Here is a 72,089-nt window from a genome sequence, read left to right as displayed (position 1 = left end):
GAACAACTCTTTCCATTGCATATTTCTTTTGTATTGCCTCTATTTATCATATTAATATGTACAATAACAAGCAATAATCACTCTATCATCATGCTTCCAAGTGCTTGGGGGGCTTCTAAGCAGAGCATCCTCACATAAGAAACATAGGAAGCAAGACATACAAGCCAAAGATGGATGCCTAATATATACATTTATATATTTAGATTGCACACTCTCATTATTTATATATATTTGTGATATACCCTAGTTATTTATGAGTGAAGATCAGCCATTCATCTCATTGTTTCAACGGTGAGGGCAGCTGCAAAGCCTTTGGTTGTGATTCGACGAGGATCGACCATAAAACGTGCACATCCTCATATGGGCACGACTTCACATCTTCATAGAGGATGTATATCCCTCCTCCTATTGAAACAAAAGTTACAAAATAAGACAACTTGTATTAGCAACATTAATGATTTTGATTTTTGAAGAGAGGAATTGTGGTCTTAAAATGTAGTTTATTAGTATTTTGTAGATTCTCATTCTCTATTTATTCATATTCAATATAAAATAAAGATTTTTTGTTCAATTAAGGTGTGTTTGAGGGGGCAATGCGTTGACGCTGCGGTATCGCATCGCAATTTTTTATGTTTGGCAAAACTACGTTTAGTTTTGTCTGTTTTCTTAAAAAGCTGCAGCTGAAAGTTGTATTTTCACAGCAAACCTGGTTAAATGCGGTGGTTGCTAAAAAACTGCGGTCTGATTTAAAAAAAAATTGTAATAATCACCGCAGGTTTTTAAGCATCAGCTTTTTTTGTAGCGGCTTTACTGCTGCTTCTTCAAACAGCTTCAGTTGCCCCTAAACAGACCCTTAATGTTAAGTTAAGATGGGCATTAGTACCTGTAAAGTTAAAATAGCTGTATTTTTTATGGGATATGAAAGATTTAGGTGGAATAAATGTTAAAAACTAAAGTTTAGAAGCTAGATATGTAATTAAATCCGAATTGAGAAGCATGTAAGTATATGCTTAAGAAAAAAACTGCATTGGAAAGGACTCTTCTATTCTCGCAGTATTCATACAACTTCCAACAAAGAAGAGAAAAAAAACTATCAGGAAAATTATATTATAGCAAATGCACCAAGACAACAAATGGAATGACAAATATATTGAGATTTATATATAAAGGAGTACGAGAAGAGAGGGAAGAAAACTTACTCTTTCTCTGAGTAAAATGCATGCGAAGCCAGAGCTTCTTCAATGGAGAGAGGAGGGACTGAAACCAGCCCATTAATCTTAGGATTGGTTCCTATTGATTCATTGGCTATGGCTGTGGCTTATTCTAATAGGATGTGGGGAAGAGAGAAGAGCAGTTAAGGGGTCATAGTGAGAGAGAGAGAGAGGTGAAGTTTGCTTAAGGCATGGGTGAAGTCTATCTCACTGTTCCTGCTTCCACTTTTTAATTTCCCTTAGAGAACAAATCATCGCTCTGAAACTTCATATTGGTAACTTGTCACTGTCCTTCTTTTAAACGTATGTATCAAGGCCTCGTATTCCTCACTTTTCCTTTTGGTTAACTTTCTCCCCCCTTTCTCTTCCAATTTCTCACCAAGCCAGTAATCTGTCGTACAAGCCTTCCTTTTTTAAAAATTGCCTTTTTCCTTAAAATATTTGTTATATTATAATTTTCTTGCTCTCCATCATTTCTCTCTCAATATGCTCTTTTTGGGATTTTTCATTTTATTTCTAATCAATATGCTACAAGTTGGAACACATTTTCCTCTGCTTTGTAAAAGGCAAATAATTGAAGCATGTTAGTTTTATGTTGCAATGTAAATAAATCTTTATTGCATGTGCCTAATGAGTCATGGCTTGCCACACGCCCCTTCTTATGTAATAAGAATGTAATTTATTGAGCTAATCCCTTAATTTTAAAGCATATTCATTATTTTGGATTGAGATTATTATAAAGATATGTACATGAATCAATACATAATTTTCTAACAAGTTATATATAAATATATTAATAAATATTTTTTAAATAGGTCTTAACTAGTATTAGTGCATGTCGGAAGAAAAATGGCGATAGAGCGATAATTTAATGTTTTAACGTTGCATGAAGAACCAACACACACACACAGATAAAAAAAAAGTAGTCGAAGGAGACACCAAAATTTTTTACGTGAAAATACCAATGATAGGGAAAAACTCACAGGTCCTAGCCCTGTCAAAGTAATCCACTATAAGATTGTAAATACATAGGTCCACTCTTCTTCCAAATTAGAGAAAATGAAATTATAATGTTGATAATCACATATGTAAAGTAGTCATTCATGTTTAATAAAAATAATTGGAAAACAACAAATATACTTACTGGCAATAATAACAACAGTGGCTTCAAAGACTGTAGTTGATTTCTATAAAGACAATAGTTTGCTACAAATGCTAGAGTCTGTGACTGTAATATCGTCAATTAGTCACAGAGATCTTAGTTGAAAGTTGTAATACCGGTAAGCCACATAGCTCATAGTTGGTTATACAGGCTGTAGTCGAAGGATACAATAACAGTTAGTTAGATAGGTCGTATTTGGTCACTTAAGTCGTAGTTTGATAGGTCGTATTTTGTATTGTACTAGCGTCGATTGGTCAAAGAGGACAACTTAATTGGTAGTTAAAACAACATTAGATTGCCACATAGACCATAGTGGAAGGCTATAATGCAGCAGTTGATCACATACTTAACGACAACAGTTAGCCACCTAAATCATAGTGGGAAACTATAGTGGTAACTAGCTACATAGGTGGTAGCAGGCCGCTAAAAGAGTGTATGTTGGCCAGAGAGGTCGCCCTAATTAGTGACTGTAAGAGTGTCGGTTGGTCAGAGAGACTATAGTGGAGGGTTGTAATGTCAACTATTAGCCACCTAGGTCGTAGTGGGATGATTCAGTGATAACTGGTCATATGGGTTATAGTGGGTTGTTGTAAGAGCGTCAATTGGCCCAGAGGCTGTAGTTGGGTTGTAACGAGTAATTAGCCATATAGGTTGTATTGAGAAGCTGAAATAGTAACTGACCACATAGGCCATAGTGGCTCGCTACAATAGCATTAGGTGGCTATAGAGGCTGCACTAGAATGTTATAATAATAGCAGTTAACCATGTAGGTTATGGTGAGAATCTATAATAGTAATTTGTCACCTAGATCATAGTGAGTTACTCTAAGAGTGTTAGTTGGTTATAGAGATTGTAGTGGATGACTGTAATGAAAACAATTAGTCACGTAAGTCGTAGTGAGTCACTTCAAGAGCATCAGTTTACCATAGAGATTGTAGTGGAAGACTATAATGACAACAGTTAGCTACGTATATCATAGTGAGGAGTTATAGTAGTAATTGACCACATAGGTTGTGGTTAGTGTTATACCGGTTGTTGGTTGTAACCCTTCTCTCGGGTTTATTATTTTACATCAGAGACAATACTTGTTAGTAAATGACATATAGAAAAGTTCAAGAGTCCGGAGAAAGTCACCACATTTTGAATACAACAATCATGAGTAATTTTTGTCAAGATAGAACATTATTCATCACACCATATTCAAGATACTTCATTATAACATATTCAGGATATTTCATTTCATCGTATTTTGGATACTTATTTTCGGAATACTTCATAAACAAACAGAGTTTCCCAACAGCGGCAAGCAGGGGACGGCTGGTGATGTCCACCGGGCCATAGACGACGGTCAATAGCAATCATGGATACAAGGGCTCTAAGTTATATTACGAGTTTTTAGTCTAGAACAACATTAGAATTTGACTTTTACTTCTTCTCTCCTCTCAAGTGAAGATAGAGTCTATTTATACCCTCTAGGAGGGGCATTTTAGTCATTTGGTCAATAACTCTCATAACTACCTAATCAAATGACATATGTTGAAGACTATTGAGCATAAAATATATTTTTATGGTTTGAAGGCTTTAATGACCTCATAATCAAGTGATCTTAAGCTCGTTACATTCATCTCGTCAAGACGCTCGATTTGATTATAAGTCTGTCATATTTGGAATTCATTTAACCCTCCAATTAACTATCCTAAGCTTCTAAATGTAGTTTAATGACTCGATATGAATTTGATCGGAGTCGGGTTGAATAAATTTTTATATCATTACGTTCGTCTTGTCGAGACGGTTAGTTTTGACTATAAGTTTTTTGAAATTAGAGCTCTTGATGAATTTTTATTTGAATTTAAACATTTTTTTTTTCAAAAAAATACAACGAGATTCATACCAAATAATAAATTCTTATCAGAACATATATTATTGGATTTATTTGAAATGAGTGCAACATATAAATAATTGATCACAATTTACAAAAACATCCGTGTCAGAATAAAATTAATAAATTTAGAATCATCCTAGCAAAATTTAAGAACAAAAATACCACCGTTTATTATTTTTATTATTTTTTTTATTTTTTTTCACATAACCAATGAGAAATTTTGCATCATAAATACAGCTATATTTAAAGCGCACGTGTACGCACAAACACGAATAATATATACAAATAAATCAAAAGTTATATCAAATAATTTTAATGCAATAATTGATTCTGCAATGATGAATTTTCTGGTAATTATCTTTAATTTATTTACGAACAGATTAAAATTATAACAATTATCGGACTAATTATAATTATCGGCTTTAATTTGGACACATGGGACAATTATATTCAATTAATTTTAAGGGGCATTTACACACATACCACCCAACCCCTATTTATTTATATTATCCAACATTTATATTTTATTTTTTTTTACACTTATACCTCCCATATATTTGATATCACATCAACAATAACAACTTTTTAAACTTTAAGAAGCAAAATTCAACTTTTCATGCATAGGTAAGGTGGTATGTACGTAAAAATCAATTTTTTTGGTGTTAGATATGTAAATACAAAGGAATTGAGTGGTATTTATGTAAATCTTCCTAATTTTGATCATAAATAGCAAACATTATTAATTAGCCTTATATGCAGCTATCACTAATAGGACTTAGCATTTCAAACAACTTTCATATAAAATATTTCCATTTTGCTAAACCTTTTAAGCAACCCTAATTACCGTGAGGCTTTCTTTTTCTTTATTCTTTAGAATTTTTGTGAAAATTACATTATTAAAAAAAAATATTTTAAAAAAATATTATGAAAATATTAAAATTAATTATCAGAGATATTAATTTTTTTTTGTTTTAATGAGAAAAAAAAAGAAAGTCTAATTCAATTAGCCAATTATTTTATTATTCTAAAGAAAATACAAAGAAATTAAAATATACCAAATCAATTTACAAGGTCAAAAATCTCTCGTAAACGAATGGTGGGGCCCGTTATCGACGTGGAGAGATATGCTTCATCCACGCGTCTAGGGCTTTGTTAGCCCATCGTGGTATGAGGACTCACAATTAATTCTGTGCTCCACATGATTTGGAGGTCATCGACAAGTTTTTGAGTTTGGTGGGGAGGGGAATTGATGGTGCGAACATTGCAAATCATTTTTTTTAAGAGAACAATCAATAATTAATTTTTTGTTAGAGAGATTTTCGTATTATAAAAATGAACCATTAACATACATATCATCTAATTCGTATTTATTTATATATCTAACATCTAGACTAAACTTTTTACAATTATTCTCAAATATTATATAGTTGTACATAAAAAATGTGTAAGCATTGATCCTGAAAAGATGTAATAATTCAGAAGGGAAAAGTATGACGAATGATCATGAGACTCATTTATCTGAACGAGCAAAGCTGTTTGACCCATGTAGCAAGGCCAAAGCCGATCAAACCACAAGACATACCAAATACGACCGAAGGATATGAGAAGGAGCCACTCAGCCAAAAACGAGACAAAAGAGTATCAACGCTAACCACCAAGGAAGAGTCGAACCAAGGGAACATCTAATTCCCAAACATCTTCAACCATCCCAGAGATGCTTAGGGGCTCCTTGTCATGGGGATAGTCAGGTTGTATTGACCGAGCTAGTTCATACCAACCAGGCTCAAAACAACATAGTCGATCGATATTGAGCAAGCTCAGTCTACCGAGCAGATCTCAGCCGACCAAGCCATTCTTGCCAACCGAAAGCTAATTAAGCTCAATCAACCGAGCTAGAAAGCAGCGAGCTGATAAGCTCGTACATGTAAAATACCAGAAATATCTCAGCACTAATCATTTTAAAGGAAAGACAAAAATATAACACCATCATATTGTACCCTCTCTATAAATAGGAGTATCATTTTATAAATAAGACATGAAAGATTACTGTTCATTGTCTTATTATCTCTTTCTATCTCTCACTCTCTCTATCTCTCATTATTTACGCTCGATTTTTTGGGTGTGATTCACAATTAAATCAAAATTCAACATCTTAAAAGGTGCAATGAGTATGAATTATGCTACAAACAAGAAGAGAAGTAGCCCGAGGAAAAGAAACACGAAATAAAGACCCTAACAACATGAAGTGTACCAAAGAGTGTGTAACCTATCATATCCAAGAGTTGAAGGATCAAATATTGGATGTAGGGGTGTAAACAAACCGAACACGAATGATCAAAGCTCGTGTTTATGTTCGGTTCGTTTGAAATTTAGTGTGTTTGAAATAAACTCGTGATCCAAATTATTCGTGAAGTTATTTTTCGTGTTTGGTTAGATTTATTAAAAATTAATTTGAATTGTTCGTAGGTTTGAATTGTTTAAATTATTCGAATTGTTTGAAATTTCTCAAATTTGTTTGCATTATTTGAATGGTTAAATAGCAACAATTTAACTATTAATTCTCAAATTACCTAAAACAATAAACAATATCTAAAACTAAATTGGAACCTCAAAAGCATTTATTGATCATTACATCCAAATATTCATGCAGATAATCTTTTAGATTAAAATAGCCCTCAAATAAAAAGATCACAATAGAAGACTTGATAATTCAGCCGATGATATAAATTCCAACTATACCAACTAAGTATATGACCACAATCCATTTAGGCAGTTAAATTTACAATACTAGACAAGGTTCAACCAGAGTTTCAGGATAAGCTTAAGTTCCTCTGGTTGTTAAAAAACCAAACTCCAAGCTCGTAAGCTAATGTCCAACCTGAAATCACAAACCATTGGATTAAAGGTAACTCCAACTTCAAATCAACCAATATCAACCTGTAATAGAATCATAACAACAATAACTCAATTAGCAAGCCAACAAAAAGCAGTCAAACTCATTAAATCATATGTGTAATTAACACCCAGGCCTTCCCCAGGATGGAAGACATGCATCCTCAACTTCGGTCGAGCCTGCAACAATAATGGCACAAGGCCGCCAAATGCTAAACTCAACTTTTTACCACTAACATGCTCGTCAACTAAACTGACAACTTTAACATTAGTCAGTATTTATGCTAATAAGTGCATCAATCTAAATTCAAACCAATGCAAAACCCATCTATTTTCAATGCTCCTCTCCAAATCAAACTGAAGCCCTTAAAATATATCAAGTTATACCTTTGAACCTGCTAGTCATGTCTAGAAGCTCTGAAAAAAAAATGGTATAAAAAGTCATGTTGTATGGCTTTAAATCATTCAATTCAGTTGGCAGGGCCACTGCTCCCCCCTCTTTTGCAAACGCAACACATAAAGCAAACAAGGTGGTGAGAAAACGACCACACAATTCATTTTTTATTTGCCAGACAACTAATAAACATGAAAACAACATCAAGGTCCTTCAAGACAAGTCTTTCAGCTCAAACATTTTGCTTTGCTTCTTCAACTCCTAAAAACCAAAACATAACTCATACTCAGGATACATTCCCAAGCATTGGAGAGATCTAATTCCGCAAACAATGAAGGAGTAGAATAAAAAAGAGAACAAGAAACGCAGACGAAAATGGAAATCAAAGCAAGCAAAGAGGAGAAAATGTTGCAAACAAGCAAACAGAGATCTAATCTCTATATAACAAGCCAAGAGCCTGCATATGTTTTCAACATATTTTGGAGAAAAAGAAACCAAGACCAGCAATTCCAGCTTTACCCCCCAATGTGACACTTCAAAAATGATTTAGATAATATTAACAAAATTAGAAAAAGAATTCATGCACCAGGTCAATCTTATGGATCAAGAAAGCTCAAACAATACCAAAAAACTAAAAATGTATTCTTTTCAAGCAATATTCACAGTCGCTCATTTAGAAGACTATACTAAAATATAGATACCATATCATATTTCCAAGCCTATTAAATTTATTTTTAATAGAAAAAAGGTGATTGCATCTGAGCATGGGCACAAGCGCCCTCAATTCCATCTGATCACATCACTTGATTAGAGTGGAAAATTTCTCTCAATGCCATGAAGTGTAGAAATTTTCATATGACTAATGGTTGACAAGTGTAAAATATTTTTGGCAATATGGCAACCAACTTAGAAAATCCATTGCTACAAGTGTGACTGGTGAGATAACACTTGCTAACCAACTTTTATGTCAAGGTATTTCCAAATGACCCCAAAAAGGACTCATTAAATTTTTTTAAAAAATAGTTAGCAATGCCAAAATTTCACTTCAAGTGCTGGTGTCACATAAATCAAAGTCCTTGATCATTCACCGACTAAGGAGATGCAATTTGCCAAAATTTCACTTTTCACTAAAGAGATGCAAACCATAAACATCAAAATTAACAAAGCATATGTAGAAATATTGTACTGATTTTAAAAATGTAGTAAGAAATAAATTTTTGTATAGGTTCTAGGATTAAAATGACTCCATGTAAATAGTCAGAGGACTATTTTTTCATTACTTAAAAATAATTCATTGTTCCTACTTACAAGAAAAAAGGAATATTTATGATTGAAGAGAAATACTAGTAAAGCTAAAAAAAAAAATCATATCTAGAGGTAATAGTCGAATCACAACACAAATGTTGAAACCTGTTTGAAAGTAATGCTTAAACCTGTATGAATCACAACACAAATGTATAATAGCCCAAGCAGAGTTCACAACAAAACCAGATCTAGAGGCAATATGACATTTTTTTATGGTCTATATTAAATTCGCAAAAACACATTTATAATGGTTGTTGTGGTATACTGCTTTGAATATATTGCTACATGGACATGCTTCATGATCTCCTCCACCTTCATTATCTATATCCAGAGCAATATGAGTTGGACGCTAGGCTTGGCTATCCCTGCCATCATGATGCTCATCTCCTGCATCTTCTTCTTCCTCGGTAGCAGATCCGGTTCATCCCGATCATCCCTCCTTCAGCTATTCCTTTTTCCTTCGAAGCCGGATTTGGCACAATTATCAAGATCATTTCAAGCAAATTCAATGAACTCGAGAGCGGCACCAGCGATGTTGCCACCTGCCTCATCATCATCTCACTGGAGATATCGCTGTCGTGGATCGGACAAGCCGTCAATTTCTCTTGCAATATCTTTTCTTCCCTGCCCACGCGTCAGGGGAAGCTGTATTTCCAACCGAACCTTCTCCAAGCAACCATCAGAACTGGAGACCTCTCTATATTTTTCTCTGCATCCGGCAATTCCTGTAGTTTCTGTTGCACCTCGCTTTTTCCTTATGCAGGCGCCATCAGTCGTCGGAGTCAATTTCTACAGTCTTTGCTGTGCCTCAATTTTTTCATTGCGTAGGTGTCTGGTTCACTACACCATTGCGATTTCAGCAGTTTTCCATGTGCAGACATTTGGGCAACTGTAGGCTTGCAATTTTAAAAAACAACTTGCATTATTTTCTCTTTATAGTAGAAATTTTGGTTCGCCAATGGGATTTGTTTTTTCTCTCCAGTGCAAATCATGGAAGATTTCCAGTTGAAATCTCAGTTTTCACTCTCTCGTTGTCCCCCGCAGAACCGTACAGAGCACTGGCTTCCTTGCGGGCTCTCCCATGGTCGTTTTCCCTGCAATTTTTTCCTTCGCAGATCCTTCTTGCGGGATCTTCCAGCCGTCGAACCTCCCGATTTCCTTTCAGGACCGTCGAGGCACCTCCCTACAGCGGGACCTATCCCTTGATGGCTTTCCTGCCACTGAAACTCCCTCTTGTAGTCCTTCCTGCCGGTGAAATTCCCTCCTGCGGCCTGAACTTCCTGCAGACATATTTGTTGCTGACTGGACCTTCAGGCTTACTCCTGCAGCCTGTTCTCTCCCCTGCAGCCTTTCCCGACGTCGGACCTCCCTCATGCAGCTTTTCTCACCGTCAGATCTACCTCAACAACCTACAGACTTTGGTCAGCTCTTCCCAAGGAAAACACTGCTCTTTCCTGCAACACTATTGCAGCTTTCTCCGAGCACTACAGCTTTACTGCAACCTTCTTGCAGCTTTCCTGCAACCTCTCTGCAGCATTCTTACAACTTTCATGCAATTATCAATCAATCGGTGACTTACAAATTCATCAATGTTTTGAAATTGAGCTTAGCCCTCGTCCAGACCACTCTCAGGCTTCGCCATTCTCGTTTTCGGAGCTCCAGGCTTCGGCGCTTAAGATTTGAGGATTGCTGAAGTTTTTTTTGGCAAATTGATGCTACCTGTCCAGTCAATATACCGTAGCCGATGTTTTTAAATTTAAGTTAGAATATGGTTTTCAACCATGTTCAACTTGAGGGGGAGTGTTGAAATATCTAATTTAAATTACATTATTTATTGTCTTTCCTGTTAAGACTTATAAGGAAATAATTTATTCCTAGAAAACATTATGAGGAATAAATTATTTCCTTAATATAAGGAGATATTTTCTTTTCATATATTAGGAATTACTTGTTTTCCTATTTTATATTATTTTCTATTATCCCCTAATAATTAATATGAATTAACTATTGAAGATATCAAGTGATATATCTTTCTTTTTTTATTATTTTTTCTATTATAGGATTCTTGCAAGGGTTATTTTGTAACCTCATTCAAATCAATGGAATTAAGCGATTCCAAAATATTCTGCCTTATTCCGCATTATTCTGAAGTTTCAACATCTTCAGATCTAATAACATCAATCCATACTTTTTTGAAAAATTACAACACTAGCTTTAGAAAATTCAGAAAAAGGTTCGTGCATGATTCTTGCACAATATGTTGTATCTCGACTTGATTTTTTTTACTACAAGCCTAATTTTACTTTCTCAAATTTAGCATTTCAAGAATCTCTCTAACATAATTGTGAATCTTATTTCTTTCTCAAGGAAAACAAACAAAAATACTATCCAAAGGTTTCTTGTAAATCCATATATGAAAAAAAATTTCAATTCATAATATCTCAACTAGCCACTTGAAATTTGAGAAATGTATGTCATCACTCATATGCCCCAAAAGTAATCCAAAGAAAGTAACAATTTCAACAAAGTTGAACTCAGATCCAACTAAAACAGAAAATCCAAAGTAAAATGCATGATTCAAGACAAAGATACAGGTAGGTTTAGGTTTACTCGATTAAAGTTTCTTGTGGTTTGATCGGAGATAAGAGAAAAAAATCTTTGCGATCTGAACAACCAGAGGAAGGAGAAGAACCTTACACTTGAATAATCGGAGAAAGGATAAATCAATCTTGCAGCTCGAACGAGCATATGAAGGGAAGTGAAAACCCTCGTTCTCGAACGATCGGAGGAGGAAGAACCCTCACGGCTCAGACGATCAGGAAAGAAGAAAACTCTCACTCGCAACTCAAGAGGAGGCGAATTGAACTGATGGAGGTGGCAGCGAACTAAATCCAATCGAACCTTGAAGTTTCGAACAAGCAGGGATATCTATAGGCAAAGAAGTGCTGATGCGGCGCTGAGGTGGTAAGGTCGGTTGGCAGTCAAACGAACTAGCCATTAAGATGAAGCCACCTTAGCCGGTCAAATTAGATGGGCTGCCTAGGTGGCGATGATGTGGCCAGAAAAAATATTAATTAATTAATCCTATTATAGATTGGAAGATCTTTTCATTTAAAATTCTATTTCAATTTAAATTTTATTTTAGTTATTCTATTTTTTATTAAATTGAATCATTTTATTTTATTTATTATTCTGTTATAATTAAATTTTAATTTCAAGATATTTTAGGATTTTAATTAGTTTTATTTTGAATTTATTTTATTTATTATTTTAATTTTAATTTTAAACATTTATTTACATTTTATTAAAATTATTAAAATTTAATTTTGAGAATTTACTTAGATTATTTTAAAAGTTTAAAATTATTTTATTATATTATTTTTTCTTATTTAATTTCAAATTTGTTGAAAAATTTAATTTTAATTATGTTTAATTAGAATTTTTTGTTAGGAGTATATGTTTTGAAAAAAATATTAATTATATATGATTATTTTATTAATTCCAGTTTGAATTCTTATTTTTTTTATTTATGTATTCAGTTACAATTTTATCTAATTTCATTTTGATCAATCAAATTTTTTATTTTGAACTCCAAAAATATTTGAATTATTCAAACAAAAAGCATAAATTAAGAGCAAACATTAAGCCAGTTTGAGTGGGTCCTATAAGATCAAAAGACTCTTAAAGTATCAAGTCTCTAAGCATAAAGGGTTGTTTATGGTAGTTTAAACATATAGGAACTCAACTTAAGCTTGAATAATTTGACCTCAATCAACTCAACCAAAGGCTGAAGATTCAAGATCAAATACATGAAACTACAAGAAGATATGAAATTGTTCAATTTCTAATTGGTGTGTATCCCATCATTTGTCCTCTGGGCAAAGCTACTAGGAAATCCTAAGGTTGTATCCTAAGCTCTAGAGAGAGAAAAAGATATACCTCATAAAAATGAGGTCAACATTGAGAGCACTCAAGCAATGATTCTCCCCTTCATTTCATTTTCCTTACTTTTATCCTCAATCAACAATTGTTACTTACTCTACAAGCATTCTTTAAACTTCTCGCTGCCCACCAAATGAGAATCTATAGGTAATCTTATCTCATTCTCACTTTTTTTCATTTTAGAAGGCAGATAGATACAATAATAATTATTATTATTATTTTTATAACTATATTTTTTTCTTAAATTTTTAACACTTAGGTTTCTAAAATCTTAAAGCAAATTGTTGCCCTTGTTAGATCAAGGGGTCAAAATTATATCTAGATATTGTGATTATAACTTACCTTATTTAAAGTTGACAAGTAACTCTTAATATATGCACTTAAAATGTGATGGAATAGGCCATATAATTATGTGGGTTCATTTCCTTGATATGCTTTAAATACTAAATTGAAACTTTTTTTCTTGTAACACTATCTAACAAAATTTTGTTCATCATAATGGATTGAACTTTTAATAAATATAGAATTTTGGCAAAAGTCATCTCGAGATAAATAATTATTATTTATTAAAAGATAAAAGTACCATTCATTATTAGAGATGTTATTTTTATCACCTGCATTAATAATTAGTAATTATGTAGGTTTTCTAGTCATATTGTTGGAATTCTATTACTCACTATATGTATGTCAGGAGTGGGTTTCGCTTTTGTTAATAAAACATCACATGAGTAATTAATCTTGATTTATTGATGCACAATTTTTTATTTTATTTTATTGATCCTTATATTTGTAATTTTTATTATTTTTGCATAATATCCCTATTTTAGATCTGATTATGTAATTCATATTTGTATATAAAAAATATAGATCAACTGTTAAACATAATTTTTATAGTTACTTGCTGGTAATTTATAGAATATGCATGTTATTAATATACTATTATGTTAATATTAAGGTTTTTTGTTATGGATAGTAGGATCAAATATCCTTGATAAAATCAGCAATTTTTTATGGGATTGATGCATATTTTTAATTATTATTTTAGAGTGTCCTAAAAACCAGTTATATATATATATATATTATATATATATGCATATGCACTTCTATGTTCATATATTTTCAAGTTATGATAAATGATTGATAAGTTATGTGTAAAGATATGTAAGCATTGATGCACGCTAGAAAACTCGCGGCGATAGAGTGATGGATTATCTTCCCAGTGTGGTGCACACATCCATTTGGCGCCATTTGTGGGAATATGGAAAGATTTTGAGCTTTTTTTTAATTTTTATTTGAAATGAGGAAGTCGGAAAGTCAAAAGACAGAGGTCAATAGGCCCAAAACTAGAAGATGTAAGGCCAAATGACAAAGAAATTAAGGTTGATTTTAATTTTTTTTTAAATAATTGCATTTAATGCTAGACATCTTCTTAAGCCTAAAAATAGAAGTCATAGACGAGGCGAAGATCCACAATTAAGGAAAAGGAGAAGGGGAAAAAAGATGGAGAGTGGAGAGTTGAGCCCTTTACTAGTGAGTTTTACCGAAGAAGAAAGTCATCCCCGTCCTGCGAGTATGCGAGCAATGAGATATTCTTTTGCGTTGCGACCAAGAGGAAAGTCATCCCCATCATGCGTAGCAGGTGAGCAACAGGTTATTCGTGTTAAAACAAAGAGGAAAGTCATCCCCGTTCTATGTAGCAGAAAAGCAACAAGATCTTCTTTCCTGTTGCAACAAAGATGAAATTCATCCTCGTCCTGCGTAGCAGGCAAGTAACATGATCTTCTTTTTCATTGTGGCGAAGAGTAAAGTCATCCCCATCCTGCGTAGCCGACAAGCAATTAGTTCTTATTTCACATGAGGAAAGTCGTCCTCGTCCTACATAACAGGCGAGTAACGAGATCTTCTTTCATGTTCCAGTGAAGAGGAAATTCATCCCCGTCATGCGTAGCAGGTGAGCAACGAAATCCTTTTTCGTGTTATTGTGCAAAAGAAACTTGTCCTCGTCATATGTTGCACGCTAACAACGAGATCTTCCTTCATATTATGGCACAAAAGAAAGTTGTTCCTTTCTTGCATGGCAGGTGACCAATGAGTTCTTCTTTCTCATTGGTGAGATGAAGAAAGTTATCTCCATCCTCATCCAGCAGATGACTCAGGATCTTCTTGCTTGTTGTTGATGCACATTTCAGTGGAGATGAAGAAATGCTAGAGTTTTCCAGCCGCACTTTGAGGGGAGATTTCCATGCTTCTGTAGTGTCGATATCTCTTGTAGTCATTTGTATCAGTTCTTGGTGATCTTTATATACTTTTTAATCATCTAACGTGACATTTGTAGATGATGATAATGTATTTCTTTGTATATCTTTAAAGTTTCTTCAAACGTTGATGTGGCTTCTCAATCATACAAAATTATGCAATTAAAGTTAGTACACACATTTTATAAAATGGAGAATCACGTACCTTTTGAGGCCCTTATCTTCCGAGGTTATGCCCTCTTGGCCTTATGCTTTATAAGAGCTTGAAATGAACCAGTACCTTCTACGACTCATAGCCTTTTGAGGTTTTTTTTATGTACACGTGTCTTCTGAGGATTGTAGCCTACTGAGATCTTTGATGTATTTGTGTCTTTTGAGGCTTGTAGCCTTCTGAGGTCTTTGATGTGCTTATGCCTTATGAGGCTTATAATCTTCAGAAAAGTTTGATTTAACTGCACCGTCTAAGGCTTGTAGCATGCTGAGTTCATTGAGCCTTCGGAGAATCAACCACTTGTTCTCGTGGAGTCCTTTTAGTGAGAATTATGCCAATTACTAGCTTCTCATAGAGACTTACTTTCTGAGCTTGTCTTCTAGGGGCATGGTAGCTTCTCATTGAGTCTTGCCTCTTAGACTTGACTTCCATGAGTATCATATCTTCTCATCGAACCTTGTCTCTTGGGCTCGACTTTTATGGCCATGATAGCTTCTCATTGAGCCTTGCCTCTTGGGCTTGACTTTCAAAAGTACTGTATCTTCCCGTCGAGACTTGCCTCTTGAGCTCGACTTCCAGGAGTAACAAATCTTCTTATCGAGTCTTGCCTATTAGGCTCGACTTCAAGGAGCATGGATGAGGATTTTGTATACCGCTTGTCCTCGAGGGAACTTTCTACACAAAATCTTTCATGAGAAAAATAAGAAAATTTCACTGAAATTACAGTTTAAAGCAACATGCAAATTTTACTAAAATAAAATTATGAGTTTATAAGTTGGTCTTTTACTCAAATAAGATAAGTTGAAGTTGTACTTCTATTTTGATAACTTCAATGATTCTCTTCTGTTTTACCTCTCCTTATTCTTGTAAATAGCGACCCAAATGACATTGGTGTATCAGATGTTCAATTTATTTCTTTAATTGAAACTATCTTTATGTCGAATGCCCTTTTGCATGGTGTAAATGACAATATTGAGACTGGTCTCTATTATCTAGATTTCTTAACGGCCTTGGCCTGTTTATGGTCTCTTCATCTTTGATGGCCATTAGGATATTGACACGTGATGTGTTGAGAGATTTGTATTATTTTTCTGATCGTGGCTCGAGAATCCCCTTTGGTCTGAACTTTTTTTATGTGAGATTTTAATGGTGTCCCCAGCGATATTTTTGTGCTTCCCCCCAGTCACTCAAATTGTTCTTTGTGTGCAATGATGATCTTGTCTGCAGAGATTTGAGCTTCGATGCGATGGATGAAATTAATGTAAGATCACACTGTCTCTCATATCAATGATGAATAGAAAGGTCTTAACCAAAGCCCTCCAAAAGAAACTCCTCTTAGTAAGTCTAGATCTACTCTAGGAATTTGAAGGGTTTCAGTGAAGAACCCGAGGAAGTATTCCTTGAGGGATTCCCCTTTATTCTGGTGAACTTCTGATAAGTTAGATGAATTTTTGACGATCCTTCTATTTGCTATGAACTTCTCTACGAATGATCTGACAAGCTCATTAAAGATGTTGATGATGCCCCTCGGGAGAGAGTAGAACCATGTGCAAGTTTGACATTTGAGAGTCATCGGGAACACTTGACAGAGAAGCATATCAGAAGCACGGTGAATGTGCATGATGATTCGATAGTGGTCAACGTGCTCATATGTGTCAGTTACCCTTTTTTAAGCATCAATGCTTGAGAGTTTAAAACCTGCTCGAATAGGGTGTCAGAGAACTGCATCAGCCAAATGAGAGGATTCTTAGAAGTTATAACGAGCAGGGAAGCGGTACATTTTATTCAGAGGGAATTCTTCCCAAACCAGACATCATAGCTCATATAGGATGATATCAGTATAAGCAATAGTAAGGCGGACCAGTGTCATATGAGTTGCATGAAACAAATGAGTGAAGCATGTAATTTGATCTTTCGGGTCAGTGTCAGATGAGTAATGTAATGTGGAGAAGATCAGTGTCTTTTCTCGGCAAAAGAATTTTTTCATCAGTACTAGAGAACCCAAAGAGCGGGTTATTTTTTGTTGATTGTTGAATTTGCGGTAAGTAAGTTTCACTAGGTTGTAGTTGTCGCTCCCTGCATAGGAGACAAAGGATCTCATGTTGAGACTCCTCCATCTTACGTACTCGATCTTCCAAAGAATGACTCAAAGCACCTTCTTCAGTGAGGAAATGTCTTTTGGAGTAGGAGGATGCAGAGGCTTGATGACCTTGGCTCTGTGATTGTCTTCTGGAATGATGGGTGCTGGAGCGAGATGCTTTGTTGTTGCGAGTTTTGCGCTTGGTGGCCATGCATCAATTCTTACAAGCATTTTAGTGATGGGAATGCTCTATATTCCCACAGACTGTGTCAAACTGATATGTGTTAAATTTTCATACCACACTGAGATGAAAATCCATTACTCTACGGTTGTCTCTGGGAATATGGAGCATTCCCATAACTAAAATACTTGTAAGATTTGTAGAAATCAATGTTTTGAGTGCTATGTATGTCATTCACCCTTTACTTTTATTTTTCTTCCTCAATTTTTATTATTAATAATTTTTGTATAAAAACTTTTTCTTTTGTGAGTACAAAATATATTTATATATTAATTAATCACATCTCGTGCTATGCAACACAATGTGATCATGCTTGGAAGTAAGTAGGGTTGTAAACGATCCGAGCTTGAGCAAGCTCATGCTTGGCTCATTCGAACATAATTTTATCTGAAATTGGTTTATGTTCGAAATTGCTCTTGAACTATTTTCATATTCTGCTTGAAATTAGTTCGTTTAAATTAATTAGAAAAATACATATAGTGTTGGATTCGAACCAATATTATTTGTTTTGCAATAAAAAATACAGAGCCACAAGACTACTTGAGCTGTGATGATTTAAATGTATATATATTTAGAGCTAAAACGAGCTGAACATGATCATACAAAGAGCTGTTTTTAACTCATTTATTTAACAAACAATTCGAACGCAAGCTACTTAACAAACGAACAAGAGCTTTTTTTGAGAGCCCTATCGATAAGAATATGACATATGAATGGATGACACCATAAAAGGTTAGACTTTTTATATTATTTGAGTCTAGTATTATATGAGTAAATAAAAAAAGTATTATTTGTATAAATTGGTTAGTTTTTGTTGTTATGTATAGAAATATTTAAAAATTAAATTACTAATACGTGATGATGTTAAATTAAGGGCCATTGGGCAGAGGATTTTAGAAGGGTTCATCACTTGAACTGCTAAATCAAGAATAACGGCAAAAAACAAGATTTTTCATAGATTTACAAATTTTGGAGTTTAGCAAATCTAATTTTTCATGACTTACAAATTTTGGAGTCTGATGCTAAATCCAATCGATCTCTTTCCAATGCCAAAACCATGAAACCTTATAGAGAGAGAAGATAAGTGATGGCTTTTAAAAAGTAATTTATCGCTAAATAATCTTTAAATTTTAAGAAATTTAAACTAATGTAATGTAACAATGGACTTTTAGCACTCCTGCAATCCATCCAAATGAGAAAACACAGTCCAAATTTCAGCATTATTTTAAAGCAGTCGCTAGAATTAGTTTGTCTGCACATGCTTCACATTCAAAAAGGTTATACGTTGTCTGCAAAAGAAAAGTCTTAACTTAAAAAAAAAAAAGAGGTTGAGAAAAGAAGAATGGGACAGGTCAGACCAAAGAAGCAAAAAGAGCCGGTGAAAGAAGCGCCGAATGTAAGAGCTAGGGAGCCGCACTGTTTTTGCTGTAGCGACTAATGCTATCTTCTTTGATCGCCACGGTCGAATGTGTCCACTGACAAAAGAGATCGGTTGCAATTTCTGTAAGCAATTGTGTGCATTGGAGATCACAGATTCAACGAAAGACTAAAATGGATAACAATCAAGCAGCTGTACCTTTTTCCGGCATGAAACGCTCGATCCACAGATGACACAACGACCTTTCAACGGGCTGCGTAGCTTTGAGGGAGAGGATGGAAGAGGAAGGAAACCGGTGGACAGGGCTTCGTTTCGACGGGTAGATAAAGGAAGCAGATTGAACGAGCTGAACTGCCGGAGAAGATGACCAACGAACGAACGAACGCGAGAGGAGGGGGAAGGAGCAGAGCTTGACTTCGCGTAACAACCAGAACTATCGAAGGACAACCGGGTAAAAATAGAATCGCAGAACGTGCGCAACATGGTCAATTCCGCGGTCGGCTTTTAGCAAAAATTTCTCCAGCGGTGGACGCGAAGTTGCCCTGTCGCGCTCCCAAAGAGGGGAAATCAGCGGTGGAGTGTCGCGAAGCCCTCCAGCCGCGCCCCCAAACATACCCTCAACCTATAATCTAAATTTGTTAAATCAAAGATAAGGGCGAATTTATGAATTTAGAGATATAGAAATTTATTTAAAATGTTAAAGCCTACTTGCACCCAAAAAGCTCCTCAGGGGGTGCTTGGTAGCACCCTCTGAAGAGATTTTACTTATGAATTTAACTCAAATCTAGCCAACCGACTACTGTCATTTCTTAGAGAGACGAATTTGCCAAATTTATGTTACCCTTATTTGTGACCATGTTATCGTTATTTGCAATGTTCGTCGGAAATCCAAATTTAATAAATAGTGCAAAGTTAAATAATAACTAAATAAAATCCGATCGTGCACCTAAACAGCCTTTGGAGTGGAAAAAATATTACATCCGGAGAAAGATACAGCTATGTGTTCAGACTCCAAAGTAACACCAAATAACCTCAATAACACTACAAAAAACACGCATTAACACTACAACCACCAACCTAAACCAACCCATTTCTATGAAACAAAACCTTTTCTGCCGAATATAAGTATCGATTAAAAAAAACACAATAATACCAAATAACTACAGTAACACCAAATAACCTCAATAACACTACAAAAAACACGCATTAACACTACAACCACCAACCTAAACCAACCCATTTCTATGAAACAAAACCTTTTCTGCCGAATATAAGTATCGATTAAAAAAACACAATAACACCAAATAACTACAGTAACACCAAATAACCTCAATAACACTACAAAAAACCCGCATTAACACCACAACCACCAACCTAAACCAACCCATTTCTGCCGAATATAAGTATCGATTAAAAAAACACAATAACACCAAATAACTACAGTAACACCAAATAACCTCAATAACACTACAAAAAACCCGCATTAACACCACAACCACCAACCTAAACCAACCCATTTCTGCCGAATATAAGTATCGATTAAAAAAACACAATAACACCAAATAACTACAGTAACACCAAATAACCTCAATAACACTACAAAAAACCCGCATTAACACCACAACCACCACAATAAGACTCAAATAACACCATAATAAACCTCAATAACTCCAAAAAATCACAATAACACCAAATAACCTCAATAAGTCCACAAAAAATCGCAATAACACTATAGCCACCACAATACGACTCAAATAAGATCACAATAAATCTCAATAACACTTCAATAACTTTACAAAAAATCGCAATAACACCAAATAACCATAATAGTACTAAATAACTTTAATAAATCCATAGAAAAACTCCAATAACCCATCAGTAATAGTAAAACAACCACAATAACACTATCATAACACTAGTCTAGAATAATACAACAGAGTCGCCACATACCAGTCATATAAAACTAAAATAACACATCAACAACACTACAATAATATCAGAATAAAACAATAGTAACACCTGAAATAAAACCTTTCAAAAATACCACCACAACCGTTGTAATACTACTCAAATAACACCTCAATAAACCTCAATAAAAACTTAAAATTAAAAAAAAAAACCACAATAACAACGTAGCCGCCGTAATACCACTCAAATAACACTACAATAAATCTCAATAACTCCACAAAAAAAATTATAATAACATAAAATAACATCAATAACTCCATAAAAAAAACTACAATAATACCATAGCCGCTGCAATAACATTCAACTAACACCACAATAAAGTTTAACAACACTTTAATAACTCTACCAAAAAACCACAATAATATTAAATAACAGCAATAACACCAAAGAACATCAATAACTACAAAACAAACCTTAATAAATGCTCAACAACTTCACAAAAATACCGCAATAGAATTTCAAAACAATCGACTGATTCGAGCTACATCACACATTAAAATAAAGCATTTTTCATTTTTTATTCAATGGGAGTCCAAATTTGTACATGACAACCCTTGATAAAATTTTATTGCAGTGTTACATAGTATTTTTTGCTCAGTGCCAAGCGAATCATCCTCCCCAGCTTTCCGTTCTCTTCCACTTTGGTAAGTGTTACAGGCAACTCTCACATGGTTTCTCTCCGCCTTTCCTTCTCCTTTCCTCAGCGGCCGGGTCGTAGGTCATCAAACTTTCCCAATTCGTCCTCATTCCCCTTTTCACCGGCCATCGTGGCCACAACCGCCGCTGCTCTTGCCGGCGCCACCGCAGGAATCAAGGTTGCCCTCGCTATCTCGCCCAATTCTAACGCAATTGGAGACCCTCCCTATCACAATCCGTGGAACTCTGATGCTCCTCTCTGGGCATCGCTATCCCTCGCTGAATCTCCGGCGACGGTTGTCGAACCCAAGACGGGAGTAATTTTCCCTAGCGTCGTCGATGGCGCCCGTCGTCTACTGGGAATCGGATTGCGGAAGAAAAATGTCTTTGGGCTGAAGAACATTGACGTCTATGCTTTTGGTAATAACATCTCTCGTATTCCTATTCTCTCTTCCAGATATCTAGCCGGATTGAGATTTCCTGTTTTGGATGGTTATGATGAAATTCATAGAGTAGAGGCATTAGTTTTGAGATTTTATATGCTTGGGGACTTCTGAACCAGAGTTTTTGGTTGGAAGGTGTTTTCATCGGCCAACCGAAGTTTGTTTGATATGTTAATAGTGGATCAGAGGAAAAGGGCGTTGTGATCTTGTTTGCCGAACTAAGGGCTCTCATAGATGTTCTTTGGTGGCTCTTAAATTTGCTCAACGTTGCTGCTATGCATGATATAATGTGGACAGCAAAACAGATTTAGTGCTGTTTTTTCTCGGATTGCTGTTCTTCGCAAAGGATTAAATGGGTGCTTTGGTTAGGTTCGGATGTGATGGAACTGGTATAGGTAAGATCTGTTGAAATTTTCAGATGATTTTAGGGCTGCTGAAGGAAGAATAGGGAGAGGGAGATTGAAAGAAAGAGAGAAACAACATGGAAAGAAAAGGAAATAGGATACGAGAAGGTAAGCAATAGATAGAAGAAAGTGAGGAGCGAGGAAAGAGTTGTGGGAGTTAAGATAAAATGAGAGAAAGAGTATCAGAGTAAGACCGGAGAGAGATTTTCTTTGAAAGATGGAGTGGAGATAGAGAATGCAAGATAGATATGAGAAATTTATGAGGAGAAGGATAAGAAACCGGAGGTAATCCTAAAGAGAATCGAGATAGGAATAATCTAATAATTTATCAATTCTCTTGATAAATATTAGGGTGTTATCTTATGAAGGACAATCACAAAGAATATTATCTAAAATAGATAACTTTCGAACATTAATGACATCAAAATGATAAATAATATTACCGTCCAGATCGATCATCACCAATCTCTTTGGGTTATGAAGAACTTTCCTGGGATGAGTGATAGTGATGTTGAAAATACCCATTGAAAAAAAAAAAAAACTATGAAAAATATGTTGCAGCTTGTCATGTGTCACTTATATGACCACAGTAGATAGATTTCACTTTAACATTTATACAACTGGAGCTACTAGAAGAACCAAAACTAGTGTCGTTAAAGGGGTTGTAAAAATTAAAGTTGTGAAAAAATTTGATGACTCAAAATTTCTTCTATAAAGTAATAATTCTCATTAGAGAAAATAAGAATAACATCCATGTTGAAAGACAGTGTAAACATGATAGGTACTAGATTTTTGAAAATATAGTAAGGTTTTAAAGCTTAGGTAGGCAATGCATTACAGGTTGAATACCTAAAACATCTAGGATATATACAATATAAAGTGTAATGATCTCCAAACATTAAAATGAGTATACACTATAGCTGTAAGATTTTCGTTATGCTTGACATTTAAATTTTCAATGTCAGTAAATAGCTTATGCAACTGAACAATAATAATGTAGCACAATCTAAATGCTTATGCAACTGAACAATAAATAATGCAGCACAATCCAAATATGAAGCATTTAGGAGTTTTAGAGTAATATCTATAAATTTTATAGGGGATTTATGATGGAAAACTTTATTTGGGCAAAATGTTAAGAACTTAGGATAAACATCAAAGAAAGTCATAGAAATCTTCTGACGATTTTTACATTATCTTTTGAGAAAATAGAAAGTTTAGGAATGCAAACTACTTAAATTACAACACACTCAAGGGGTAATTATTAGGCAATATGATGAATTTTATCTTTATTGTCAAAATCTTCTTCGACCCCCAACTTTCATTAAGGAAGCCATTAATATAAAAATTTATACTTTTTAATTAGCATTCTCTAAATGACTCTTCCTGGAATTTCATATATCTATAAATATAATGCCAAATATAAATCATTGGTTGATTATCATGTAGATGACTAATTGTAACATATCATTCCTTGAGAGTTGGAGAATGAGTAATGATTAGTAAATAATATCTCTAGCTAGTATGAGTGGATTGGGCTCATGGTCATTTCTAGTTTTCGGCTGTCAAGTCAGGAGTTTTATTCTGATTCACAAAAAAAAAATAATGTTTGAGCGCAAATGCTAGCACTTACTTTAGGATGTAAGTTCAAATTCAAGTGCAAGTTAAATTTAAAAATTTTTTCAATAGTGAATTTTCTTTTAGTTTGCTATCAAAAAGGAGATTTTGTTCTGTGGTTTCCAATACCAGTCTCTTTTACAATACCAGTCTCTTTTACAAGGAGATTTAATAGTTTGTATCTGTGGTTTCCATTGGGATTCAAAATTAACGGGGAAAAAAAATTTAGGCAACATTAATGCAAATGTTGGTTTAACTTGATTGGGACAATCAACATTATTCTTAACATTCTCATAAATTGGATTATATGTAGGCTCGAGGGTTTTTATCTTGCTGATAATCAAAGAGATCTACCAATAGAGGCATTTTTCTTGTTACACCCATAAGTAGGAAAATGGTGGACCGCATCTGTGGCTAGTATCAATCAACATTTTTTACCGGCCAATTGGTTCCATTGCTAACAACCCAACAACAGCATCTCATCTTTCAATTGACATTACCAACGGTGCCTGTTGGCTTTTCGATTGTTGATGACTTACAACATCATACCGACTAACTTTAGGCCAGCTTGCATCTGGTTTTGATCATCTCAACACTTGTTAGTTTCCTTATTAATATTTTCTGCTCCACTTCAGTGCTCTGCTGATCAAAACATCGATGTCAGCCCTCTGACAATGTCTCCCATTAACGAGCTTGTCATAGAATCTCTCATGTGGCCCTAACTGTGAGCTATCACGTCTTTTGTATGCAGTTGCTTACTACAAAAAGTTGGAAGGGACTGCAGCGTACTCTTTAGGTTATAATAGAATAGCCTCTTGGACAGCTAATTAGAAGCCTACGTTTTTTTCTATAAAAACTCTAGGACTATGTAGAGGATTTAGGTGATAATTGTTGAGATTGAGCTTATGTAAAAGAGGATTCTAAACTTGCATCTAAGTTAAACAACCTTTTGTGGTGCCCCGTCGTTATGATGATGTTGAAACTATTTCTATTCAATCAGAAGATAAAAAAATATACTAGATATGCAAAGATGTAACTAGCAGGATATCTAATGAAGAAAATTCTATTGCTTAAATATAAATTGGACACATACAAGAATCAAATTTTATTATTCAGTCGATGCCAGTGTCAGGATAATGGTAAATTAAATTTTGTTCATATGATATGTAACAAGCAAGATTTAATGTCACTATATTTCACTCACTTGCAATATGGTTTCGAGGTAATTCACTTTAGTTTATTAAAGCAGGGATGAATTTGCGATGGTCGCATAAGTCATAGATAGAATTTCCTAGACATATTTTCTTAGCATGGTACAAGTTTTGTTTATTAACATAAATCCAATTCAGCTGTTCAAGATAAGGATTATAACTTTAAGAGGCACAAATTCTCCTTGGATGAAGTCCTGATGATGCAATCAAGTGGTCTCTTAGCATTGGAATGGTGTCGATCTCTGACCAAACTTCTCCACAATGCCAATTGTTTGATATGAACGGCATGGAGGCACAAAATTAGCTCATGTTTCCACCCAAAGATAAGTTGATGATGCATAGTTTGGGATGGCCTATTGTTGTAGTTGGCAACCCAAAAATGTTGTGGATGAGATTTCTAATGGCTAAAGACGATATTTAGGTGTTCTATTTTCAATAGGTACGTAAAACCGTAGGAACCGGAAAATAATGCTAATGTTCATACTAGGGAAAAAGGAAGAAGGAAAAGGTGCCGTGAGGAACTAATCGTGAAAGATTAAGCCTCCTAATATTGAAATTAGTGTAGTATACTATTGAGAATGAATTGGTTTTAGCACGAAGTGAAAATAAGGGAAGCGATTATTGTGCAATGAAGCAATTGGTTACTTAATTTTTTTTGGATTGCAATAGGATTTACATACATGCCACACAATTGGTATGTATTTACATATCTAATACCTAAACATTCATATTTACATGTATACCACTCAACTCTTTAACGTCACATCAAAAATACCCCCCTTTCTATCTTTTTAAATATGAAAAACATATTTTCATGCTTAGGTTTATGACACAATGGTATTATTAGTGTAAAAATCAAATATTGGGTGTTAGTTATGTAAATACATAAGAATTGTGTGGATTTATGTAAATTTCCCTTTTAAATTTTAAATAAGGAGAGGGGATAACTTGGTTAATTTAGGTGTGCGGATGGAGATGCAGGATAGAATTTGTGAATAATTCAAGATAATTTAAGGGTTGTTTGACAGCCTTTCACTAGGATTTAGTAAATAATAAGGAAAAATAATGAGAGGGATTTTGAAGCGAAATATGTATAATAGTAAATAAATTGAAAGAAAGAATGGGCCAAGGAAGGAAAGTAAAAATTGGGAATTTACGTACATACCTCGTAACTCTTTTTGTATGTATATGCATCCCTAACACGCAATTCTATACATTTAAAAAAGTGAAATACTCCTTCTCTATGCATATATTTTGATGTGATTCATGCACTAAAGTGTTATAGAAGTAAATGAAAATGTAGGTGCAATATTTTAAATGCATAAGAATTTTGTGATATATATGCATATCCCCTATAACTTTAAAAAATAAGTAAAGACTGAGGATAGAATTGCAGTTGGATAAAACAAGAGAAAAAGAGTAAGAAGAAGATAGAAGAGATTTTCTTGGCGGCATAAAAAAGAGATTTAAAGGGGAAACCATAAGAAATAAGAAAGTAGGAGAGAAGAGACGGGATAGTGAAATATAGAGAGGGTGGAGGTGGGGGATTGTGATATTATCGAAATCGACTCAGATTTTTACCGTAAGTTAGGGTAAACACAAATATTTTCTTTAATAATCCAAACAACTCAAGCAATACAAAAGATAAATACCTACAATTCTAGAGGTAGGCGATCTCTCCCAATTCCTACAATTTGAGAGGTAGGAAGCCTCTCCCACAACCTAAACCTAGGACTCACTGCTCAATCTCATGCATAAACCTAACCCTAAACATAACAAGAGTAATAAGAAACCTATTTATAACCAATAATAATAATAATAATAATAATAATAATAATAATAATAATAATAATAATAATAATAATAATAATAAATGACTAAATTTCCCTTAGACGTATAAAACACAAATTTGCCCTTAGGCTAAGCGCACCTGTAACAATACTCGCCCCCCCAAAAAAAGATACCTTGTTCTCAATGTGGGAAAAAATGAGTGTTCCTCCTCCCACCTCACAAATGTCTTTATTTCTTCATTCTCTGCTTCGTCGTCCTGCATTATGGGAACTTGCAGTCCTCAATCCTTGCAACGGTGACATGGGGTAAACTTTTCATCACATCGAAAACATACCCCCTTGGCTCGCTTATCCCGAATCTTTCTCTTTAAGACTCTTTAGTGTTGCTTCTGGTCGGGGTCCATTATTCGTGTCCAGTGCACCCTCCTTCTGGACTTCCACTGTCGGAACTTTTAGCATCGTCGTGGTTGCAGTAGTTCTGTACGATGTTCGATCTGTGTTGTTCCTGTTGGTTTTCTTCATCCGGTTCTTGTCTTCCACCATCTAGGCTAGCTTCATCATCTCCCTCAATCCCCACGGCTTTTGTAGTTTGAGTGCTGCCCGTATGTCAGGTTTTAAACCCTTCATGAAATTTCCTTCTAGTCCTGCTTCGAAAATCCCCCATAGTTGTCTCGACAATAATTCAAATATCTCTCTTTATTCCATGACCATCCTCTTCTGAGTCAAGACATAGAATTGCTCGTGTAGGTTTTCATCCCGAATGACTCGGAAATGTTCCAACAAATAATCCTTAAATTCATCTCACAAATAAATCGGATATCTAGCCTCTCTCCACTGAAACTAGGCTAAGGCCTTTTCCTCCAAATACAATCTTGCCGCCATGAGTTTCTCCTCCCCATTTAACCCATTCAATGCAAAGTATCGCTCCGCATGATACACCCACCCATGTGTGTCTTTCCCCTCGAAGGTCGGCATCTTCTCCCTCGAAGGTCGGCATCTTCTCTTTCGAAGATCGGCATCTTCAACTTCCTAACTCTAACATCTCCACCCCAACTTACTCTTACTTAGGTATTTCCCCCATGTATCTAGGGTGGAACTTTCTCCTCCGATCATATGCATACCCAACTATTGATTCCCTTCTTCCTCCCTCGTGTTCTTCTATACCTTTAAACCATCCCTCCAATTTTTGATCCACCCCCTCCTCTCGGAGTCTTAGGGGGATGCTCATGCTAATAGATAATGTCTTTCTCGTTGTCTTCTCGTTCGATCTCCTTCCCTTTTGACGTGGCCAAGGATTCCCTGATCAACCCTTTGCGATCTGCTTGGAATTGGATTGCATCTCCATGAACTTTTTCATTATCTCCCATATTTCTTCTATGCTCTCAAATCCATCATTCATCTTTCTATGAATAAAACCTCTCTTCCATGATGACAAACATTTCTTTCATCCCCAATTTGATTTACTCATCTCTTCTTCTAACTTCTTCTCCCACGTCTCTATTTTCTTGGTCGCCATTTCTACCGAAAAAAATTTAGGCCGCGTAAGAGAAACTATTGAGTGCTGGAATCAAATCAATGGCTTCCACATAGCTCTTATGTGAATGTATCACTAGTAAGTCGATCTTGTCAATGCTTTCCAATTGCACGAGACACTACAGATCGCAATTGTATCACATGTGAGGAAAAGAAAATCGTGAATTTTGGGTCCTGGTGTTGTGAGATATGTACTTCCTGGCATAGATATGAGACGAAAAAGAACACAAGCAAACACAGATCGTTTACGTGGTTCGATCCAACTGGATCTACGTCCACGGAAGGGAATCAATCAAATAGTTCACTAAGGCAAAAGAAATGGAGAATACATAGCTTATACATAGAGATGAGCCCTCATCTTCCTTCTATGGCCTCCCTCTCAAGCGACACCTTGATACAAGGCCTCAAGATGCTCTCCTCCTCTCTAACTCTATAGCTATTCTCTCCTCCTTTGTGGTAGCTTAAGATCTCTTCTCCCTTTCCTCTCCTAAGCCTCACACCCTTAAGATTTCTTCCCTTGCTCTCCTAAGCCTCACACCCTCTCTATTTATAGAAGCAAGAGAGTGGTAGGTGGGAGGTAGGTGAGCGGTAGGTGAGCGGTAGACGAACGGTAGGTAAACGGTAGGTGAGATGTGGTAGGTGAGCGGTACCACATTACAAAAGTGTCATTTTACTTTAGTTCATTAATTGGGGGTCAAAATGACAATTCTCCACCTTTACCCTCAATTGAGAAGCTTTGAAGTAAAGATTCCCTCCACCTGGCCCCTGAGAGGCCCTCAGCCCTTGCTTGAGTCTGCTAGGTCCAAACAGTACGTGGACTTAGCAATCACGGTTCTTCCGATAAGAGAGTACAACCGCTCTGGTACGTACCTGACATTTTTCAGCACTCGTTCAACTCCATCAAACATCCTTATCCTGATTGATCCACTTCCAACAACCCTGTGGGCTTTATTGTCTCCCAGTAGAACGGACCCATCATTTTCCTGTTGCAGTGTCTCAAACCAGTCTTTGTGAGGAGACATGTGGAAAGAACACCCTGAGTCGAGGATCCACTCCTTACTGGATTCAGATTCTGTGATCACCAGGGCCTCAGCAGAATCGTAGTCATTAGAGGCTACGTTTGCTTTTCCTGATTCTTCTGGCTCTTCTTGGTACTTATAATTCTTGTCTGGGCAGTTCCTCTTGAAATGACCATCCTTGTGACAATGATAACACTTGAAAGTTCCCCTTGATGACTGATTCACTCCATCCTTGCTTGACCTTGATCTGTACTGACAATTTCTTGAATCTTTCCTGTCCGATTTTCCTCTGACAAGAAGACTGTCTCCGATGACTTCCTTGTCCCTGTCATGCTTCCTCTGAAGTCCTTTGTCTCTAATCAGAGATTGAACCTCCTCCAGAGTAATAGTCTGCACCCTTCCGAAGAGCATCACATCCTTGAAATGCTCATAGCTCTTAGGAATATAGTTTAGCAACAACAGTGTCTTGTCCTCATCGTCCATCTTGACGTCGATGTTCTCGAGGTCGTCAATGATCTTGTTGAACTCATCGATCTGCTCTGAGACAGATTTGTCTTCATGCATTTTGAAGGAGTATAGGAGCTGCTTCAGAAAGAGTCTATTAGCCAGAGACTTTGTCAGGTAGAGTACCTCGAGTTTTGCCTAATGTGCTTGAGTCGTTGTCTCCCTCGACACCTCCCTCAGAACTTTGTGGCTCAAGCTCAAGATTATCAAACTGTGGGTCTTCTTTAGTATGTCAATTTTCTCCTTCTCGGTCATGTCGGCTGGCAATGCTGCCGACCCTTGCAAGGCTTCTGCAACACCCTGTTGAACCAATAGAGCTTTCATCTTTACTCTCCATAGACCGAAATCATTATTACCGTTGAATTTCTCGATGTCGAATTTGGCGGAACCCATTATTGTGGCTTGATCCCCACGCCCATACAGAACATTTTAGAGGTCGAAACACCCCTTCCCGGTCCTCACTTCATTTTCCTTCAACTACCTGAGGAGATGAAACGAGGCATCATAACCTAACACCTATATCTCTGAACTTTTGTAAATTGAATATAGGGCGCTCCTTTTACAACAAACTAAACATCTCCTTAGAATAAATGAGATGTTTAGGAGTGTAGTAATTATTAGAGAATCAAATTTAAAATTGTACACTGATATTACGAGAAATGTCGATGGAATATTAGAGTTGTGCATTGGTGTTATAAAATTAATTTGATTGTATTGTAAGATTGTACAATAAAGTCAATTTTTATTTTATTTTATTCTATTTTTCTTGCTGCCAAGACGTAATATTAAGGAAAAGTAAAAGAAATCTTGAACTGAAAGTTTGATGGTAACTAGTTTATACAAGGTGGCAAGGTGGTGCATATAATATATATATGGAAAATTTACATTCAGAACACACGATTCTCATGTATTTACATATGTAACGCCTAAAGTTTAATATTTGCAGTTATAATACTTTGATGTTACAAACCTATATATGAAAAAGTGTACTTCACTTCTATTTGAGTGCTATATATTTAAATATGAAAGTTTAGATGTTAGATATATAAGTATATAAGAAGTGTGTTATATATATATATATATATGGTTTTGATTTCCTAATTGAGAGTTTGAGACCAATTTACTTATTGTTGTGAGATATGTACTTCCTGGCATAGAAATGAGACGAAAAAGAACACAAGCAAACACAGATCGTTTACGTGGTTCGATCCAACTGGATCTACGTCCACGGAAGGGAATCAATCAAATATTTCACTAAGGCAAAAGAAATGGAGAATACATAGTTTATACATAGAGATGAGCTCTCATCTTCTTTCTATGGCCTCCCTCTCAAGCGACACCTTGATACAAGGCCTCAAGATGCTCTCCTACTCTCTAACTCTATAGCTATTCTCTCCTCTTTTGTGGTAACTTAAGATCTCTTCTCCCTTGCTCTCCTAAGCCTCACACCCTTAAGATTTCTTCCCTTTCACTCATAAGGGAATTTTCGGTCTTTGCTCGCCGCTTCCCAGTCGTTGCCTTCCCAGCTAGGCCTGATAGCAATCGTATCGAGTAGAAGGCGCTGAAACTGGACAGATTGTGAGTTACAAATCTCTATATGTCGTGCTTTCGTTGGTGTCGTCGATCTTCACAAATGAAAACGCGATTCCTTCGTCGCCTTCTCCGCAAGCTATGATCGCAAGGAGAAAAGCTGCGGCTGGTTACTGTGAGCTGCGATCCTTTAGTCGTATCTGCGACTGCTTCGTGTGAGTATGGAGCGGAAGGAGGCGAGTTTCAGTCCTGGGTATGTTGTGATTCATCCCCACATCACAAACTACTCTTTTGTAAGCCCTTTGTTGCCTTCTTTGGTGAGTCGCGAGCTCGTCGTTGCCTTCCCCACAAGCTCAAATTGCGACTGTATGACGATTCCGAGCACTTTTTCTCAGAAATATTGCTCTGATGCTAATTTGATACAATCCGACATTGAAATTGACTCAGAGTTTTATAGAAATTAGGGAAAACACAATTTTTTTCTTCAATAATCCAAACAACTCATACAAATACAAGAGATGAACACATACAATTTGAGAGGTAAGCAATCTTTTCTAATTCTCACAATTCGAGAGGAAGTCTCTTCCAAATCTAAACCTAAGACTCACACTCAATCTCATGCATTACCCAATCCTAAACATAAAAAGACTATTGATAACCAACAACAACAACAATAATAATAATAATAATAATAATAATAATAATAATAATAATAAACGACTAAATTGCCCTTAGGCGTACAAAAGACAAATTTGCCCTTAGACTAATAGCCCCCGAAATAAATTTTTTAGAAACTTAGACTGAGAGAGAGAGTACTTGTGGTAAATAATTAAACATAATCTCATTTCTTTTGATCAACTTGGTACTAATTTATTTTAAAAAATGGTTTTTAAGAAAAATTAGAAATAAGCAACCTAAAAATGAGCATTTTATAAAATATGTAACAAAAAAGTAGTCAAGTTCAAATACATCTATACTACTTAAAAAAATGATAAATAATCTTGTCATTACTGCCAAACATGTGCCTTGATTGGGCAGTCCAATTAATGCCAGGTTTTATTATTATTATTATTTTATCTGGGATTTACATACATGCCACTTAATTCATATGAATTTGCATATTTAACGCTTCAATTTTAATAATTATTTATTTAACACTTTAATATCTCATTCACAGCAAAATATATGCATGAAAATATGTATTTAACTTTAGAAAAATTGATATTAGTGATTTTTTTTATATGTTATAAAGATTTTGATATTATATAAGTTAATATGTAAGTTCAAATGCCAAGCATGTAAATACATGAGAATAATGTGGCATGTAAGTAAATCTCCATTTTTATTGATCATGAGATATGTAATATTATTGACCATGAGATATGTAATATTATGCTATTAATAGATATCACACAAAACACTAAATAACAGTATTTTCAAAATGACATATAAGTTCTATCCTAGTGACATTTAGATTAGGGGAGTAAAAAATTGACCCGACATGCCAACCTGACTTGAAAAATCAGGATTAGGGTTGACACAAATATTTTTCGAATCGGGTTCAAGTCAAACAATTCAACCCATTTATTATTATGGTCGAAAACCAAAACATGATCCGAATAAGCACAAAATTTCGAGCTGGGTTTGGGTCGGGTTCGGGTTTTAGTTTTCAACCCTTTTATTATTCAGGTTGGGTTCGGGTTTCTTAGTCGAGTTAGGTTATTTTCGGGTCGGCCATGCAATCTCTGTGATGGGTAAAGCAAAGAAAGGAAAGTTATAATCATTAATAATCTTTCTAGATAGCATAATATTTGTTGAAATAAGATGATATTGAATCAAACACGCTGTATTCGATAGATAAAATTGTTATATGCATAATTTTGTTATCTGAATAATATGATTAACTTGTTAATATTGTTATCTATTCAGCATTGAAACAAACGTCCCCTTGAATTGGTTGCTTTCCATCTTTTATTGTGTAATAATTTCGGTTTTATCATGCACCACTTATTTATTTACGTCTTTTGTTTGCAGGTGTATATGCTGAAGTCGATGATGTGAAGAAATTGAGAAAGAAGTATGGAGTTCTTTCCGATTCTGAGTTTAGAGGAAGCAAAGAATTCTTTTCAGATGTTTTGGATCAGGATATAAGGATGACAGTCAAACTCCAAATTGTGTATGGAAGATTAACCATTGGCTCTGTGCGTAGCGCCTTTGAAGAGTCAGTGGGCAACCGGCTTAAAAAGTTTAGCAGTTCGGGGAACAAAGATTTACTTAATAGGTATTTATTCATTTCTGTTTTTCATAATTTTTTTCCATCTTCTTGGCAAAATCATTACATTTTGTAAAGCAAATATAAGAATAGATGGAAAAACTACTCTATATACTTGTAGAATTGTTTGCTTAATCATATCTGTTTGAAAGAAAAATAACTTATTCACTTGTTTGGTGCTTAAGGTTATGATATCAGAGTATTAATATAGTAAGACAATTTAGTTTAAGGCCCTTTTTGGTTCATTTTCATTTAATGTGATGTCATATTATTCAGAGGGATAATTATTTGATCTACCAACAATTTAAAACAACTAAACATACATCTTGCTCTCACTAATTACTTTCACCATAGTTTTGGTCCACCTCTTTTCTCCTCATATCGCCTAGATATTATGCTTGAAGATCACCTCCATCTCAGTTTTTGAAGTCTTCTCATTTTTGATGGAGTTGTACAAGTCTACACACATCGATTCTACACTCATCGAAACATTGAACATATAAATGATATGAGCAATCCTTTAGTTCTGATTTTTATTATTGTGTTTGTTTATAGCATAATCATGTAGTTTTTCTAATTTCATTTACGTGGTTATGTACATAAATATGCCTATGATGATAAAGGTTACTTATGTGACTTGAGCTACCAGGGAGCCCTCGTTTCCGCTCCTTGCTACATGTTGTGTCCTTTTCTGCAGTATGTTACGGTCTGCGACTAGGCTGACTTTTGCTTTTGTGCTTAGACCGAACTGATCCAAGTTTTTTCATTTTGGTGGGAGTCGGCCGGTCCTTATGGGCCACTCCTCGCTATCTTCTTATTATATATTTGTTTTTTTGATATTTTAGGTTTAGTTTTTGTGTGTTTTATATAGGGACATCCATTGGATTCTCCTATTCCCTTCGAGTTGAGGTGGTGCTACAGTTGTATCTTAGTTTGTAGGTGGTGTGTGGCTTCCCTATTCTACTCTGCATCTTACATACTTCTCTTTCAACCGCCCTTCATTATTGTAACCGCCCAAGACAACATTTTGGTTGTTATTTTTTATAGTTCCAACCATCTCCATCGCCTTAGCCCCACCCTCAGCTTTGCTGCCCTAGCAGTTCCAGCCCACCAACATTTCTACCACCGCTAACCATCTTGTACCACTGCTCCACCTAGAAACCCATTCGTCTTGATATTTTTTGTAGCCTCTCGGCTGCCTCCCCTCCCCTTCCTGCATTGTTGCCGCTCGAAGTGCCCCTTTCTTGTTGTTACAGCAGTCCCACCTTGTCCCCACTACTCAGGACAACCAGGTAACACCTCCTTCCTGCTATTTTGCCGCTACCCATCCCTACTCCTCGCTGCTACCATTTAGGACTTCAACCATATTTGCTGCCCCTGCTTTTTTTTAACCTCCCCCTCACTGCTACAATCATCCTTTGTTGTCATTTGCACCTGCCAACCATTCCAATCCACCCAGTCGACCTTCACCACCTTTGCAATACACTATAATTGTGTTTGTTTTGTTACTATTGTTGCATTTTCCTTTTAGTGTGTGAGTTGTAACCGACCAATTAGCTTTCACAATAATAATGTTTGGTTTTCCTATTGTTGTTTGGGCTACGTCTGGTATCATTTGGTATCAGAGATAGTCTAAATTTAATCATATTTTAGAGTTTCTAGCATCCGTCATATCCAAACCTACCTTCCCCACCCCCCTCCCTACCGAGACAAGTGCCAGACGCTAAATAAAAGTTTGCCATGAAAGAGATATAGCGACAACTCCGCTGAGTGCTACAACGGCTCGATGAAATTGAGGAAAGGAAACTATCCCGACTTGTCATCCTTAGTCACAACGGTGACTTGCTAGATCTCAGGAATTGAGTGAATCTCTTTCATCATGCGGATTTCAAGGATGAAGAATTTTTATTCCAAAAATTTGACCTGAAATGTCTGAGAAGCCATAAATTTGAAGTGAACTTGGATTTGTCATATTTTTTATGAAGAACCTTTACCTCAAAAATTTGACTTAAATCTGAGAAGCCATAATTTTAAAGTAAACGTGGATTTGCCATATGTCTAATTCAAGTTCTTATTTATGAATTTTATCGATTGATTCTCTATTTGATCTCGTATTGATGGGGATCAATATTGCTTTATAAATAATTATACAATTGTTCCCTCTTCAAGAAAGACATTAGCATATTTTGGTATGATACATAGAATTTTAAAAGGATGACCTATAATGGTTAGTAGACAAATATAGTGATTTATAAAATTACAATGTATGTTATGACTAATGTAAATTAAAATAATTTATATATGAATGTTTGTTTGTGCATATTGATGGAAGGAGTTCACCTCCTCATGGTACTAATTAGGGACACTAATGTCCACGTGTGTGTTGATATTTTGTTTTTTTACTTCATACAATAATAAAAATAAGCTTATGCCTTGTTGTGCCGATAGGAGATATATCAATCAAGGGTGGGTAGATTTTTTTTTCATCTCTTATAATAATAGATTTGTTATATACCCTGTTGTGTGAATGAGATGTGTACTAGCCAGAAGTGAGAGGGGTTATGTTTAGCCAGTGACCCAAAGACTAATGTACAAGGTAATATGTATAAATTTTATTAAAGTTAAAATTTTAGATTTTTTAAAGAGTAAAACAAAAATTAATATTCCAAAAACTTGTGCATTTATAATTTTTTGATGACATTCATAGTTATAAATTTTATTAATATGTTCATATAATCACACATTTTTATATAACATGATAGCAAAGACCTACATGCATGTTAATTTTTTTTTATATTTTCTTTGAGCTATTGTGATTTAGAATTATAATTATATCACTGGATTATCTTAGATAATTCATTATATTTTTTATTTAAAATTTTAAATAATTCAAGTTGAAATAAGTGAAAGAAAAAAAAATGTATACCATAGATAGAGCAACACAAAATAAGGTATTTGTTTTTTATTTGTTTTAGATATGTATCATATGAAGTTTTCCGTGTTTTTGGACCTAATTAACTTTTTAGAAATTGTATAAATTTTAATTTATAAGAATTCAATCATAATGGTTGTAATCTATTCATCATCTGACCGTATGTTCCCGCTTTGAAAATTTAAAGCCTTGGGTTTGTTCATGATAATCATTTTGTTAAAGTAGCCAAATTCTTTCTGCTACACCATTAAAAAATTTGGCATAAAGGCGTGTAGATTAAAAAAGGCATGGTATATAAGGGCATAGGTAAATCTATTATTAATCGTATGAGCTTGAAACCTAAGCCACACATCTATAATCAAATAAGCTGCTATATATATGACACAAACGTGTGTACTTTTCATTCAACTTCTACCTATGTTAATAAAAATTTATAATGTTTTACATATGGATGTTGTGCATGCTATATTGGTAAATCATATATGATTTATATGTGACTCACTTTGGCAGATTTGATACCTATGTGTTCAAGTGTAACGGGAGAATGATACTCTCGAAACCTACATATCCTAAAATAAAATTTATGACATTTTTTGAAGTATTTAATGACCCTAGTAAATTAAAGAGCCTTTGCATATTTTGAATTCATTTATTTTTAAAATAGAGAGTCTAAAGGAGGGATTGATTTATTGCTTGCTTACCATGGAAATGAAAGATATTTTGTTTGAAAATATTGAAAATATGAGTATAATTGATGGTATTTATTAATTGTTGTTTGATCTCAATGATATATGCCCTTTTAATCTTTCTAATTGTTTGTAATAACTGAAATAACATAAAAGTAATAATAATAAAATAAAATGGATTTTAATTGGATACCTGATAATTCGAACCAATCAATCATCTTCTCGATTGGATTCTTCATAGGTATTGAACATTTCATTCAAACCGAAGGTAAGGAATGGAAATGAGAGATCTTCATAGGAGCAGAGAGCAAGGAGAAAGTGGAGTTAAGCGCTTCTCATATCAAATTTTTGATGTCGTGCAGAGGAGAAGAGGATCAACATCAAGGAAGTAAGGTTGAACCCTAGTGTGCGGCTGAGAAGAGATGAAGCCAAGGAGAAGGAATGACCAAGCCGTTGTGTGTAGAAGTGCCTATCGAGAGGAGTCAAAATCCTAATGAGCCTATCCATTTCATGTGTGAGCGACATTGTGGATAGGAGAGGAGGAAGATCGAGCGGAGCATTTCTTGTGTGGGTTTGAGCATAAGAAGAGGGACAAAGAAGATTGTGGGGCTTATGTAAGGAAGAAGGGAGGCATGTTTGTTTCCACCTTAGCTTGCAGGTTCGAGCAGAGAAGGGAATAGAGCTTCAAAGCACTAGGTGCTTGCGTATGGGGGAAGATGCTGAATTGTGTTATGTAGCCGAGTCGGGCCAAGCTTTATTAAGGAGGTAAGGGTTTAACAATTTCTTTTTAGAACTTAAATTATATAAATGAAATTTTACTTAAACATTCATATAAAACTATGCTAATTGAAATCAGGAATTAAATAATTTTTTATTCGAATGATTAAGGTTTTGAATCGTGAATATTGGCAAGCAGGAGATAAAAAGATAATGAATAAGTTTGATGTTGTTATTTATGTAAGTTATTTAAGTTATTTTGAATTGTTAAATTAATGTTAATTGAGATTGATAAATGTGAATAATAAGTTTTAATAAAAGATACTAGATTAGACAAGTTCAAATTATTAAATTGGAGAATTGATGGGAGTAAAAAAAAGGTTGAAGGATCTAGAAGAGTACTCTTATTTTCGTTCGATAGTAGCATTTTTGTTTTTTTCTTAATTAGTTGCATTGATAGTTACCATTACTTATAAATTTAATTAGTTGCATTGATAATTATCGTTACTTATAAATTTAATTATCAAGTTTTATACTAATTTATGTGTTATTCTTTTTATTAGTTATATTACTATGATGATTTTATATTTTTGCGATAATTATTATTATGCATTATGCATATATAATATATTGAATTGAAATACACGTATGAATGATATGTATAACTGAATGTTTGTGCACGCTTGGTTATAATGAAGTTCACATATTTATGATACTAGCAGGGCAACACTAAAATACTCGTACCTGTAAATGGAAAAGGATATTGATATTGATGTGACATAATTTTAGACGGTGCTCCTGTGACAGTTATATATATATATATATATATATATATGAAAAAGATATTGATGTGTAAATGATATAGTGAGACATAGTGAATTAAAGTAATATTATTATTATTATTATGAATGATCATATTAGATGATATAAATCTTCACATGCTCTTAGATTGATTTGCATAAAATTTAACTAGCATGTATATTATTTTCTTTTCACAGTGTTACTATAGTTCAAGAGCATGAATATTCACTGTTTATGGTTAGGTCGTTGGTATTTTGAACTAATATTTCAGGTTGAATTAATTGATAAAATGATGAGTCATAGAAGAGGAAATGTTTATAGAAGACGCAGATAACCAAATATGAGGTAAATTTAATAATATTACTTCATTTATTTTTTTATAGTGGCTATTTCATTATTAAAATGTTATTTTTAAAAAGTGAATATATAAAAAATTAATATACACAGTCCGACCGTTTATTCCCACATTTCTTAATTTGAAGCCCCGTGCTAGGGCTGTGACATTACTTACCTACACTTAAAGATATATAGTATTTGACTGATATAGCTCCTAGATCATTATTGCCTAACTTGCTACATTATAAAATGAATCTAATTTGTTTATTGTAGATTAAAAAAAATAATAATGTTGAACGCTAAGCCCGTGATTGTAATGCCACTTTGCCACCTAATAGCACCATGTTTCTTGATCGCGTGATGTTGTCTTGCTTTGCCTGCTCGCATGAAATTTGATACTTATCTTTAAGCATGCCTCTTCCGTGTCTTCATACTCCTGCTTCCTCCCACTCCCTCAAAATGAAAAGCAATAATAAAATGTCCCCATGAACCACAACCTCGAGATTGCCCTATCAACATGAAGTTTGGCATAAAGCCCCATGATTTTCTTCTAAATCACTTGCTTTATCCTATCAACATATAGCTTTATGTCAAGATCCATGTTGAGCCCACGAAATGCCTCTTCCCCTTTTTGAAAGCCTGCAGTAGCTACAGTAGAAAGACATGGGAACACGGATGAACAACATAGAAAAGGAAAGAACTTATGATTTCAAAGGTATTGGGTATTTATTGTTTTCATGATTGATCTATGACTTGCTTCCGTTATACCTTTTATTCGCATCGGAAAAAAAAAACTCTTAGATGATCATATCTTTGATCTGATCAGAGTTATAACCTCCCTTTGATGATCTTTGAGCTGGAATCTGCGAGAGATTTTCTCATCTCTAACCAAGCCATTGAAATATACCAACCAAAGTCCCCACTTGCTAATATGTTGTTTTTACAGGCTCATTTCCTTACCAAGAGAAGGATGCCTTGTCTGGTTATTCCCAATGACCAAAGGAGTCGAGTCACTGAGGCCATATTCTTGTCAAGGCTTCTCTTCTTCTCCTCTACATCTTTTATTTAGCATAATTCTTTGTTCTTTATATTTTTTTCATCGACCGTCCCTCAACCTAAAAATTATTTTCCTAGTAGATTTTTTTAGCATGAAAATAGATGATTCTCAGGAACTGATAATTTCTTTAGGCTATGTTTCATCACCTTCCGCTTTGTTTAGTTTCTTGTCCAATAAATTTGATTTCCCTATATATAGCATAATTTTGAACATCATCATAAGTATGCTTGGTCAATGGTCATAAGCCACTCAAACCCAATTTAAATTAACAGATCAAATCTAAATTCAAGTTGAAAGAAAACAACACTAATATCAAAATACATACTCCATAACCATTTCAGACCTGCAGAACCTTAAAATGGAGAAAATGAGAAAAAAAAAGGTATTTTACATTCAAAAATACAATTAAGGGGTTTGGCCGCAAACGGGCTTAGAAAAATTTATGCACAAAGTGGGCATGATACAAATTCTTACTTAATGATCAAACAGTTGGTCAAAGATAAGTGGTGGATGTTGGTGTTATTTGATTTTTCAAAAAGAGAATAGGGGTAGTTTTTAAACAATTCTAGGTGCCCAACCTAAAGGAAATTTCATGCACTAATTTAATGTCTTACATTGTGCTTAAATTTTGGAAAGCTATTGATTTGTCATTACTAATGTTCTTTGCGGATTTTGTTAATTGAATATTTATTATTAACTCTTGGTCTTAAAACATTGCAGTTGTATGCTGTTATATCATTCCCTGTTATGCTGAGGTAAAATTTTCTGATTAAAATAGCTTCTTAAAATTTCATGGAAATGTGAAGCTCATGAAGCTGCTTGTATTTTTTTCTTCTTGCATTAAGCTAAATTTGCTTTTCTCTTTCAATTGCGCTATGATTATGGGCTTTTTTTAATCTTTTTCTGCAATATATCCAAGATGTAATTAATTTGAGTGCGCTCCTTAGGAATGCACCTTATTATTGTTAGCAAGCATATGGACGGATGAAAGAAATCTGCGTTGGCTTTGCTTTATTTTTCTGGAATGTTTTGTCATTAAATTAAATTTATATTTTCTTTCCTTGGAATATTTTTTTTTTTGCAGGTTTACATCACTTTTTAGAGATGAATACAAGCTGCCACGTGGCTCTGTTATTGATCTGTCGAGAGAACAAGGTTACGTACTTAGAACAAGAAGTGAGTTTTTGTGACCAATGTGTGACCGTTACTTTTTAGATTAGATAGATCTTATTGAATAGCTTCTAATTATTTTTGCTTTGGATACTATTTGATTTCCTAATCTTTTTATCCTTTCAAGTTAAAAATCTGGTTCTCTACTTACTTGCCGCTTGCTTTCCACTCCTCTTTCAAACTAATTGAGCTGTTGAATTTCAATGTAATTTCTCTTATATAAATATTACATTATCATGGACAATATGATCTCAATTTATGGCGCATGTCTGCTTAGTTTTAAGATTTTTTTTCAATTCCTAAAGTTGCTTTAGTTTCCATGAATGTTTTCCTACAATAGTAAAACCCTTCTAATTTCCTTGCTGCAAAGAAAGGACAAAGAAGGAGCTGCTTACTGCATCTATGAAGAATGTTTATCTGTGAACTTATTTACATATACCTTATCTCATGTCTATTTTTATGGAATGCCCAAATTTTTGATTGAATCTGTGAAGCATCATCTGGATATACCTCTTTCTATGCTCTAATTGGCCATCAGGTTGCTTGGGGCTTTTTTGTGATCAGTCTGTTTTATATTTTTACTTTTAGATTAAAACATGTTTGTTTAATACTTTTTTTTTAATTTTTTTGTTTTTATTTTCAAAAACAAATTAACTTGTTTTTAAAACTATTGATGAATAATAAAAAAAATTTATTGTTTTTAAACAACTAAACATGTTTAACATACCGAATGTGTTTTATTGCAAGTAATAATAAAAAAAACAAATAAAAATAAAAAAATTAAAATTTATCCTAAACGGCATAGTTTCCCTTGAATATTGAACTCTATTTATTTGATATGCAATACTTTATACAAGTCAGACAAGTTGGCCCAAGTATCATGTTTCTGAAATGATCCAGCGTCATAGAGCTTCTAATTTTAGCCGACTAGGTCTCTTCTAAAGTAACCTTTTCTTGTCAACATTATTGAAATGGACTTTTCACCTATAGGCAAAATGTGAGCAATACCGTTGACAAAACCGCAATGTTCATATGGCCTACATATGTTTTGGACAAAATTAGTCTTGTTGGGCATTGAAATTCAGTGTAGGGTAAACTCTTGACTTCCACATGAGTTATTCTAGTATCTAGAAAATTTCTTCTATATTGTCTACTCTGGCTATTGGGATGCAATAAAAAGGCTCTGCTTATACTAAGTACATCGATCAATATATATTTATATAAGTCGATGTTTTCATCTTACCATTTTAGATGCCAGGCTTGGTAGGTGCTAGCCATGAATTTGTCCAGGGGAACATTGATTCATTCTACTTTTATATCATTTTATCCAGATTCATTACATTCTCATCAAATAACATAATATTTTGTATCTTGTTATCCTCTTTCAAGTCATTGATGATTAACTATTTCAATCTCATAAAATGAAGACTTAGCTCTTACAGTGCCATTTTGTGGAATTTTGAGTTTTATATTTTAGTGTTATTATATTTTATTCTCTTTTTATTATGTCATATTTCTAACATTCTTGAATTATTTTATCTTTGGTAAGTTGTAACAGTTATAATTAAGTTTGCTCTAGTCTTTTCTGATTATATAAGGAGAAGAGTTGTAATTTGATTATTTAGAAAATAACATAATACAATTTTCTCCACCTTCTTCATGGTATTGGAGCCTTGCACAGCTGGTTGCTTCTGCCCCTCGGTTAGGCATCGTTCAATTCACTTGATTGTCTAAATCGTCATCTGCTCCAATCCAACGCGACAGAAATGAGAACTCGTCAATTGTCGTCATCTGCACCGATACAATGAGACAAAAATGAGAACTCGCCTATCATGTTTGGCGATGGCTCGCATCATCTTTGAAATCTTGTTATGTGAGTCGTGTGGCTTCAACTGACCGCACTGCTTCTCTGCCTTGTCTCAATCGACATCATATGCATCGTCTGGCTTGCTTCATCTATGACATTTGCCTCCGGCTGATTTGTGCGGCTTCTGTCTTAAGCATGAATCAAACCCAAGCTTCCAACAACCATTGGAATCTCCTTTGCTGGCTTGTAGGTCCTCTGCTCTCCCCTATAGTCGTAACTCTTCTCGTGGGCCCTCTATTCATCTTTGCCATCAGAATTCTCCCTACAGCTAGAATCCTCCATGCTGGAGGCCCTCCTCCGTCGGAATCCTCCCTGAACAAGGGAAGAAAGACCATGATAACAAGGTCCATGTTGCCACCTCTTCTGAAGGGTCGACCGACCCACCCTAGCCCTTTCACCAAGGAACATATGAAGGTCTTGAAAAAAGTTTTTCGAGCAAAACTGAGCGGCCTACCAACTTGATGATATCATGTCCTCCTATCTCGCTGATAATAGAGGATTTTAACTTATGACTGGAGATATCAAAAGTTCAACGACTCCTAATTTATCAGACTTGTCGATCGATCTCACTCTAGGGTTGTTGGGAAAGTAGTGAAATTCTCCAAAGATATTCAACTCTCCTCTGTGCTATATGTTCCAAACTAGATCGCAATTTATTGTGAATTAGTAAGATTACTCATATCTTAAGTGTGTTACTAAATTCTATTCTAACACTTGTGAATTTCGAGTAGTGGATTTGAGGAAAGTGATCGAAAGTGCTAAACTGCATCAAAGTTTGCGCCTGTTGAAGGAAAACTATTCTCTTAACACACAAGTGTTTTCTTTATTATCCTCTTCTCATGTACTTAAGTCTTTTACGCCGGATTCTATTGAAAACCAAGTTTTATTATGGCATTGCCGTTTGGGTCGTCGTAATTTTTATTATTTTGTAAAGTTGTACTCTCGCCTCCTTATTGATAAAAAGTTAGAATTTTATCAATGTGAATCATTTGCCAATTGATTAAACATGCTCATCATGTTTATCTTTTGTTCCAATACAAACCCTTACATTCTTTCTCTATCATTCACAATGACATTTGGGTACCATCAAAATTGAAAACTATCAATGGAGTCGGATGGTTATCTCCTTTATTAATGATCACACTAGAACCAATTGGACAAGCCTTATGAAGGAAAAATCTAAAACTACATAAAGCTTTTGGCCCATCTATTATATGATTTCCACTCAATTATAATGCAAAATTCAAATCATCAAAATTGATCATGCAAAGAAATACTTCAATTTTATCCTTGGAAAACCTATTTTGCAAATAACAGTATCATTCATGTGAGTTTGTGTTGACGCTCCACAAAAAAATTGGGATCGTTGAGAGGTAGCATGCACATTTTCTTAAGGTTTCTCGGTCCATAATGCTTTATCATAATGTCCCAAATGTTTTCTGGGGAGATGTTATGCTCACGGTTACTTGCCTCGTTAATAGAATATCAAACAGGGTCCTTGGATTCAAAGTGCCTCTTGAAATTGGGATAGAAAAATACCTCATGTCAGAGTCTTCTCATCTAATCTTCCTCTAAAAATATTTAGTTATCTCCTTTTTTCACATTCACCAACCAAATCAAATAAAACTTGATCCAAAATTTATCAAATGTATTTTCCTTGGTATGTTTCTATCAAAAAGGGGTACAAGTGCTATTCTCCCATTGCAAAACATATTATAACTCCATGGATGTTACCTTCTTTGAAAACCAACCCTACTACCCCAAATCTGATATTCAAAGGGAGAGCCCAGGTGAATATCAGATTTGGGACACTACTCTAGATACTCACTCTGATCGAGAGTTATCACAACTTATTCTTCTTGCCTACATTACACTGGATGCCCACATTGATCTAGAGTCTTCACAGCATATTTTCCTTCTTTCTAATCATCATGTCTCTCAAGTTCCACCAGTTGAGAACATCCTACTTGAGATTGACAATAAGAAACTCCGTGTGTATACTAGAAGAAAGAAATTCACTGAGTAGAAAAAAGACAATATGCAACCACAATACTCTTCACAACCAAATCTGAATTCACACATCTCTGAAGTTCCATGAGAGTTGAAATCCAGTGAAGAAGATAGGGAAGGTTGAACAAATTATCTTATTCAGGATTATATTGCCTATGGAAAGTTATCAACTTATAAAGCTTTTGTATCTAATCTTGATAATGTGCAAATACTCAAGTGTATTAATAAAGCACTTCATAGTTCATAATGGAAAAAGACAGTTGAAGAGGAGATCCAAGCACTTGGTAAATGGCACATAGATCTTTACAAAGCTTCCTATAGATAAAAGATTTGTTTGGTGCTAATGGGTGTTCAATTTTAAGTACAAAGCATATGGGAGCATTGAAAGGTTCAAACTTACGTCGGTGGTCAAATGCTTTACTCAGTTTTATGAGATAGACTATGAAGTGACATTTACTCAAATTGTCAAGTTAAACTCTGTAAGAGTTATACTTTCCTTGGCAATGACCAAAGAATTAGAATTTCATTAACTTAATATCAAGAATGTGTTCCTGAATGGAGACCTTGAGGAAGAAGTGTATATGAAAATTTCACTAGGATTGAATAATGACTCAAATAAACATATGTTTTGTAAACTAAGAAATTTACTTTATGACCTCAAACAGTCCCCAACGGTTTGGTTTGACAAATTTATCAAGACTATGAAATCCAATTTATACATCTAATACCAAACAGATCTCACACTATTCATAAAGCACAAATAGAGAGGTAAGAATTCTATAATCATTGTCTATGTAGATGATATATTATTGACATACGATGGTGAAAAGGGGATTGGGAAGATCAAGGAGGTCCTTGCCATTGAATTTAAAATTTAGAATTTAGAAGTCATGAGATTATTTCTAGGTTTGGAATTGGCAAGGTCCAAGATGGGTATTGTGATATTCCAAAAAAAGTACATGCTATACCTATTAAAAAATTGGTAATGTTGAGATACCAACCTGTTGAGACTCCTAATAATTTCAACAAAAAGTAACATTCAGGGGGAGTAAAGACACCAATGAAAACAGGTAGATATTAGAAATTGGCGGGTAAGTTTTTCTACCTGTCACATACTATACCTAATATTATATATTTTGCCGGCATTTTGAGTCAACGTATGAATAGTCCGAGTGAAAAATATTTAGAGATGAGTTACATAATATTGAGGTTTCTTAAAAAGACCCCTGACAGAGGGTTACTGTTCAAGAAATCAGACAATATGGATGTAAAGATTTATACCGATGTTAGTTGTGTAGATGAACTCACGGGTAGAAGATCCACTTCTAGGTTATGTTCCTATGTTTAGGGAAATTTTGTCACCTGAAGGAGTAAGAATCAAGCAGTTATCTCTATAAGCAGTGCGGAGTCTTATTATCGAGCACTTGCTTTGGGAATTTATGAAGAAATTTGGATCCAAAATTACTAAGTGAGCTGGGATACTCTACAGACAATCTCATAAAGATGTTATGTGATACTCTAAACAAGACCAAACACATTGAGATTGGTAGACATTTTATCTCTGAAAAAGTTAATCGATGCATTATTCACTTAATTTATATTCTAATTTATCTTCAAGTCATTGGTGTTTTTACTAAATCTCTAACTCCAGGCAGCTTCAATGATTTGAATACACTAAGCTGGGCCTTTACAACATCCATGACCCAGCTTGAAGGGGAGTGTGAAATTCTGAGTTTCATATTTTAATGTTACTTTCTTTTTATTATATTAGATTTCTTTCCTTCTTGAGTTATTTTATCTTTGATAAGTTGTAATGGTTGTAATTAAGTTTGCCCATGTTGTTCCTTATTATATTAGGTAATAGTTGTAATTTGATTAAAATAGGAAAATATGATTTTCCCCACCTTCTTACTTTTTTTTTTCATAATTGTTATAGCTTGAGGATATCATGCAAATTATCAACTGGAGTCCTTGTGTGATTATGACACTAAAATATATTATATAAGAAAAAAATGATTTATATACATATTGCACAATTCTTATGTATTTAGATATCTGGCACCTAAACTTTAATATTTACATGCAGAACACTCAAATCTTTAAAATCGCATAAAAATACCACTATTACTTGCTTTTTAAAAATGCAATACACCATTTTATGCCTAGGTTTTAATGTGATTATGACACATAAGTGTTATATAATATATAAATATCAATCTTTAGGTGTTTGATATATAACTATCGGCCATATTTAAGGGTGCATTTGGGACAGCTGTGGTTGTATAAAATCTCAGTTCAAATCCTGCTGTGAAAAATTTGTTGTTTAAAAACTAGTTCTCCAGAGGTAGTTGCTCTTTTTGAAAAATTCAATTTTGAAAGTGTGGTTCGTGAATAAATGTTTGAAATAACCCTGCTCAGATTCTATGGATCCCTCTAATTTCTCCTGCACGGGCCGTAACATGCCCGTTAAAGTTGCAAACAAACAGTAGAAACTCGGTGTTATCCCAAAAAAACGTGTTTTGGAAATCCTAAACAAACACATCCTAAATTTCTTTTTTTTAGGATTTTCAGTGATTTTAGCAGTTAAAAAGGATTGGAGAAAAACAAAATGCGAAGAGTGAATTGCACGTTTCAGATTATATCTATTCAATCCATAGATCTGAAAGATTCATTTCAAAATGAATTCCTCTCCAATTTTAAACACTTTTATTATTCACTTAATGAATGAAGAAAGAACGCTGTATTTGAGATTGTTGAAAAAAACCATGGCCTCTGATACTAAGTTGGGATGAGGTTCCTTCATAAACAAAAGCCATTACAAAGATTGTTGATAAAAACCATGGCCTCTGATACTGAGTTGGGATGAATGGAGGTTCCTTCATAAACAAAAGCCATTACAAAGAAGCAGTAGTTTATGTATGGGGCATTTACGTACATACCACACAATTCTTATATATTTACATATCTAACACCTAAGCTTTCATAGTTGCATGTATAACACTCAAATCTTGACTATTTCATAAAAGTATTACTTTTATTCACTTTTTAAAGGTGACAGCACATTTTTATAAGTATGTTTATGACACCAAAGTGCTATAAATGCAAATATCGAACCCAAGGTGTTGGAAATATAAATACATAAGAATTGTGTAATATGTGTAAGTCTCCCTTTATGTATTTAATAAGTCACAGGAGGTCATTATCCTTCTAAGAATCAAACAAATGTGTTAATTTCATTCTTGCATATTAATTTTCTAATGCTTTAATGCTTCATATCCAAATTCTAATAATTTTTTTTTTCTTCTATTGTGTTTAGTTGATGGAAAGGAAGTGGGGGACATCCAGAGCAAACTTCTCTGCCAATCTATATTGGATCTTTATATTGGTGATGACCCTTTTGATAAGAAGGCAAAAGAAGACTTTGAGGTGGGACTAATATCTCTTCTTCAAAATTAGACTTTTCATAATACTATAATCTAATTGTTTATTCAACTTCATCTGAATTTTTTCATTTTTAAAATTTTATCCATTCGATTTATTCATCCTTCATTTTGGGCTTACTTATTGTATTAAGCAATATTTTTAGGATTAGTTTTGCTCCCATTGTTGATGTTTTGATTTCCTTAAGAGCTCGTATGGTATCACTTTTGTTTCCTTAAGAGCTCTTGTGTGTGTGTGCTGCCAGTCGTGACCTGTTGGTAGAGCAACCTCTTTGAAGGTCGCAAGTTCTCTCAGGTCATGGGTTCCAATCCCCCTCTGGCTAGTTTGCCGGTAGAGAGGGCGGTCTTCAAATAGTTAGGCACATGAGGGTAACTGGGGGCTCATCTAATAGCCTCCGACTATTCTTTAATATATATATATATGCGCTCTTATGCTTGGTATAAGTAATTATATATGATACTCTATTTCATATCATATGCAATGCATATTTTATCAAAATATTTATTTCTAGATATATTGTGTTGATTCCAACTATATTCTAGTAAACCAAGGCAAAATCATGGATTGGAGTTCTAATCTGACTCTTGAGTTGACTTTGTCAAATTCTGGCCCCTTTTTTTTTGTGAATTTTGCGTTTGTACCTTCAAATCAATGGTAGTTTGTATAATATTGGATTAGCTTAGGACTAAAGCTTAAATCCATGATTATAAGCCTAGCTGTCTTATTGAGCGCATTCTTCGGTCATGAACTGTAAATTTCAGCCAGTAACGTCTTCTAAGCTCTAATAACTCTTAAATATGTTTAATTCAGTCATAGTGACTGTATGAAATCAAAGTTGGTGCGGTTAAGAGGTTTCATAATAATGATTTTTTACTTAATTTATCTCGCTTGTACAAAATGAATTTAATGTGTTTTGAAGATGTATGTGTTGCTTATTTTTTATTTTTTTTTTGTTTAATGCATCCAACCAGATGGCATAAATCTAGTAATTTTTTATTTAGTAAAATATTTTTTTCATTAAGCAGATAAGGTAGGTATAAATCATATAAGATGGCTTAAAAGCGGGAACATTACTATGTCCCGTCGAAGATTTGGTCATATCACTTTAGATATCACGTTGTGAAATTGTTGCAATCGTCCGAACATGTAGACATTGGACGTAATAATTTCTCTCAGGATTGATGTGATATAGGATATGAAATTTGTGATCCAAATGAGCGTTATTATGCTGGAGCTAGGCTCCACATATAACTTGTGTGGTGAGCTTATTGGTCAAGTTTCGAGTTTGATTTACCGACATATCTAAATTTATGAGAGATTTTAAGGGGATTTTATCATAAATAGCCATTTTTATTGCTGTACTATTACATTCTTTGTTATTAACTTGTATTTCTTTTTTTTTTTTACTATAATTAGTTTTGTTAACCGAAGACAATATTCCATCAACCCTGAATGATGTTTGGTGAAGTATTTTAAGAAATAATAGATTTTCATGAAATGTATAGTAATTCACCAAAAAAAAAAAACAAATTTTATCAAGTGCTTATATAACACATGGCTAAGGGTCATTTGAGATCATTTTTATTTATTTATTTTTATTTTATTTTGTTAGTTTGTGTGTGTGTGAGCGCACACGCAATATATATATATATATATATATATATATATAATCGGCAAGCTAGCACTATTAATTTTAACTCCATTGTAAGCAATGCGTGCAAGTTTACTTTGTAGAGAAAGAGATTTCAATGCATTTTAGCTCTGCATAACATGCCATATACTGAGAGAATTGTGGTAAGGGGTATGGCACTTCATGTGAAAAAACCTCTAAAAGAAAAAGCATCATGTGCCTTCCTTCAAATTGAAACAATTACATTGAAATATACGTTGTAAGGAGATCCCCTTCCTCAAACTCAAATAAGAAGTTAGTAAATAGAAAAATAAATAAATTGTTGTTGCTATTTTTATCATGGTTTAGAAAATCGGACACTGGACCGGCCAATTTGATTGATTCGACAGTGAAACTGCCATAGGTCTCGTTCCGATTGACATTAAAAAGCCCTCCCGACATAGGTTCTAAGAAACCGTTCAATTCGCGGGCATTTACATACATACCAGCTAATTTTATGTATTTTACATATCTAACACTACTCTTTTTTTTTTTTACATTTACACCACCCAAAGTACTCATATCACATCAAAAAAATCATTATTACATAGAAATTCAATTTACTTACATAAAACTCAATTTTATTTATTTACATATCTAACACTGAAACACTTTATCTTACATTTACACCACCAAAACTATCAATATCAAAAAAAGCATATCACTACATTAATGATTAAGAAGTGATGTACATATTTTCATGCATAGATAAAATGACATACGTTAAAATTGAATTTTAGGTGTTAGTTATTTAAATACATATGAATTAAGTGGGATGTAAATCTTATTTATTGTCATTTTCAAATGCATTTATGATTTATTGGGTCATCCGGTTCAACTCCAGTTCACCTTTTAACTTTGAACCTTTCCTTCTACCGGTTAAATATCAGATATGATTTTCACAACCTTGATTCTCATACTGGGACACAATGAAGTAGAGAAATGGGCAATTTTTCTATAAGAGGTGAAAGTACAAAGTAATATGACATAAAACTACATAAAATTCATTCAAGATTGTTTGATCAGTCTTTCTATAAATGTGAGGTAACAATGAGACAAAATTAGATTCATCTATGTTGTTTTTAGCAATTAAGAAGATTATCCTTTTAGATGTAAATGTAGCATGACCTAAAGCAAACAATAAGATGGTGTGGGCAAATCATTAGGCCATTTAAGGTGGTAAGATTATCCCTCCCACAGAACTGGTGACATCACGACTTAAAATTCATAATGAGTTGACATTGGAGGGTTATGAGGATGATAATAAATAGTTAATACATTCCTCCTTAAAGAGCTAACAATTGAAAAATATCAATAAGGCAACATAGATAGATTTTAGTGACTTCTTAAGATAGTTGGATTAATCATCTGTTAGAGGCGACAATGAATGAAAATTTATGTTGCATTAATAATAACTAAAGTTGGTTGGGATAACCCCTCTATTGCATGGAGAATTATAAATGAAATGGGATGATGGGTAATTAAAGGTACTTGGAGTTATCTTTCTCCTAAAAGTAAGGGAAATAATGACTCACATTCAAGAAGTAACAAATTCAATCAAGATAATCGGACTCAAAAAACAAGGAAAACTAAATGATCTTGTCAATGGGAGACCAAGGGTAATCTATACAGCTCATCTTCTAGAAAGAAATGAATTAAATAAAACAAAATTAGAGAAAATTAATAAGAGTTGGGGTAGTCCTTCTCTTAAAATAAGGAAACTGAATGACAAAATATTAACAAACAATTGACTAGAAAACTACATATCTTAAAAATAATAAAGAATAAAATGAATTCAAATTGGGTTCACTATAAGTGATTAAAATAACTCCTATCCTAAAAGCAAAATAAATAAACAACTTAAAATCAATGACTATTGAAAGTTGACTAGATTGTACCTCTCTTAGTTGTTGAGTGGATTGAAAATAACATATTTGATAAGATGTTGGAGGTTGTTAGGATAGTCTCTCTCTTAGGAAGATGGGCAACTAATTGTTTGAGAGTTGTTGAGATAGTCGTCATGGATGGAGATGGAGGACTGGATGAACTTGATTCAGCAGCACAAAGGAGTTCCAAAAACATTCAAACACTCACTAAATATATTTGGAAAATTATTTTCCTAAAAAAAGAAGGTTTGTGATGTACATGGTCATAGTTGCTAATGGAATCAAGGAGTACAAAAACGAATAATCTAAAAAAATCTCGGTAAGAATTCAGGAATAAGAAGGCAGAGAATTTGAAAAATTTATGATCGTTGACTTGTCAAAACGATCCTTGTTATATAACATGGAACTTATGTGGATGATTGAGTTCAATAAATGTCTGCATGGAGTAAAAAAAAAAACAATAAACTAATTTAAGGCTTTAAGTGGCTGTTCGGGCAATAAAACTCTTTGTGACTCTAGAGTTCATAATATGAAAAGAAAGGGTAAATTTATAAGATTTAAAGAGCAATTGACTTCATTGTCATAATCAAATAATATTCAATATTATTCATTATTATTATTAGGGATTTACGCATTAAATAAATTATACTTGTCTTTTTTTAGAAATTGTTTTGATGATCATATTGTTGGGTAGAGCAGAGGTCAGGACAAGCGATGATGACGCAATAATGATTGTCAACAATAAAGTTTAAAATTAGTAATCATGATTATTTTTAAGATCTTTCTGCTGCAAACCAACTAAGTTTATGGATTAATGTTTAAATGTCAAGTTTGATAATAATAATTTTAAGAAAAAATTTGGATTAAAATAAGGATGAACAAAGAACAACTACTATACATTATAATCTTAGTAAAATGTTCATCGCTTGGGAGAAATTTAATGATAGAAAATATATTACCGATTAGTGCCTTATATAATATACAATGATTTAAAGAAGTTACAAGGATCAAATTTAAAGTTGTAAGATAATGGTGATGATAAGAATACATTTTATGTTAATTTTGTAAACAATCAGTGAAATGATGACAAGAATAGGTTGGAAGAATTATGAAAGATGAGCTGAATAGATTTATTTCTAAAAGATGTATTCATTTAATTCATTTCTTTCTAGAAGATGAGCTATCTAGATTACCTTGGGTTTGAGGGTTGACTAAACTAATCCATTGGTTGTTTCAATTTTATTCGATATGATTAACTTACAAAATAAATATTAAACCAAATGAACACCTATTTCAACCATTTATTTAAATAAAACTAACTGAGGTTTAGATTTGGTTAGTTAGGTCTAGGTTGTTTATTGGTCAAACCTAGAGTCAAGGGGTGAGTCAGAGATTGTATATTTTTGTGGGAGGGAGTTGATTTCCCAATTCATTATCTTTATCAATTTGTCCACCCTAAATTTATGCTAACTTCGGGCAAAACTAATTAGGTTTTAGGTTATGTGTTCGTAAAAAATGAGTTTAGGTTGGGTCCATGGGAGAGTTTTAGATCTTTTGAGTCAATCAACATTAGTTTTAAACTTATGTGGCCCATGGACAAACTAGGATTTCATCCTAGCCAGCCTTGTGAACAAATTGTTCAAGTTTGGACTAAGGGGACCTACAAACTGACCTTAGTGAATGGAATTAGATTTAATTGACCTAGGAGGAACTAGATGACTTAAGGTTCACATTAACATGACGTTGTTTGAGGAGCTTGTTTAAGCTAATATGTGATTCTAATTTAATTTAGGCTAATACTAAAACTAATTCAATATAGTGTGGGTAATTTTTTTTATTACATTGTGCCTTAATTTAACATTAACCTTAAATCCTAAACTATAAATCCTAAACCAAATATTTTAAACCCTCAACCCCAAATTTTAAACCTAAAACCTAAATGCTAAACACTTAATTATAAACCCTGAATCCAAAAACCTAAACAAAAATCCAACATAACCATAAAACTTAAACCCTAAACTCTAAACCTTATAAAGTTGAAACCTTAAATTCTAAACACCAAACGCTAAACTAGACAATTTTTATGTACTAGGGTTAACCAAACTAAGTGTTATGATAATGATGGCTTATGTTTGAGTAGGTATATTTGGCATTGGATCAAGAGGAGGATGACAAATAAGTGTTAATGTGCTATAACTTAGTGAATTACATATGATAATTAGGTTAATTGAGATTGACAACTTAACATCAATGAAAGCAAGAATAAAATGGTTTGGTGTATATGATTTAAGAAATGGGTAAACAAAAAACATTGATGATGAAGTTCTATATGCAGTTATATCAAATGTGAGGCAAATATTCTTATATTAGGGGAACCAGATCAATCATGCATGCCTATGCATGAACTTAATTTTTAGATAAATTTAAGAAATTGATCATATACTCACGTGTTTATAGGCACTAGATGAACCAATATGTAGTGAATATCGCATAGTAGAAGTAGTTAAGAATAGTCTCTATTAAGAAAAGGGCAAGGGGGCTGCTCATAATTAATAGGAGATGGAAAAATTTGGATGAATAAAAGGAGACTCAATATTCTCACTTTGAAGGAGGGAACAAAATGAAAAAAAAATAGCAAACATTTAGAGACATCTATCATTTGGAAAAAAAGGGAATAAAATAATGGGAGTTAATGGGTGACCAAAGGTAATTAAGACAACTCTTCAATTATAAATAGAAAGAATAGAAAGAACTGGAGTCAATAAATTACTGAAGGCAATTAAGGTAACCATTTAGTTAGGAGGGAGACAAATAGAATAGCTAGAATTTGATAAGCAATTGAAGATATTCAAGATTATATTTCTTTTATAATTGGGTAAATTTGTTGACTACAAGTCTGTGTCTTATCAGATGTGGGGGTGTAAACGAGCCGAAAATGGGAGAGCTCAGAGCTTGTTCATGCTTGTTCATGTTCAGCTCATTTGAACTTTTCTTCGTTCAAAATGAGCTTGTGTTTGAAATAGCTCGTAAATAGCCAAGTTTGTGTTCAGCTCAATTTACATTTGAATTTGTTAAAATTAGCTAGCTTCAGCTTGATTTATAGCTACACTGTAACTTGCATATTATTTTTATTTCAACTCATTTGACTCAAATAATTTTTTTCTTCAAAATCTTTGTTTCATCAACACTTTTAATAACAAGTGCAAATAAAACCTGAATTTTTTTTCACATTTAAATAGGATTGCTAATGGGATATCTCCTTTGTATAGGCAGTGAGGGATTAAATGCTTCAATACAGACTGAGGGTCTGTTTGGGGCAACTACAACTGTTTGAAGAAGTAGTTGTGAAACTGCTGAAAAAGAAGCTGTTGTTCAAAAAACTGCGCTGGTTATTATAAAAAAGAAAAAAAATTAGAAAGTTAGATTGCAGCTTTCTAACAACCACCACAGGTAGTCATGTTTGATGAAAAAACACAACTTTCAGCTACAACTTTTTAAGAACGCAACTAAAACACAGTTTTCAAGACTGAAAAAATCCTGTTACGACACCACACCACCACCGCACTGCCGCCCCAAACACACCTTGAACTTCTGCGGAACTCAAGGGCCATTTACCTACATACCACCTAATTCTATATATATACATATATGATCAAAATAAAATTTTGGGCCTTTACATACATATAAGGGCAGAAATAATAGCAAGACAATGAAATTTTGGGGGAAAAAATGACATTTACATACATTCCGCCCAAACGTTATGTATTTGCATATGTACTGCAGTGCCTGTCTAAATCAAAGCATGTTTGGGACATTTACATACATACCACTCAAATCCTATTAATATATGTCTAATATCAAAACACGAGCTGTTCGGCAATGATGAGCTTTTCTTGACAACCCTACTCGAGGCAATTGTTCTTCTAATTGAAGAGGCGACTCATAACACATAATATAAGGAGAATAGGAGAATGCCAAGATAATAATTCATGATCATCAACTTGAATCTAAAAGTAGTAGGTTGACATAATGACATATTAATTTTTCTCTTGAATGAAAATGATGAGCTTTGTAACTAAGATTAATAGATATTCATATGGAAAAGCTACGAAAGGTAATTAAGGACTTCAACTGATGGTAAAAACTTTTAAAATTTCAATATTTTAAAATAAAAAAAAAATAAAAAAAAGAGAACTATGATCTATTTTTTAAGTCATGAGAGGTATATTTTGGTCATTATATTGTAACATTCAAAATAATTTTTATTTATATCAACAAAAATACGACAAATTTATCTTCCTTCTTATAAAAATCAACTTGATTCATGCCCCTAGATCAACCCAGTCAAAACAACTAGATTTTTTTTGTCCATAAGTATCCAATTATTGGGCACATTATATCATTTTGAAGTTTTGGACACCATAAATTCAAAAGAAATACTGCATGTATAGAAATAATGATGGTTAGGAAACAACATTAAGATTAATAAAAAATGATGAAAATGTTATATGATATTGTTATTGAAATCCTTATCTTCTTGGGAGTAATATAGTTCCATAAAGGGCCATTGAATTAGAATATTGTTTACGCCTTAATATTCATGAGAATATGTAGGGATCAAATTGAGAGCTCCTATAAAATACGATGATAATCCACCACATTTTTATTGAATTGCATGCCAATAACCTTCAAAATAACCAAACATTACAGATAATCAGAGACCTTTTGTATTTTATCTCCTACTACTTAGAAAAAAAATATTTTAAAAAATAATAATTATGATTTTAAATCAAATTTGATCCAAATATATGTTAAAATCATTGCATTATTTAAGAACAATATAATATAAAAATAATTCATTTCAAAATTTTAATGTACTTATTTTAAAATAATAAAAAAAAAACTTTTTTTTAGGCTCATCTTAATCACATTTCACCACTAGCCTTGCTTGTCCTTCTCGTTCATGCAACCCATCAACATAAATAGCACAACCGGCCACCTCGCCTCCCCTTGCCCTCGAATTAATCCCGCCTTATCTTCCTAAAGTGCAACTCCGCTTGGCTCTCATGGAAGCCTCGACTATTGCAACAACCTTCCCTCTCCGCCCCCTGTTTCTAGGGCCTCACTCCCGTTCCCACCTCAGCCGTTTCCGCTACCTCGGTCTTTCGATTCCCTTCTCGCGGCTCTTTGCCGCTTCTGTGAGATCTCGGGATCACCGCTGGCAGTTCACCACCCGGAGGTCCGGCGACCGTATCACCGCTCGCCCGTCGTCGGAGTTTCGGAGGAAGAACACTGGCGGGAATGGGGGCTCCGAGGACGAGAAGCTTAGATCGCTCCGAGAGCTTTTCTCGAGGCCGGGAATAGGAATCGACGCTTACATCATTCCCTCTCAGGACGCGCATCAGGTTAGGGCTTATAATCTGATTTGATTAGGATTGGTTCGTGTTTTAATTCCTTTTAAGCATTGGTTTGGTGAGCATAAAACATGCAGAAGAAGTATGTTCGTTAAGAGGATAATTTGTATTTTCGATTCATTCTATTGATAGTAATTTCGCTGCTATCATCTATGCGTCTATTTTATATGTTGCTTGTTTGTTTTGGTATTATGGAGCACATCTTGTGTATAAGGTGTGATATATGTCCTTCCATTATCCTATAAAAGCTCTTCCTGTTGTGAGCTGCTTTAAGTTAGTTGATAATAAAACAGAAGAAGTTAAATTATGTCGTCAGTGTTATAATTAGCTAGTTACTAAACTTAATTAGAAATTAAAATAGCTGAGTAATTACTATAAATAATCAACTGTTCGTTTGTAGTTTTAGCTACTAATGAAGATTGGTTAACCATTAACATTCGATTCATTAATATAGTTTTATGATTGAAAAATTTATTATAAAAATGATTTTTATATCAAGGAAATGAATGGAACTATATAAATAGCAAAAGGATATTTATACAGTAGAGGTATTGATTCTAAGTAGCATATAGTTGAGTAACTCGTGAGTTGATTTTGTTGTCGTTGAGCAGAAAAAATATGATTGTCAAAGGCATTTTGTGATTGCTACAAATATATATGATGCAAAAGTTACAAGCATTAGTGGCAATTATGAAGTTTTCAAAGAGTTTCAAATTATAGTGAAGTTATCAATCAGCATGATGCCACTTATCATCTCTTATTGAACATGAAATGCTTTTAAATGATGTTCCAAACTTCTTGGTGTATACTATTTGCAAATGATATAGTTTGCTAGGTGAGGTATCTTTTAATGTAAGTGAAATGTTAAATAATATAAGATATTCTTAAATATATAAGAGGCCTAAGATTGGTAGAACAATGATTGTGTATATGATAGTGAGTGAGCAACTGATAATTATCAGTAAATACGCTAGATTATCAAGTAATAACTAGGCTTGATAGGTTTAATAATCTTCCTTTTGTGAAACAAAAAAAACTAAAATATATATGATGGCATAACCTCTAGAGTCATGCGCTATTGAAAGATTGAAAATTCCTTTGGATCACTATATAATATGAGAATATTAGGGAAATCTGAAGGCAGTTGTTATAAATTGCTATTAGTTTGAATATGCTATGTGAGCTTTAGTTTTGGTCAGCAAGTCACTTATACTTGAGTGTGGTCGAAACAATAATATGAATATGGATGAGTGGTAAAGCAAGGAATGTTGGAGTTAAAAATGATTACATGGGAGGTATAGTTGCAGTTGCACATATTGAATGGAAAGTAGTGGATAATATGTATAGTTGGCTTTATCATACACGGAAGAAAAAAGATTCACCAAGAAGTATTGTTGATGGAATTTATATAGAGTGATTTGAAGGGGAATAAGTTAGCCAAAGAAAAAAAATAGTAGAAATGGTGTAAAATGAGTTGTGAAATCAAGTTGTCACCTCATGAGGTACTCAACATGTAAGGATTGGAGGATTCATAAAGATGTGCTTAAATAGTGGGTAAAAGTACTACGATGAACTGCATTTATGCTAAAAGCAATTTAATGCTATTAAGATTTGTTGGGAATTTTAATTAAAGAATGCAATTAATTTTTATGAACTTAAGGTTTTGTTGTTGTTGTTGTTGTTGTAATAAATACCCCCCAATAACTATGAATCTAAATTAAATGGATGTTATCAAAGCTAATTAACTACATTTTCTAATTAACTTTGGGCATGCCTTCAATATTTAATGTTATTATCAATTATGTATCCATAAAAGGAGGGATTTTATTTAAGACTTTATATTTGAAATTACCTAGATTCATGTTATGGAGTGACTATTGATTAAGACTAACTGTTTGAATAATATGCTTATTTGGAATAATTAATTTATTTCGTCAAGCACATGCTTTTTGTCTATAGCACGGTTAAGTCAATTTGATTTGGATTCAATTTTGAAGTAGGTAGGACCAAATAGTCCCCTTTTGCATGCACATGATAAACATTCTTTTCCTGAAAAATGTTTCTGGTTTATATTATTTAGATGTATTTTTCCTAGATTTCTAGTCATTTTAGAATATTAGTTCATGAGCGTAGTTTTCATGTTTTTCAATGCGAAAAATTACTATCTTCTATGGTGGTCCTACTCTACTAACATTTTTAGTTATCCTTATTACCATTTGGGATTAGCTTCATGAATCCTTCTTTTTCGCTCTTTATTCTTTCGTGCAACATGGTGTAATTGCTCTATTATGCACAAAATTTTTACAACATTTATCAATATCATTTTTGAAATGTTATTCTTTTTCTTGATTCTGGCATACTCATTTCATTTATCTTTTTTATTTCTACATCTTTTGCACTCCATTATACATGCCCTATTAACCATGTCGAAGTCTTATTTCTACTACATTTAGTAGTGTTCATTATATTGCCTCTCAAATATTTACATTCCCCACTTCTTCCTTAGTTTTGCTATAAATTCATTTTTGGGAAATTTACATACGTAGCATCGTATTCTTATGCATTTACATATCTCACACCTAAACTTTCATATTTTCATATATGACACTTTGGTGCTTTAAACCTATGCATGAAAATGTGTATTTCACTTTTGAAAAGTGATAATAATGTTATTTTTGATGTGATATTCAAGATTTGTGTGCTATGTGTGTAAATATGAAAGGTTGGGGTGAGATATGTAAATACATAAGAATTGTGTGTTATGGTTGTAAATGCCTGTTCATTTTTATGTTTTCATTTCTAGCATGCCACACTTAGTTATTGTGAAATTTAGGAGGAAACATTTTCAGAGGAAAAAACTTTCTAATTTTTTGATTGAACTAAAACAAGAAAATAACAAATATATATACAACTTAGACTAACCCTCATATAATTGGAAGAAAATTCAAATTATCATGATATGAAGGAAAGAAATAAAAATGCAATAATGGATAACTAAGGGAGAATAATTTCTCCATCACAAATGTAGCAGCGGACCTACGGTTTCCTAAACCGTGGTTGACACATGTGGTCCATCGTTATATGTATATCAATAGTTACAATACACATAACTATATGATATCCTCATTTTACTTTTAGTTTTACAAAACCTAAGTATAAAATCCTATAATATTCTCTTGCATAGTTGTTTTGAGGTGCGTCTCCATTTTACTTTTTTAGTTTGATCATCATTATAACCCTGCTCTGTTAGATCAAATGCACGTGAATCTCTCACATCTTGATATCATTTGATTCCAACAATACTAACTAATAATTTCAAATTTCATGTTCATGAATAATGAATATTAAATGCTTTATATTATTCTTTTAATTTCAACTCTCTTATTATTTATATGTTTTCTAAATTATTTTAGTTTTTTAACTTCAAAATATTTCATTAATTTGAACTATGCCATCGGTTTATAATATATACTAAGGTAACTTTGAATATCCATTGCAAGAATCTCTATAAACAATATCAGAAGATTCTAAAGTAATGTTGCTCAATGTAGGGGTGTAAACGAGCCGAACATCAGCAAGTTGAGCATTTTTTCGTCTTCGTGTTCGGCTCGCTTATAACTATTTGTGTTCAAAATTAGCTCTTGTTCGATAATTTTATGTTCGTGTTCAATTCAAATTGAGTTTGATTTGTGTTCGATTAAAATTGGCTCGATTTAAGCATGATATTTTGGCAAAATAAATTTTATTGAGTTCAAAATTTATTTGTGCTTTGCTCATTTTTTTTTTTAAATTTTATTTATGTTCAAACTCATGCTCGAAATGGTTGGAGGATTAAGGCAAGAGAAGTCCATCAATACGACTGGAGAAACGCCTTCAATTTGAGCAGTATTTAAACAACAATGGAATATTCATTTTTCTTAAACATACGATGTGGGACAAATAAAGATAGGCAACACTGCCACTAGGATTTTTTTCTTTTTAAGCCAATTTGCTTGAGTTAAAGATAAAAATATCTATCATATTTGGTCATTGTGCTTGGCATTATTTAATTCAAATTTTATGGCAAATTGTTCTGTTTCATTTTCTTATTATTATTTTTTATTTTTCCCTCTTTCAGAAATATACATACCACCCAACTGTTATGTATTTACATATCTAACTCCTAAATTAAGTTTGTGCTTTATTTTAGGCCCATTCACATACATTTACATATTCAACACTTAAACTTATACTTTTTAAAAGTATACCACTTAAATAAATTTTTAAAATAATAAAATTTAACATTTTTAATGCACATAAAACTAATTTAAAAGAATATAAATAATTATTATTTTTTAATTATTTTGAGCTAGAACGTGCCAAACATGAACGAACAAACCTATAGTCGTGTTTGACTCGTTTATAAATCAAACTTAAAAAAATTGTTCGTGTTTCATTCTTAACGAATGAATCGAACACGAGTTATTTAACCGGCCGAATACGAGCTATTCACAAACAATGAGTTTTTTTTATAGCCCTAGCGGAATGATATGAATTGAAAATTCTTGTGTTACATTCCAACATATCTTAATTTTGGTTAGTAATCCGTTATATTCATCTTTGCATAAGTTGTCTAAAAATGATTTTTTTATCAAAATTATTTTAGCAAAATACAAAAGCTTTAGGTATGAGTAACATGTTTTAGTATCATCATATTAACCTTATCCAAGGTTCAAACTATTGAAAAAAAAAGGAAAGAAGAAAAGTACATAACTTTAACATATATTGAACTCTTTTACACTTCTAATATGCATCCTTAGTTGTGAAAGCCTTAGATTAGTGGGGATGCTACTTTTGAATAAATTTCGATAAGTCTTATACTCCCAAAATTTGTGAGAAATAATCTATCTAAATTACTTATGATATACACATTGAAATAAAACTCACATTTATAAGGTACTCCAATTGCTTAAGTTACAACATAATCAAAACTACTCACTTTTTTTTTTCTAGAGTATTCTTGTTGATTCACCTAGTAATCAAATTATTGGCATGAATTTAAATGCAATTTTTTTAGCAGCATAATATCTCTTGTAGCACCTATAAAAAAGTTGTACTCCAACAATGAGCACATATCAACACACATAGAAAGCATTTAGTTATTCCTTCAATTTTTGAATTCCTTGAAATTGGAATTGTCTGCAAATTTTATAATCATGATTATGAGTGGATTGAAAAATCAAATAAATAGGATTAAATTGGAAATTAAAATGTAACAAAGAGTTCAATAAGTTGATCCTTGATGCCAAAGAATCAAGTTGATAATATCAAAGAAAAGAAATGATATTGAATTGCATGTTGATTCCATATATACATAACATTTACTCATTTGTATTGGGTTTGTCAAATCAAAACCAAAGCTTTTGTCATTTAATTATTTGAAATATTTCTTAATTTTTTCATTTTTAAGTTAGCATTATTTGTTGGCAAATAGATATGCTTGTCACGATCTGACTCATGAGCTTGGTGAGAATTATCGGTCCGATGGAAGAAAACTATCTAACAGTTTTATTGTCTAATTAAAATGAAATCCAAAACAAAAAAAAGTCATTTTATTTATAAAATTTTAATTTACTATGGTTCTTGTAGGTTTTAGTTTTATAATTGACATAAAATAAAAACTGAAATAAAATATCTATCAAGCTGCACTCTTCGACGCTTGTACACATACCCTCTAGGATTTATCTATCCAATAACAAGTTTTTCTATTAAATATTGACAACTGAATGTTTCAGTTAAACTACCTAGTGGACAAATATATCTAAATTACCATAATTGTTATTTTAAAAATATTTTTATAAAAAATAATATAAACAACAAAAAGTCTGTGTTGTAGACATAAAACAATAAAGAAAACAGTTTTCTGTATATTTTCATTTATTTTTATTTTATTTTTTGTTTTTGAGAGTCATCGTCTAAGCATATACTTCAAAAAATATACGTTTATGTTTTCCAACCCCCCAAATTGAGAGACATTCATTTTCTTTTTCATTTTTATTTCTATTTTCATTTTCATTTTGTATACTGTTACATCGTTTTCTCAGCCAGTACCATCTGGGTGTGACTCTACATACATGAATGTATCATATTTATTCTTTTTCTTATATTTAACATTTAAAAAAACATGAACTTAGAATTTTAAAAGAAATGCTAGAACCTATAAAAGAAAGTGTAATTACTTTATTAAATTAACAAATTTATTATAAAATAAAAAAAATACCTGTACAGTATAATCTGCTATCCTTTTCTATGTCCAATTAAATCTTTTGGTGTACCTATAGTAATACATTAGACATAATTAGCTTCTATTTAGCTTTCCCTTTTTATATTATTACTACAATATATTTTTAATAACCAGTCACAAACTATTAAAGGTAATTACATGTAAGTGTAGTTAACTTCAACAATGAAATAAATCTTTAACCCTAGTTGTTTTAGTACATCTGGATTATTATCTATAGTTTAATTTCCCTTATATATATATATATCTTAGATTAAGATAACAAAATTTCATCAATTAACTTTCATAATTCTGTTTTACCTGATTTTTTTGGCATGTTTTATTTAAGAGCAAATTTATTATGCCTTAAACTTAGGGTGCGGTCTTCTTAAAGTTTTAATTTAGCTTAACACTAATTGATTAGAAAAATAATATTTAATTATTAAAATCAACCGCATATCTGAATTTCTTTCTCACAACAAAGCCCCCTTTTTCTATTCTAGCCTTCTCACCAATTATCTTAAACAATTATTAACAAAATTGCAAAATTTTTAAAGTTTTTCTAAAATTTTGTTTAATTAATTTGGAATCATAATTTTCTACTATAATGACTAAAATAATAACAATAACTTCACATATTAAACTTCAAATTTCTTACCTAAGCCTATAATTCTTTGATTTTGAGCCTTGTTGTGAATACAAAACTTTAAGTTCTCGATCGAACATGTTAGGCTTGCGGATAAAACTCTCGCTTACTTAATTCATATGTTGGAGGATTCAAAAGGCTCGATCGAACCTCTCGGTCCAAAAAATGTAACACAATAGTGAAGGCCGCTCAGGTTCCCATCTTCTCCCTCACAGTTGTTTGAAATTGCACTCAGAGGGCTCGCGTGAGACGCTACCTCCCTCGTCTGTCGTTCAGTTAGAGCACGAGAATCCCTTCAATAGAGCCCTAGAGGCGTTCGATCGAGTACCTGGAGCCACTCGAACCTCCCTCTTCTTTTTCTTCTTCAATTAGGGCACAACTTCTTCGGTTGCCTCCGGTTCACGGTGTCGCTGGCTTTGCACGACAAGTTGAGTCGCACCTTTCTCCCCCCTTCTTCTTCCTTTCTATTCAACTTCTGCTTCCTCCTCCTCTTCTTCTTCTTCATCTGCTCTCTATCTCTCGCACATACGCAGACACACATTCTCTCTCGCTTTCTTTGTCTTGCGCGGTGGATACAAATGAGAAGATGAGGAATGATCCTCATATTAGATCTCCCACGGGTGGTGAGAGGCCTCCTCGATCGACACTTGTGAAGCAGGTGTTGTAATAGAAATTTTTTTTATGACTAAGTTCATTAAGGTTTTTTAGAAGGGTATTATTACAATATGTTAATGGTTTGTTCACTCATGCAGTGTGCTCTTTGTTCTTTGTAGTATTAACACTTTGCATGATTTCGTTTTGGCATCAAATGCCTACACTAGCATAGATGCATCATCTCGTGCTCAACTCTTTTTCTTTTAGCACATTTAGCATCACACCCCTTTTATTCTGCTAAACTTAAAAACCATTTATTCATGCATAAAAAATTGTGGCCACATCATATGTTTTGGACAAATTTCGGATTTCATTATTTTAGCATATTTTCTTCCATAAATATAAAAAATGTATCTTTCCTAAGATAAATATTTTTCTCACATTATTTATTTAAGATATATCTCTTGTCTACTTTTAGAGTGAATTTATTGCAGAATGCTTTATGAGAAGAACATACCTAACAGGCTTTGATGGTAGTGCTGGAACTGCTGTGGTAACCAAAGATATGGCTGCCCTATGGACTGATGGTCGCTATTTTCTTCAGGTAAGTCGCCAACATTTACTCCATTTTTGAATTAACCATGAGCCTCATGCATTTGATTGAGCCGTGCTAATGAGACATAGTATTTGAAATCAATATGTATATTTTTATCTTGTATATTAACGTAATTTTTGATTCCATAATGAATAGGCTGAGAAACAATTAGGACGTGATTGGACCCTCATGAGAAGTGGAAATCTTGGCGTTCCAACAATTACTGAGTGGCTGAACGAATCACTGCCCCCTGGTTGCAAAATTGGTGTTGATCCTGTCCGTTTCCATTGCTTTAGCTGATCTATTGCATAAGCTTTACCTAATATTTTGTGTTGGCATACAAACAAGTAATATTTGCACGATGACTTTCTTTATTGTAAAATAGCTTTATACAATTTAAGCTATGCTTTACTTGATATTACCTTTAATCTGGTAACTGGTTTTAGTTTTGGCATTTTCTTATTTTTGAAGTTTTGAATCTTTACTTTTCTTTTCTCTTTGTTTGACTAGTTTATACACATATTTTTCACCCTCCGTGTCTAATTTGTTATAAAGTTCACTAAAAGTAAAATTTTTAGTGTCATAGATTGTTCTTTTAGACTCCATGTGGTCCGTTTGATATTTTTCCCGATTCTTTGAGCTTTTTACATTTTAACCAATTTTTTTAACATATTTTCTTATATTTCTTCTTTTCTAGCACATTATTATTTCACCACAAACTATTTTTATTTATAAAATTTTTTTGTTTTGATTCTCCAAGTACATATTTTGCTACTTGTTTAATAGTATTTGTTACTTTATCCCACATAACATTCACTTCTTCATCAAGTTGGTTTCTATAAAAGTATCTTGAATTTTATTCATAAAAATAATTTTATTTGTGTCTTTTAGGTTCTCCCATCTAATTCTACGATGATGAGTCATATTATTCTTTATTTTACAACCCTTAATCTTAAAATCTAGAACTAATAATCGATGTTTGGTACTTAAATCCTTACTTGGAATGACTTTACAATCTTTGCAATCTCGACGATTTTTTCTTCTCATAAGAAAATAATCAATTTCTATTTTATTAGATCAATTCTTATCAATGGTTGTGTTAATTCAAATTCTCGAGCAATTTCCTAAAATTTATGTAAGAAACATTTTCTTTCTCACTTAAACTTTTAATTTTGAGTGTAGATTTTAAATTCAAATCTCAAATATGATTTCAAATAACAAATTAAATTTGGTCTCTATAGACACTCAAATTTAGGTTCAATCTTTTAATTTGAACCTAGTTTGACAAGTTGTGTAACATCCATAATGCTAAGATTAAATTTTCAAAAATAGCACTATGGATGGCTATATTTTCGTGGGGTTGAATCTATCATACATCATGTTTATGTAGACAACTTAATCACAAAAAGTGACTATTTTGTCATCTTTATAGTAAAATACTATTTTAATACATGTATGTCTAAGTCTTTTTTTGGACCACTTTCACCTATAGAAAAAAAAACCTCTAAAAAAAAAGAATAAAGATATAGAAAAAAACTACTAACCTCTTTGAAGGAATATGCCTCCATGGTTGTAGACTTGTTGATGTACCAATGGATACACAAATTTTGAGTGATATTGATGATCCATCTTAATATCACATTTTAGTTAACAAGTTCATTTTTTTTATTGTTATAAGATATTCTCTTTTACTATCGAAGTGGTTATTTAATGTATGAAAAATATAAAGAGGAAGCTATGAAACACGAATATGCACATGGGTACATGGACATGATACAACAACACGACATAATTGAATAAAGCAGGACACTACAAGTTTTAGACACAAATTTATTTTTAATAAATTATATATATATATATATATATATTCATTACTCTTTACTAAAGAATAAATATATCACAAATAAAGTATGTAAGAATAAAATTTAAATTTATAAATTTAACTTGTATTATGAAAATTTTAGTTTACAAAAATTAATTTTCAAAATTAGACATATATTTTGTTTCAAAAGAATTCTTCCAACTTATCTACTAAAGTTTAAATATTCTACGATTACGACTTGTTCAGTTAATTAGTTAAAATTTAATTTTTAGAATTAGAATAAGTATAGATTTATAACTATTAACTCATTAAAAAGAAATAATAATAATAAATTATCACTTACAAAATTAAGGCTACATTGACACCACTTGACTTGATGAATAGAAGCTTCAGTGCAAGTGTCACAAAGTTTGCTTGGTATTTGGATTTGATTCAACGAATATGTCTAGTTGGTTGTGACAAAGAAGCTTACGACTTTCGCTTTAGCGGGTGCATGCTCGACTTTGATGAGTAAAAGATAACTCCAATGATCTACCTTTGATGCTTACCGATGCTTAATGTTTAAAATTGCACAATTGGACATTGAGGTGTTTTCCATTCGTGTGGCGAGGCACAAGCTTCGAGACAGTCTAAGGTGTAAGCCTCACAGTTTCAAATTGCTTTAGTCAAAATATTGAGATAAAAATAATACATCACATCATAACTTTTATCTATGATTTCAAGATTTCAAGACATATATAAGTTATGATATATTTAATATAAACATATTTAATATAGATGTAAGTTATGATACAACAACAACAACATGCATTTATTTCACTAAGTGCGGTCGGCTACCTGAATCCTTTTTCTCCATTGTGTCCTATTGAGTATCATTTTTTCATTTAATCATAATAGATTAAGTTCATTTTTTATGCAATAAGCCCAAGTCTCTTAGGTCTACTTCTGCCTTTCTTAACATAGGTTGAATCTAAAACATTTACTCTTCTAACCGGATCATCATATGACCGACATTTAATGTGATCAAATCATCTAAGATGATTCTTTCTAATCTTATCTGCAACTGGAGCTACACTAACCCTTTCACGTTCACGGATATATTTGTTTCATTTCACATTTTATCTCTAATTGTCAAACCACTCATCCACCTAAGCATTCTCATCTCAACTTCACTTAACTTTGTTTTATGCTTCTTTTTTAAAGGCCAGCATTCTGCACCATAAAGCATTGCGGCTCTCATTACCATCTTTTAAAGTTTTCCTTTAAGTTTAACCTGCACTTTTCTTTCTTATAATAGGCCTGATGCATTTTTCCACATCAATTAACCAACCTAAATTCTATTAATAACTTCTCCATCTATATCACCATCACTTTGAACAATAGACCCGAGATATTTAAAACGTTCACACCTTTTAATGATTTGATCACCCATAGTTACAACTCTGCTATGAGAGCTACTACTAAAACTGTATTCCATGTATTCAACTTTTATATCTACTCAAATGAAGACATCTAGACTCTAATGTAGACCTCCATAATTTACGTTTTTCTGAACTCCTCTAGTTTTATCCATCAAAAGGATATCATCAGTGAAAACATACACCATGGCATATCCTCCTGTATATGTACAGTAAGAGCATCCATAACTAAAGCAAAAAAAAAAAAAGGGCTTAAAGCTGATCTCTGATTTAATCCAAATGTAATAGGAAAATTCTCGTTCAATCCTCTTTCAGTTCGAACTCAAGTAATAACTCTAGTATATAATCTTTAATGACTTTAATAAGTCATATCAACAACTTTCTTTTCTAGGACTCTCCTAAGAACTTCTCTTGGAACCTTATTGTATGTTTTTTCTAAATCAACAAAAATCTATGTTGACCCTCCTTATCTCTCTGTACTTCTCCATCAAACACTCAATAAATGTACAGTTTCCATAGTAGACCTGCTCGTCATAAATCCAAACTGATTATGATAAATCTTTAGATCACTTCTTAACCTATGTTCAATTGCCATCTCCCATAATTTTGAAGTACGACACATTAACTTAATTCCTTTATAATTTGCACACTCTTATGCATCCCTTTTATTCTTAAAAATGTGGATCAAAATATTCTTTTTCCATTCCTCATACATCTTTTTAATCTTTAAAATAATATGAAAGAATTTAGTAAGCCAAGAAATTTTCAAATCTCCTATATATTTCCACACTTCAATAGGGATATCTTCTGGTCTTATTGATTTTCCACAATCATTTTCTTAGAGCCTCCTCACCTTTCTTTTTACTAATACGACAATAAAAAATTAAACAAAAGGGGTGCACACAGTAGTGAAATTGCGATGAGGCATATGCCTTGCCTGAGCTTCTCAAGGCATAGCCTCAAAACGTTTTTCTTTGGAATTGTGCTTAGGCAGTCCTTAAAACATGCCTTAGATTATGCAATTTTAAACATTGGTGATGCTCTGCTTTAACGAATATTTGATGCACATTCGATGTTCGATTTTGACAAATTTTAGAGTGAACTTAGAGATGATGAGTAGAGACGGCTTCGACTATGAGGTATAATTAGGGCTGCACATATATTTATAATTTTCTACTTTGTGTTCAGTTTTTTTTTTTTAATTATGCTTTTATTTGATGCCATGTCGAGGTGTGTTCTAGTCATGTCTGGGCCAAAAAAAATTCAGACACATATTTTGTGGTGTCAGACAAGTGTCGGGGCATGTCAGAGCCGTGTGTGTGTTTGATACATATCCGACACGGGCACAACACATTTTTATAAGTGTCGCTGCCGCGTAGAGAGGAATTATGCAAAGCTATTCTTTGGATCATTGAGAATATAAAGAAGTCTCCCAAAAAAAAAGTTGCTACATACTAAATATGAGCAAATGGACATTGAAATGATCTCTGATGACTATTATTTTTGCCTTACTAAAATTTCAACTTTTTGATATCGCATCTTTGTTGGAAGAAATTTGGTCATTTGGAGAAAGAAAAATAATTGTGGCTGGGTTTATTGGAGTCAAATGTAGAGCTATGATATATTCTGCATATGAATTAATGTGGATTAAAAAGAGAATTTGGTTTCTCTATTTTTCTATCTATGATTTTATATAGTGAGAATCAAGTTAACACATACATTTCCAAATGTTTATGTACTCACCAATAATGTTGAAGTGGATTGCCATTTCTTGCTAGATGTTTTTCTTTTGAAGAAAATTCTTATTTTTGTCTCTAATGCTAAGCAAGTGACATTTTTACTAATGCACTGAGACACTCCCTTTTTCTTATTCACGTAATATAATGGAGGTTGTTGATATATGTTTTATCTTGAAGCGGAATGCTGATGAATTTAATGTTTATTTATTTAAGATTTGTTAAATGAAAAATTGAGTGAGATTATGTTTGAAGATATCCTCATAATCAAGGATATAATTTCCTTATTATTATCTCCTTTATGCCTATTTATTGTCCCATCTTATTATGTCAATAAGGTACACACTAATTTTATTTTCATTCTTTGTATCTCCTTATAATTGCTACTCCAGTCCCCATTATTCGAGAATAAAAAATGAGAACTACATTAGTATTGTGTTTGTATTGACTACAAAGCTCTTCTACTGTGAAATAGAATAATAATTTGTTCTGTTAGACAGTGTTTCAAAATAAGTGCGCCTGATGGTCTATGAGTGTGCTTGCAGACTTTTAGAGATTATATACCAATTTTTATTGATGTTGCTCAAGAAGATCTACAAAGATTCTTCACTTTATATTTTTGTACAGGGAATAGTCCTTCCACTCTGTCTCTTATCTTATGATACATTATGTCACCTTTTTCTTTTTCAGGATGTATTTCTCATTGTCTTTTCTTCTTCGGATGAGTTTCTCATAAGTTGGATTTCACCAACTCAATAATACAGTAGATTTTCTTGTTTTCCTTCAACAGTAGTTCATATCTTAAGATTAGAACTCTTTTTAGTCCGGGCTGCTGATGAATATAGGAATTTTACTCTTTGATGTCAATTAAAGTGTTATTGGCTAAGCTTTTGTCATGAGTTGGCTTAAGGCAAATTTTGATGGCTAAAGTGTCATTTGTTACTTACGATTAATTTTTATCTTCCTTTTTTTTTTAATTTGCCTAAGTTTGATTGTTCATTTTGAGCAAGGCTTATTATCATAAATAGTACCTTTGATTATATTGTTTGGACAATTATGAATGAAAGCTTTTGAGTTAGAGTTATATTGGGTTTTGTCCCCTTTTTTATTTAGGTGTCACATCTTCATGCTTTTGAGTCTTTAATCCCTTTCG

General features: G+C 33.3%; 3 protein-coding genes across 5 annotated transcripts in view; 2 read left to right on the top strand and 1 right to left on the bottom strand.

Moving 5' to 3' along the window:
• Window positions 1-18,831: 18,831 nt before the first annotated feature.
• LOC110024460 lies at window positions 18,832-19,569 on the bottom strand. Its single transcript, XM_020724427.1, has 2 exons — window positions 19,152-19,569; window positions 18,832-19,050 (listed from the first exon to the last, which is right to left on the bottom strand). The coding sequence occupies exons 1-2, from the start codon at window positions 19,434-19,436 to the stop codon at window positions 18,979-18,981; spliced, it is 357 nt and encodes a 118-aa protein (XP_020580086.1). The 5' UTR covers window positions 19,437-19,569; the 3' UTR covers window positions 18,832-18,978.
• A 1,920-nt stretch (window positions 19,570-21,489) lies between these two features.
• On the top strand, window positions 21,490-49,111 carry LOC110024433 (fatty-acid-binding protein 1). Its single transcript, XM_020724394.1, has 4 exons — window positions 21,490-21,977; window positions 33,643-33,889; window positions 41,494-41,585; window positions 48,773-49,111. The coding sequence occupies exons 1-4, from the start codon at window positions 21,590-21,592 to the stop codon at window positions 48,910-48,912; spliced, it is 867 nt and encodes a 288-aa protein (XP_020580053.1). The 5' UTR covers window positions 21,490-21,589; the 3' UTR covers window positions 48,913-49,111.
• Window positions 49,112-57,441: 8,330 nt separating this feature from the next.
• The window catches only part of LOC110024403 (probable Xaa-Pro aminopeptidase P), a 148,565-nt gene continuing 133,917 nt past the window's right edge, over window positions 57,442-72,089 (top strand). For 2 of the 3 annotated variants that reach the window (XM_020724343.1, XM_020724344.1), the window contains exons 1-3: window positions 57,442-57,857; window positions 65,844-65,969; window positions 66,117-66,236. In XM_020724343.1, the coding sequence (XP_020580002.1) occupies window positions 57,519-57,857; window positions 65,844-65,969; window positions 66,117-66,236 (585 nt within the window). In that variant the 5' untranslated portion in view covers window positions 57,442-57,518. The remainder of the gene's footprint in view (window positions 57,858-65,843; window positions 65,970-66,116; window positions 66,237-72,089) is intronic. The other variant, XM_020724346.1, reaches the window with a different exon arrangement.

Source organism: Phalaenopsis equestris, unplaced genomic scaffold (genome assembly GCF_001263595.1).
Source record: "Phalaenopsis equestris unplaced genomic scaffold, ASM126359v1 Scaffold000256, whole genome shotgun sequence".
Classification (NCBI taxonomy): domain Eukaryota; kingdom Viridiplantae; phylum Streptophyta; class Magnoliopsida; order Asparagales; family Orchidaceae; genus Phalaenopsis; species Phalaenopsis equestris.
The sequence above is the reverse complement of the archived record's forward strand: the minus strand, read 5'-3'. Positions and strand labels throughout refer to the sequence as shown.

Bases quoted from the DNA above. Each gene is read 5' to 3' on its own strand.
- LOC110024433 (XM_020724394.1), top strand. From the start codon at position 21,590: ATGGTTTCTCTCCGCCTTTCCTTCTCCTTTCCTCAGCGGCCGGGTCGT. The intron at 21,978-33,642 runs GTAATAACATCT...TTTTGTTTGCAG, and splicing joins CATTGACGTCTATGCTTTTG to GTGTATATGCTGAAGTCGAT. The intron at 33,890-41,493 runs GTATTTATTCAT...TTTTTTTTGCAG, and splicing joins AACAAAGATTTACTTAATAG to GTTTACATCACTTTTTAGAG.
- LOC110024460 (XM_020724427.1), bottom strand. From the start codon at position 19,436: ATGTTGCGCACGTTCTGCGATTCTATTTTTACCCGGTTGTCCTTCGAT. The intron at 19,051-19,151 runs GTACAGCTGCTT...CTCTTTTGTCAG, and splicing joins GCGTTTCATGCCGGAAAAAG to TGGACACATTCGACCGTGGC.